The sequence below is a fragment of the Helianthus annuus genome, chromosome 17, assembly GCF_002127325.2.
Source record: "Helianthus annuus cultivar XRQ/B chromosome 17, HanXRQr2.0-SUNRISE, whole genome shotgun sequence".
NCBI classification, from domain to species: Eukaryota; Viridiplantae; Streptophyta; class Magnoliopsida; order Asterales; family Asteraceae; genus Helianthus; species Helianthus annuus.
In genome coordinates this window covers 49,715,602-49,770,786 of record NC_035449.2, presented here as the reverse complement: position 1 = coordinate 49,770,786, position 55,185 = coordinate 49,715,602, and the positions used below count along the sequence as shown (strand labels likewise).

General features: G+C 39.5%; 1 protein-coding gene across 1 annotated transcript; it reads left to right on the top strand.

Annotated features, from left to right (window-relative positions):
* Nucleotides 1-15,006: 15,006 nt before the first annotated feature.
* LOC110925776 (cytochrome P450 94B3) lies at nt 15,007-36,852 on the top strand. The gene is made up of 2 exons (XM_022169618.2): nt 15,007-16,087; nt 34,895-36,852. The coding sequence occupies exons 1-2, from the start codon at nt 15,007-15,009 to the stop codon at nt 36,469-36,471; spliced, it is 2,658 nt and encodes an 885-aa protein (XP_022025310.2). The 3' UTR covers nt 36,472-36,852.
* The last annotated feature ends 18,333 nt before the right edge of the window (nt 36,853-55,185 follow it).

Sequence of the window (55,185 nt, the reverse complement as noted above, 5' to 3'; positions counted from 1 at the left end):
AGGGCAAAAATTGTACGGGAAGGGTAGTCACGTAGCTCAAACGCGTATATGTAATTGATGTGAAAATTTAGAACGAACGATGTAAACCCTTTAATTAACTTTAAAAATTTCTAGTAACGAACCCCAAGTATGATACATGACTAAGATAGAAAGAAATTTTAAAGGCCCAAATTTTCCGCTGCGTCATTTTAAGGTATTACGTTTTAGGGCGTTACAGTTTCCGTCGGGCAACGTGAGAATAGGAGCATTGCAAAGCATATGCTTGAGGGTTTGAAAAGCAGACTCTTGTTCAGTTCCCCAAACAAAAGGCTTGTCTTTATGGGTAAGGGCGGTAAGTGGCACAACGATTTTAGAGAATCCTTCGATAAATCGTCGATAATAGCCCGCTAGTCCGAGAAAAGAACGAACTTCGGACGGGTTCTTAGGCGTAATCCAGCTCTTAACTGCTTCAATCTTCGCGGGGATCGACATGAATACCTTGACTGTTAACGATGTGACCCAGAAACTGAATCTCCTCCAGCCAGAATTCGCACTTGGAGAACTTGGCATAGAGTTGATTCCCCTGGAGTAGTTCGAGAACGAAACGTAGATGTTGCGCGTGTTCGGCTTTCGACTTGGAATAGATCAAGACATCGTCGATGAACACAATGACAAAACGGTCTAGAAATGGCTTACACACGCGATTCATCAGATCCATGAAAACCGCGGGTGCGTTGGCTAAACCAAAAGGCATAACAACGAATTCGTAGTGGTCGTATCGGGTACGAAAAGCGGTTTTAGGGATGTCTTCCTCTTTAATGTGCAATTGATGATAGCCTGAACGTAGATCGATCTTCGAGAAATACTTAGCACCTTGTAGCTGATCAAACAAATCGTCGATGCGAGGTAGAGGGTAACGGTTCTTGATGGTTAACTTATTCAACCCCCGATAGTCGATGCACATCTTGAACGACCCATCCTTCTTTTTAACGAAAAGGACTGGCGTGCCCCAGGGAGAGGTGCTCGGGCGAATAAAGCCTTTTTCAAGTAACTCCTGGAGTTGGTTCGAAAGTTCCCGCATTTCGGATGGCGCGAGTCGATAAGGGGCTTTGGCAACAGGGTTAGCTCCAGAAATAAGGTCGATACGAAAGTCGATATCACGACTTGGCGGTAGTCCAGGAAGATCGTCAGGGAACACCTGAGGAAATTCACGGACCACTGGAATGTCTTCGACTTCAGCCTTCTTTTTCTTTTCCTTCTCCGCTACTACTATGTTGGCCAAGAAAGCTCTGTATTCCTTGCGGAGATACTTGCTAGCTTGGATGCATGACATGAGCTTGAGACCTTTCGAAGCTGTTTCACCGTACACACATAATAGATCGCCATTCTCGAGCGAGAATCGAATCATTTTATTGTCACACCCCGATTTCCACGTGTCTCACCGGTGGGCCCGGTGGGGGATTATCGTGACGTAGTTGGCAACAATATAGTCAAACCACACAATATATGAATGCACAGCGGAAGCATAAAGATAATTATTTTTCAACCATTGTTTGTAATATCAAATGTATACGAATAGTCGAAAGGTATCCACAGGGGATCAAATAAAAATATAAGTTTTGTTCAACAGACGAAGGCATCTTAAGCTTGCGAGACTCTTTATGATGCTAAGGAGAAATATCCAGCCAATTACGCATAGTACCTGCATTTAGTCTTTTTGGGAAAATACGTCAGTTTACACTGGTAAATACATTCAACCGACACTTTTGTAAAAATGTTTAATAAAATTGATTTGAATGCACAAGGCACAAAATATCTTTGATTAAAATGCACAGAGGCAAGATTAACCTTTTATAACTTGGGAGAATTATTTAATATTATAATCTTGTGAACGAATTACATGTTCCTTATGCGTCCAGTAGCCCGGATCAAGTCCAGGTTAAAGATCAATAGACACACCACAGCGACTATTTATGCACTGACGAGTGTACGCCTACACTCCGCGCTTAGGTCGTGGCCATTTCGTAAAATGATGCCAGGGATATCCGGGACATGGTCATTAACCCCCCAAAGGCTTTTAAGTAACAAGACTGTTTAAACGAGCCGATCAAATTTATTCAATTACCCACTCAACGGTGGAGAATTTGATGCTCGATCAAGCGGTATGCTATATACCGTGGCCCAAGCCTGTATAACGGAAAAATAAGTTAAAAGTATTTACCTTTGCAAGTATAAATCCTTAATCGAAATAAATTGCAGATAGCTTTTACTGGTCTCCTATTCTGGAACGGAGTTTTAAAATAACCTATTAGAATCCTAACGGGTCTTTAATTTAGCCGTAGCTTAGACCGGTCAGTTTCAAGGATAGTTACGGTTTAATCGCGTGAAAGGCGAAAACCGAGAATGGAATGTGATTTTGACCCAAAAAGTTTGAAGACTTGTTTTATATGGGTATAATAACCACACTCTTGATTTTGGGGTCAAAACAATAAGGTTTGACCCGTTTCGGCTAGTTTATGTAAACTAGTTACATAAGTCCAATCGTGCGCTCAAAAGGCGTAACGGGTAACCGTAAGAGTCCTACACTGGTTTCCTAAGTCAATATGCTTTAAAGAGGTTGTGGTATCAGTAGGATACCTTCCATAATGCCCGTAACGAGTTTAAGTTCATATTATGCCCCGTAGGGGTATTTCGGTCATTTTAAAGATTATAAAAGAGGTTTCTGAGTTCTACAGGGAATCTGAGTTTCCCGAACAGTTTATAAAGTCTAAAATACTTTATTTATTATTTAAAATTAGTAGCAACTGGAATCGGGTCAAAAGACCTTGTAGAACTCAAGTTATGGCCGAAAAGGGTATATTCGGTATTTACCGAACCGTTGCCATAACCGCAGGTTATGAGCAGGTTAAAAAAATAATTAAAAATCTTTAAAAATCCCAAAATATTATTTTACATCAGTGTGTAAAAGGTTTGGTGTCGAAATCTGGGTTTAGATAGGCGTTATGTCGAAATCGGATTGACGTGAAATTTTAGGGACATACTTAGAAATCAGTAACTAAGGTTATGGTTCTTTCACATGTCTGAAATTCTCGTTTTAATTTGAAAAGGGCGTTACGGTCAACTTTTAAGCATTTAACGGAAAGGTGTAAAAGACTCGGACAAACAACGAACCGGTCACAGAGGGTTATACCATCATGTAACCTGGTCCTACAAGAGTCCTAAGGCATATCTAAATCATACTTTAACGGGTCAGAACTAAAGTCAATGCAAAAGTCAAAGCTTTGCGACTTTCGGCTCCGAACCGGGTCAAAACAGTAAATGGTCGGATCAAACAAGCTTAGACTAGTTAATATACTTATTATCATGTTTTATGAGTGTTTAAACAGATTACACACCATCTACATTACTGATTATGCTTTAAATCGCAAAATGGCATTTCTGTTGACTTTTTCTAAGCACGTTTGACTCGACATTCGGACTAGTTAGAGTGGGAATCAGAGGGTGCCCTTTTAGGGGTTTAAAGCTGTGACACCTGTGTCACCGCGACCATCAAACAAATACCAAGCCGATGAAATATTGTATTTCATACTTGGGATCTTGTATAAATACGTGTATGTTTTGCACATATCAATTATTGTTCAAATTCAAACTCTACATCGCTTTCTGGAGCATTATACGCAAACTGGTGCGTAAACGTACTCAGTTTATTGCGACAAATACTCCGGAACATCAACATACACTCAACGTACCTTAAATAACCTTTACATAACTTAGAAATAAGTTTTGAAGGCTTTGGTATAGCAAAAACAAGTTAATTCGCTTACAGGGACTAAACTTGACAAACTGCGAAAGTATGCCAATCTGAACTATAACGAACATTCCGGAACATGTCCATAAGTTAAACATACCATAAATATCCTTTACATGGCTTAGAAATAGGCTTTGAGGGGTTTGGTATGCTAAAATAAACTTCTGGGTCATTCAGGGACTAAAAGTGTCAAAAAGTGCACAAGTTTGCACTTTCGCGCATAACTTACGTTCTGAATACATCCGGACATCCAAAAATTTATGTAAGCATCCTTATATTATGCCTTAGTGTTTGGCATGAGAAAAATCCATTCGTCGCGTCATTTGGATCGTCTTTCACACTTATGCGCATTCCGTCGTAATTAAGCGAACACCGCGATCGTACGGCCAAACGAACCAACATCCGACACATTTTTGAGCATGTTTCATGTCCACAATGTTTAGGCATCATTTTAGGGCCTTAAAGTTGGCTTTACGGGCCTTAGAAGTGTCGGAAATGGCTTAAACACGCAACAGGGACCAAAACTGTCATTTTTCAAAGTATGTGCAGATCAGACGGGCTCAGGCGGCCCGCCTGAGTTTTTGCATATCCTGATGCGGGCCGCGTGAGGATGTCTGACAGAAAGATTTTGCATTAAATGCAGAATCTGGCCTTTCGTTCGATCAAGAGGCAATGCCTTTTCACCCAATGAAGGGCCAAGAGCCAAGTTCAGTGAATTTAACCCCTGGACACATGTACGCACGAGATCAAGGCACGATATTCGATAAAACGATCCTAACGGTTCCACTTTTCCTATAAATACCCCCCCCTTAGTGTAAAAATCACAACAATTTGATCTTGAAGCTCTAAGTTGAAACCATTGTTTCATACCTGAGCTATTTGATCTAGATTAGCACTCGGGGACCCTCCGTAAGTCTTCTTTCGCTCTTTTATTCGCTTTTCGAGTCCGAAAGTCAACGTTTTGTTGACTTTCTGCATTGACCAGCTTATGGTCGATGCGAAGTTCATGGAACTTCATAACGTGAGCGTGATCACGATGGTTATGGTCCGTAGTGACCATACCTACTGATTACCCCGTTATCTAGGCTCAGTGACGAGTCGTAGTTTCGGCCAGAATGTGCATTCTTGCATATTTTGTAACCAAACTACTCGTAAGCATCAAAGCCGTTTGTTTTGATGTCAAACCTGTTTTCAAACTTAGTTAAGCATGTTCTAACATGCTTAGCTCGTCACTTTTAGTTTAGTGCTTATATAGGGTCGTAAGGTAAGCGATCTAAACCATCGCTTATACTTTCGAACCCGACCCATTTGGTCGGTCATTAGGACCTGACCAAACACATTAGGTGACCATAGCTATAACCTTCCGAGGTTATACCTTGTGGTCACGATGTTAGGCGTTCCAGACGCGTTCTACGCGAACGACGCGTAAGGTAGCATAAGCTACCTAAACGGGTCGTGATGGACCGTAAGCACTTAGGTTAAGTTTCATTTTAGTATGTAGGCTTTGTTAAACCATATTACACGAGTCTCCATACTCGTTTGGTTTTCGAACCCGCGTACTGTCCGATCCTTCTGCTTTGGTCCGGTATATTAACATAGCTACCTATTAGGTGCCGTTTGATATCCCGTGATCTTTAGCATTATCTGGTTATTATACAAGAACTCCAAAGCAATCTCAGGTGAGTACATTGAACCCCTCTTTTACTATTTTCCAAACTGTTTTGGGGTGAAACACATGTGCCTACTTGCTACTTTTATGCTTTCCGGTTTTCACATCATATACTACTATGTTCGATAGTACATATATAGTACATGATTTCATTGTGTTTATGCTATGTATGCCCATTGTGTGCGTACTTAGTACATTGCTTTACATTTCATGCTACGTACGCCCATTGTGTGCATACGTAGTACATTGTTTCACATTGCATTACTGTTGCATATGCTCATCCAGCATATGAACACATTACACTACATTTTGAACCGTTGTACTCTACAATACATTTCATGCTACGTACGCCCATTGTGTGCATACGTAGTACATTGTTTCACATTGCATCACTATTGCATATGCTCATCCAGCATATGAACACATTACACTACATTTTGAACCGCTGTACTCTACAATACATTTCATGCTACGTACGCCCATTGTGTGCATACGTAGTACATTGTTTCACATTGCATTACTGTTGCATATGCTCATCCAGCATATGAACACATTACACTACATTTTGAACCGTTGTATTCTACAATACATTTCATGCTACGTACGCCCATTGTGTGCATACGTAGTACATTGTTTCACATTGCATTACTGTTGCATATGCTCATCCAGCATATGAACACATTACACCACATTTTGAACCGTTGTACTCTACAATACATTTCATGCTACGTACGCCCATTGTGTACATACGTAGTACATTGTTTCACATTGCATTTCTGTTGCATATGCTCATCCAGCATATGAACACATTATACTACATTTTGAACCGTTGTAACCATTTGACTATACATAAACATTTCTACCGTCGTTAAACATTTCATCTTGATGGTGGTTTGAGTAAGTGATTTAAGTAACGAGGCATGTGTAATATGATACAAGCATGGTGGATACGCCGCTGGTACTTCCTATATATAAGTGTTTGTATGGTATTACATATCGTAGCGTTATTTGAATCATTTCAATTTGAAACATAGAACATTTTATACAAATAACACGCTTTTCACAAGACATTGATTTACAAACAACAAATCTTATACAAACTCTTTTTACATGGTTATTCAGTTAACCATGCATTGTTCTCTTATTTATACATATCATTTGATCTTACCGTTTTTCAAATGATTTACAAGACAAAGCAAAATACGAGGTTCATGACTAAACATTTTCTCAAACTCAAGTCATGAATTCCGTTTTCACAAAACCAATGTATCTCACAGGCATTTTTATGCTGACGTACCTATTTTCACATGTGTTTTCAGGAGATGATGCATAGGACTTATCAAGACATACTTAGGCGGACCTGTGCCTTAGTGACTTAAAACGAGACAAGAACTAGTTAATTTATGTTATGTACACTTTGATTCTTGTTTAGACAATGTAAACCTTCATGTTTGATTTATAAAACGAAACTTCATTCGCCATGGATTTGAAATAATTGATTCTGTTACAACACTCCCCGACGTTTCCGCCACGTTTTGTATGTTCTACGTGGTCGGGGTGTGACAGCCCACATGATTACCAACATATAACTATCTTTGATTCGACAAACCACTGGACCATTTGTGATTTATCGTTAAGTCAATCGTTAATTACGATGGATTGACTCTTAAGCTAAACTATGCATAAACTAAGCCACAAAAGGGTAGGCATACTTACAGAAGCTTGGTGCACGACTAAGGATGTTAGGAGAATGCTTGAGAGCTCCAGAAATGATCAGAAGGCAGGTTTGAGGTGTGTTTCACAATGGAACACTACCATGCCTTTTATAGTGAAAAACTTAGCTCAAGATCATTACAACTCAACCTACAAGGGTTCATGGATGATCAGCAGGTGTCCCTGGGTGCTAGGGGGCATGTAGAGGGCGCCCATGCTTCAATTAATGCATCAATGATCGTTCACAAGCTCAAACATTGAATCTGTACAAGAATTCTGCATCTGGGACTCGTACGCGGCCCGCATTAGGATTCAGGCCACTTGGACGCGGGCCGCCTGAATCCATATGTCAGTAAACGAATCCTCAACTGGCGCGCGGCCCGCATTAGCTCAACCATATCCTTAACGCGGCCCGCCTGAGGGTTGATTTCCAAGATTTTCAAATCTTTTGTAATGATTAACCTGACCTTTCGGTTTCGAAGGGGTAACTTTGCGATTTGGCCCTCGATTATTTACAATTAAGGGCCTCGTGACTTTTACCCGCATTTTTAAGTCCCCGGTTAGTTTAATTACTATCCGAAAAGCCTTAACTTTTATTGTTGACGCTTTTAACCCCTCGCATACGAATTTGATCATAACTTTCTCGTTTTAAAACGGAACTTCGCGAAATTTATATCGTATATTCTAGTGAGCGTATTTTACTGTTACAAAGCCTCGGGTTCGTCAAAGGGTCACTCAGAGGTATAAATTAAACATGTTGACACAATTAACCCCTGTAGCTTGTAATCTCTCACTTTCTTCCGTGTTTTGCTCTGTATGATCCATGATTTATTCGTTTGAAGGTACGAGCATCATTTAGGGTTACTATACAGTATATTTACCCCTCGTTGACATTTTTAACCCTCGAATTTACATACTTTCAAGGTTTGTCAACTTTAGTCCTTTATTTAGTATTTAATGCCACGTGTAAACTCATGACACGTGTTAACACATTATTGGACACAAAAATTTCGAGGTGTTACATTTATCAAAACACACAACTTCAGCATGGTTTTCGCGAAGAAAGTCCATGCCTACAATGACGTCGAAACTTCCGACCTGCATCGGAATAAGGTCGATTGGGAAGATGTGATTGTTGAGCTCGAGAGTACAATCACGGAGAACAGAGTTAACGGCGACAGTTCTTCCAGTAGCAACTTCGACTTCGAATGACGAGGGGAGATAAGAGCGCTTACGACTAAGGAACTCCTCGAATTCAAACGACACAAAGCAGTTATCGGCTCCAGTATCAAACAAACATGATGCATAAATACCATTCACAAGGAACGTACCATTAACCACGTTGTTGTCAGCCTGAGCCTGACGGGCGTTGATATTGAAGGTTCTGGCACGAGCTGCTTGCTGTTGCTGTTGAGGCTGCTGCTGCTGCTGCTGTTGGGGCTCTTGTTTCACCACCCTGTTCGGGCACATGTTTGCAAAATGGTTAGGATCACCACATGCAAAGCAGACTCGAGCATTGACCGTGGGTGCTTGAGCTGCGGGTTGGCCTTGAGGAGCTGGGAGTAGAGCTTGATGAGCAGTGGCTTGAACTGGGGCTTGACGAGGACCATAGCGACAGTTAGCAGTGAAATGATCGTAAAGATTGCAATGAGCATAGAAACGACAGGCAAGTCCCACCGGATGATGATATGAGCATGTCGGGCAGAGCGGGTGGGGACCTGTGTAAGCGCGCTTTGCTGGCGGTGCATTGGTCACTGGAGTTGGTCGGTGATGAGACTGCTACTGAGCCTGTACGGCTTGCAGAGGAGTAGCAGTTGTTGTGACAGCACAGTTTTTGTTGCTGGAGCCGCTGTTGTTGTGCTTCTTCTTGCGACGTGATGACTTGGATGGTTGAGTAGTGGTGGTGTCGGCGGTTGGTGCAGTAGTAGCTTGATGCAGAGACTTGGATGGCTTATCCCAGAAACCTGACTTTACCCGCTTGTCATTGATCTTGGCGGCAAGCAAGTAGGTCTCCTCAATTGATGATGTCTTGGCAGCGTGAACAAAGTCGGCAACACAATCAGGTAGAGCTCGAATGTACTTCTTGATGACCATGTCTGGCGTCTTGACTTGATCGGGACAGATAATGCTAAGCTGCTTGAAGTGAGCAGTTAAAGCAGCGTTGTCTCCGTCCTTCTGCTTGATGTTCCAAAACTCGTCCTCCAGCTTTTGGCGTTCATGGGGAGGGCAGAATTCGTCCATCATGATGGCCTTCAGCTCTTCCCAAGTCAGCTCATAAGCTGCATCATTCCCGCGTTTGTTTCGTTCGGCCGTCCACCAGTCTAGAGCTCGGGACTGGAAGACACCGGTTGCATTGAGGGTGTGACAACCCGTACAATTACAGGTACTGTACAAATTAAGTAACCCTAATTATGTGCTTAATGACTGTGCTTGACTACATCTGACACTTTAAACTGCTTACTGATTCATGTTATATACATACATGTGCATTCTTTACATACAGTCACTCTATCCATTCATACAGACTCTTAGTGACAAACCTGATGCACAAAGCACAGTTAGCACAGTAAGCGGATAACTCAGACACATGCTGACAATGCCAGTACTTAGACAGATACTATTTTTAGGCCAGTGTGGGCCAGGGATAAAACACTACACCAGTATGGAGTGTAGGGAGGTAAGGACCATAAGACTAGGTCACTAGGTGATAGTTTGAGTGCCGGAAAGTGCCTAAAACGCAATTTAATTACAGAATTCCGCACTTTCAGTAACAATTCAGCTTTTAACACACTCATATTATACAGAGTATTGACTAAATGGTCCTGGACACTTTCCTAAGTGTTGGAATTAATTTCGTTACAAAAAGATGCACAAAAGACGCTTTACGGGACAATTAAACGCTTTAACAGAACGATGCGAAACCGAACAACCAGACATTACCCGAGACATGAAAATATTGTTAGAAATATTATTTTATTATTTTAAATTAATCATGGTCACAAAAATCCCCATGCACCATGTAAACATGACATACACCCACTATACTTGTAAATACCCTTAACCTTTTAATAATTACCTACTAATTAACAAAAATTTACACTTTACCCCCCCCATAACCGAAAATCTGCCCAAATAATTAGAGAATATTTTGTTTAAATCTTGTGTAAGGCAAATCTCACTTCCATTGGCCAATAGAATGGGGTATGATTACCCTAACTCCTAGTAGTGCATATTTCCAAGGGAATGTCATCATTTCAAAGGCAACAACCAATCTTCTCCTCTCTCTCTCTCTCTTAATTTTTGGCCCATATACCCCCCCTCTCTCATAACCGAAAATCACCACCATCATCTTCACATCTCCATCTTCTTCCACTAAAAGCTCTCTTTCAAGTTGTGAAGATCCTCCATAGAAGTGTGAAGTTGAAGTGCTCTCAAGAAGTCTTGTTCAAGCTTTTCTCACCATCATTCTTCATCATCCTTGCACTAAGATTACAACCCTAGCCTTGTGCTAGTAGTAAGTCCCTTCATACTCTTGTTCCACATCGATTCTTGTTACGATTTGTTGAATGTTCATGACACACACAAAGCTTAAACACTAAAATGTGAACTTAAAATTCTGCCTAAAAACCACATATAAAAAGGTTGTGTGAGGTTGAAATCTGAATGATTTAGGGTTGGTTAAAGCATGATTGAAGTTTTTAACATTTGTTCATCAATAAACCATGATTAGGATCTTCGTTTATGCACTTTTGGTCACTTCTACAACTTAAACAGCTTGCTGAGTTGGATTTCCAGCCAACTTCAACAGGCTGTAACGGGATCATTCTAAATCGAAAAGTGGATTTTCTGAAGCCTAAAATGAGTATTTTGGAATAACTAAACAAATGGCACTAGAATCGTAATTTTTCGAGACCGTTTACTATTTTTAAAAGACTATTTTTGGACAGCAGCTCAAGCTGCATTTTTATTTCAGAAAAAGTATGTTATTTTCGGAGTCATAACTTAAAACCTGAGTAAAATCAACTCATGGAATTTTTACAGTAGATAGACACCATCGTCAGGACGACCCTCCAACTGGAATTTCGTCAAACGGACTTACGGTTAATTTTTAGTGAATATTTCCGTAAACTGCAATCAGAAGGTAACAAATCTGATTGCAGTCGAGAAAATGATTTTCTATAAAATATGGGTAACGAATTGGACTTTGATATTTTTACACAATAAACTTTGGAACATATGTGACATTCTGTAAAAATTTGAGAATTTTTAGAAAAGGTTAACTATTTTAGAAAAATCCTCGAAAACAGTTCGGTTTCGAGTAATAAAGCTGAAATGAAGTATGTAATGTTTTGTATGTCTATATGTTGGTTTGGTTATTGAAAATGAACTATTGGATATATATAAAAGAAAATGATATGCTATTTAAGCATGGACACCTCTATTTACAGAGGAGACTCTGCCGAAATTTTCCGAGAATCCGAACACTTAGTAAAATATTCGAGAAAATAGATACGAAATAGTTGTCTAACTATTTTTTAAGAACGATATTTAAGTTAAAATAATTATTATTGTTTTAACAAAATAATACCAAGTAACATAAATCAAAACACTAAACTCTAAGCCAAGGCACGACCCGTTCGTCTAATAGACATTAGTACGTTGTAGGTTGTCGTGTAGCGGAAAGAGTTTAAGTTCGAGTCAAGACGCACTACGGTGAGTTCATGACCCCCTATTCCTTTATTGTTTTTGGTTTTATACTTCGGGGGTGGAATACATGTTTACAAATTATTTCAGACATTTTATTATTGGTATGATTAGCTTAAGGAGGGGTTTTTATTACGCGATCAAGTGAGTGGTGGGCATGACACTTAAGGCCATTAATCCTCATAGTAGGACCACGGGACATGAGTGATAGATCTATTTGGGTGTAGCGAGCCCACACCCATGAGGCCGGGGGCCCATAGTGGTGACTATGTCTTCATACCGGAGACAAATTTGCTAGGTTTGAGTCTTCCTGCATCATTCACATATACTATTGGATTTGCAACCCAATGGTGATTATTTTTCCTTATTGCTACATACCAGGGACTATTTTACTTACAGACTTACTAAAACGGTTTATACACACAGACTTACACATGAACTCGCTCAACTTTTTGTTGACTTTTTAAACTACATGTATTTCAGGTAATTAAGTTGGATCTGGCAAGTGATGCATGTTTAGCTGCGTACTAAATAAGGATGTCATCCGGAGTCGTAGGTTTGGGAAGTGTAACTCTTTCCTGGACGAGTTGCATGTCTCAAGTCCTTGTGTCGTTGGTAGCTTTTCGTCGAGTCTTATGAACTCATTTTTAAACAAGTCATGTTTTGTAAACGTATCGTGTGGTTGATGTTTTTGTTTTAAAACAATATGTTATGTATTTTTAATCATTTTAATGGATGAACATCAAGTATTTTGATCATATAGCATGTTGTGATTGTTGCTATGGTATTAAGAAGTCACACCAAACAAACCCACGCTTCCGCAAAAGCCAGGGTGTGACAGCTTGGTATCAGAGCCTCGATCATAGTGAACTAGGATTCCTTCTCGAGTCTAGACTATGATCCCTAGGGCTCTCACGAAAATGTTTTCAAACGTTTTTACATTTCATACACTAAAAGTCCAGATCCAGGGCACAAACATTTTTACAAACAAAAGGTCACAAATACATTTTTTTCAAAATTTTCGTATCAGTCTTAGAGACTGAGGGAGTTCAGTCTTAGAGACGGAGGGATTCAATCTTAGAGATTGGGGATGTTTAGCCTTAGAGGCTGGGGAAAATTTGAGTCTTAGAGACTGGGAGGTTGGTCTTAGAGGCCAGGGAGTTAGTCTGAGAGACTAGGGAATTCAGTCTTAGAGATTGGGTGGGATAGTCTGGGAAGACTAGGATGCATACATGACTTCACTATTATTTGTTTACATGCTTATCTTATTTGTGTGCATACGTTGTGGATGTGTTACAGACACCATGGCATCATCCGGTAGCGGAGTATCCGATGCGAGTGACCCGAGGACTTTTACCTCTGACGACGAGATGGCTACCGATTCGGGAGTTTACACCTCGGACTACACGAGCACTGATGAAGATGACTTTCAGCCTTTTGCCCTACCGATCTTCGGAGATGATGTACCTTTAGCTGACGGCCCACCTGGAGAGGACCTACCTCTTGTTCCCATCCCTGCCCCTCTCCCCTTTGCTGCAGTTCCCTTTGAGGAACAACCTATCGACGCATTACCCGATGGTGACATCGACCTACTCATCGAGGGTCCCCCGGAGGGAGACCAGGATGGTGGGGCCCCGGTGGAGGACGGTGTTCCACCTGTTGATATCCCAGATGTTGATCCTATTGTTCCCATGGCCGAGCTTCCTGGTATGGAGGTTCAGTCCGATTCGTCCGCTTCTGATTCCTTTGAGTCGATAGCTTCACATATCCCACCGTTGGGATTCGGTTACATTCCTCGCATGGACGCTGATGAGGAGATGGAGATGGAGCAGCCTGCTGAGGCTCCTGCTCATCCAGATGATCCGATTCCTGCCATGCTTGTTGATTATCAGCCCGTTCCAGTCACTTCCGAGCCTGTTCTTGCCATCGACCCTGTTACTACCTCTGATACACCCGTTGTTGCACCACCAGCCGTTGAGATACCCGATCCCATGGCTATTTTTGATGACCTTGCACCATTCGCTACCCACATGGACCCGAGGTATGCCCACTCCAGCAATGGGTGGATTGAGGAGGATGACTACCCTCCGTACGTAGTCCCAGTCACTCCCCCTCCCGCACCTATCGCTGTACCATTCGATGCTCCCTTGTTTCCTCCATCCACATCCGATACTCACCGTACTGACCTTCCTATCACCTTCCTTCAGGACATTCCTCCACCCCAACCTGGGGAGGGATCGTCGAGCCAGCTTTTCGGGCACACCCCATTCATGCCAGAGGTTAGCCAGTTCTTACCGCAGGTCCCTTATTCAGATTTTGTTCCACCAGTGTCACTTTCTGCACCTTTCGAGACCCAGTTACCCCACGTCACTTCACAGTTTGTATTTACCCCACACATTACACTTCCGGTTTCAGCCCCGATGAGTGAACCATCCCTATGGTCAGCACCCCATGTCATGCCTGTATCTGACACTTATCATCCATTTTATGACGGATTCTCTGTGGAGGACACGCTCACGTCGCTGCAGTTACGGCGGGACGCCTTGCGGCAATGTGTCCAGCGATTGGAGAGAACTCCACATCCTCACTGTCCCTGTCAGACTCAGTTTTCAGCATCGCACACTTCTTTTCCCTCATTTCAGGATTCAGACGTTCATTTCCTCCCTCTCGATCGACAGGTTGCTTTCGTGTTACGTTTTGCCTATGCACTTGAGGAGGATTTGGTGCAGTTGCGCCGATTGATTTTCTCTCATTTTCCACCTCCTCCTCCACCGTCAGCTTAGGGATATACTCGGGGCAACAGGGATTTCAGACCATCGACAGACCAGCTACTCTTAGTGGGAAGACAGTGCTAGAGCCATGATTATGAAGACTTTTTTTTGAAGACCACGATTTTGATTTTTGGTTTATTTGTTATTGTACTCAGACATATATTTTGACACATGGTAAAATTGTGAGACTGTATTGGTGGTTTGTTTATGAAACATTAATCGCAAGTCCTTTAATTCCATGCATTGTTGATCATTTGTTATGGTTATGACATGAGATGTTATGTGGATGATGAATGTTACAATGTATACGTATAATTACTATACTTACTATGACCTGACCAATATGGAACATCCTCTAGGAAATGCCTCCTCGACGTGACGCACGCATGCCGACTAACCAGGCAGAACTACAAGGAATCATCGCTGCCGCTATTGCGCAGTATGCTGCTTCTCAAGGAGAAACAAGCGGCAACATTTCGAACAGCAACAACAACCCTCCCAACGGTTGTACCTACAAGCAATTCCTGGATTGTAAACCCTTGAACTACGACGGCACTAGGGGTGCTGTTGCTTTCGTTAGGTGGACAGAGAAGACGGATTCTGTTATAAGGATGAGCAAGTGTGCTCTCGAGCACCAAGTTACGTACATCTCAGGGCTCTTTCTTGACGGTGCCCTATCTTGGTGGAACCTTCAAGTACAGACTCTGGGGGAAGCAGCGACGTATGCTATGACATGGACTGAGCTGAAGGAGATCATGAGGAAGAAATACTGTTCTCGGGCCGAGATACAGAAACTGGAAACCGAGTTCTGGCACCTCAAAATGGACGGCACAAAGATTGTTGAATATGTGCAAAGGTTTCACGACTTGTCACGCGTTGTACCGTATATGGTTGAGTCTGAGTTTAAACGCATTGAGCGTTTCATCTGGGGATTGGCACCCCAAATCATGAGCATGGTAACGACGTCCAAACCCCCAACGATTACCGAAGCCATTGATCTCAGTGTGGCACTTACAGAGGAAGCCATCAGATTGAACAAATTTTCAATCTTTGAACCGAAAAAGAAGGAAAAACATGTTGAATCGTCGCCAAGTGAGAACAAGAGGAAGTTCTCAAATTTTAAAAAGGGCACCAGCAGTGTTAACAAGAGGGAAGAAGGAAGTGCACCAGCCAGGTCCGGAACTGGTGCCGAAAACAGAGGAAGAGGATACATGGGCACTCTGCCCAAGTGTAGTACATGTCAGTTCCATCATCCCGGCCCGTGCCGACTCAGAAAGTGTGAATCTTGCGGGAAGACAGGCCATTCGAAGGAGACGTGTTGGGTTGGATCAGGCCAAGGTGGCCAAAGGGGTTACAACAACAACAACAACCGCGGTAATGGAAACAGACCGCAAGGAAATAATGGGGGAAGCGGAAATCGTGGGAATGCCCCGAATCAAGCTGGTAACCGGGGAACAAACGGAAATCGAAATGGAAATGGGAATGGCCGAGGACCAGGATGCTTCAACTGCGGGGACGTTGGGCACTTCAAAAGGGAATGCCCAAAGATAAATCAAGCTCAAGGCCGAGTTTTTAACATTGGTGCGAGGGAAGCGCGCCAAGATCCGAATGTTGTCACTAGTACGTTCCCTATAAATCAACGCTATGCATCTGTGCTTTTTGATACTGATGCCGATTATAGTTTCGTATCGTTAGACTTTAAGAACATGCTTGGGTTAACCGCTAGTAAGTTAGACGTTCCGTACTCTATTGAATTGGCGAATGGAGAACTAGTGGAAACAGGTGAAGTTATTAGGGGATGCATGATAGAACTGGGAGGACACGAATTTACGCTAGACCTACTGCCAGTCGAGTTGGGAAGCTTCGACGTGGTAATAGGGATGGATTGGCTGTCTAGCAACAAAGCCGAAGTGGTTTGTCACGAGAAGACCATCCGCATTCCAATGGCCGATGGAGAGACGATTGTAGTTCACGGAGAGAAGCGCGATACGCCATTGAGGATCATTAGCTGCTTGAAAGCTAGGAAGTGTTTGCAGAAAGGATGTGTTGCCTTCTTGGCACATATCGTTGATAAGGAGGCCGCTGAGCCAAAGATCGAAGACATTCCTGTCGTGAGGGAATATCCTAAAGTCTTTCCAGAAGACTTGCCAGGATTGCCGCCTCCAAGACAAGTCGAATTCCACATTGACTTAGTTCCAGGCGCCGCGCCTGTGGCTAAGGCACCTTATCGACTTGCACCGTCGGAGATGCAAGAGCTGTCGACACAACTCCAAGAGTTGTTAGACAAGGGATTCATTAGACCAAGCTTCTCGCCTTGGGGAGCTCCAGTTTTGTTCGTTAAGAAGAAGGATGGAAGTTTTCGCATGTGTATAGACTACCGCGAGCTTAACAAGTTGACTGTCAAGAACAGATATCCTTTGCCAAGGATCGATGACCTGTTCGATCAACTACAAGGTTCAAGTTTTTACTCAAAGATCGATCTAAGATCAGGTTATCACCAGTTGAGAATACGAGAGGAAAGTATTCCCAAAACTGCTTTTAGAACTCGATATGGACATTACGAGTTTCTGGTTATGCCGTTTGGGTTGACAAACGCTCCAGCAGTTTTCATGGACTTGATGAATAGAGTCTGCAAGCCGTACCTCGACAAGTTTGTAATCGTATTCATTGATGATATTTTGATCTACTCGAAGACGAAGGAAGAGCACGAGCAACACTTGAGAGCTATTCTAGAGCTGCTTAAGAAGGAGAAGTTGTACGCTAAGTTCTCGAAGTGTGAGTTTTGGTTACGCGAAGTCCAGTTTCTTGGACATGTGGTTAATGGAAGTGGAATCCATGTGGATCCCACAAAGATCGAGGCGATTAAGAATTGGGAGTCACCGAAAACGCCAACCGAGATTCGGCAATTCTTAGGTTTGGCTGGGTATTATCGAAGGTTCATTGAGGATTTTTCCAAAATCGCTCAACCTCTCACCGCACTTACTCAAAAGGACAAGAAGTTTGATTGGAGCGATAAGCAAGAAGAAGTGTTCCAATTGTTGAAGAACAAGCTTTGTGACGCACCGATTTTAGCTCTACCCGAAGGCACGGACGACTTCGTGGTGTATTGTGGCGCCTCGAGTCAGGGTTTAGGCTGCGTGTTGATGCAGCGACAGAAAGTTATAGCTTATGCTTCGCGCCAGCTGAAAGTGCATGAGAAGAACTACACCACGCATGACTTAGAGTTAGGCGCCGTAGTGTTCGCATTGAAGATCTGGCGACACTACTTGTATGAAACAAGATGTACAATCTTCACTGATCACAAGAGTTTACAGCACATTTTTGATCAGAAGGAGCTTAATATGAGACAGAGACGCTGGGTTGAGTTGTTAAATGACTACGACTGTGAAATCAAGTATCACCCAGGAAAGGCGAATGTAGTTGCTGACGCCTTGAGTCGAAAAGAAAGGATTAAGCCCATAAGGGTTAGGGCTTTAGAAATGATTGTCCAGACAGACCTCCCGTTGCGCATTCGTGCCGCGCAGAGAGAAGCTTTGAAAGAAAGCAATATTGAGGATGAGTATCTCCATGGAATGGAGAAACAGTTAGTGCCAAACAAGGAAGGAACCTTGCGTTTCATGAATCGAATTTGGGTTCCTCTGTTTGGAGGATTGAGAAAGGTTATATTCGATGAGGCTCACAAGTCACGGTACTCGATTCATCCAGGAGCAGATAAAATGTACCAAGATCTTAAGGATTTCTATTGGTGGCCTAGGATGAAAGGCGATGTTGCAGTATATGTTGGCAGATGCTTAACGTGCGCCAAGGTTAAAGCCGAGTACCAGAAGCCTTCAGGTCTCCTGCAACAACCTGTAATACCCCAATGGAAATGGGAACAGATTTCCATGGACTTCATAACGAAATTGCCAAAGACGCCCAAGGGCCATGATACAATTTGGGTAATTGTAGACCGACTGACAAAGTCTGCGCACTTCCTGCCGATCAAGGAAAAGGACAATACGAGTAAACTGGCTGAAATATACATGAGGGAGATTGTTGCACGTCATGGAGTGCCTCTCTCGATTATCTCTGATAGAGATGGACGCTTCGTATCAAGGATTTGACAGTCCTTCCAAGAAGCATTTGGTTCTCAATTGAATCTGAGTACAGCGTTTCACCCACAAACGGACGGCCAGAGTGAACGAACGATTCAGACATTGGAAGATATGCTGAGAGCATGCGTAATGGACCTAGGCGGTAGCTGGGACAAACACTTACCCTTGGTCGAATTTTCATACAACAACAGCTACCACACCAGCATTGGAGCAGCACCGTTTGAAGCTCTTTATGGACGCAAGTGTCGATCACCGCTATGCTGGGCGGATGCGGGGGATAGACAGTTGGTTGGCCCCGAAATGGTTCAGGAAACAACCGACAAGATCTTTCAAATTCGGAAACGCATCGAGGCAGCCCGCGACAGACAGAGAGGCTACGCAAACCAAAGAAGGAAACCTTTGGAATTTCAAGTCGGGGATATGGTTTTGTTAAAGGTTTCACCCTGGAAGGGTGTGGCACGCTTTGGAAAGCGTGGGAAACTGAATCCGCGCTACATTGGTCCTTTCAAAATTCTGCAAAGGATTGGACTTGTAGCATACAAGTTGGACTTACCTGCGGAACTTAATGGTGTTCATGATACATTCCATGTATCGAACCTAAAGAAGAGTCCGACTCAAGAGACAGTTGTCATTTCTGCTGACGAGGTTCATATCGACGACACACTCCACTTTGTTGAGGAACCGGTTGAAGTTACGGATTGGAAGATTAATAAGACACGCCGGAGTAGTGTCAAACTCGTTAAAGTTCGATGGAATGCACGACACGGCCCGGAGTTCACGTGGGAGCGTGAGGATCGTATGAAGGCCAAGTACCCACATTTATTCCCCAAGACCCCTGCAACTAGAAGTAGAACTTAAAATTTCGGGACGAAATTTTCTTAACAGGGGGAGAATGTGACAACCCGTACAATTACAGGTACTGTACAAATTAAGTAACCCTAATTATGTGTCACACCCCAACCAATGGCGGAAACATCGGGATGAGACGAAGTGTGAAGATTGCTCGAGACATCATAACGCTATTTGTGACAATAATTTAATAATCCAAATTTCATTTCCAAAATAAATGTCAAAACATTACAAGAAAAGCAAATAACAACATTGTTCAACATAACATAAACAAAATTGATACAACACTTTAAACCTAAACGTCTAAGTGAGTATTTAGGCATCTTTGCTATCCGTTTTCATTTGATCATCATCAACCTGTAACATGTTTAAAAATACAATTCAATGCAAAAGCAAAGGCGAGTATACAAGTTTGGTACGTACATAGCATAAGTTAAAAAGTGTGATCAATTCCTCATGGCAAGCATATGATTCAAGATAAACCTTAAATATGGCATGTGTCTAACATATCAAACCAAGAAAACGCAATATGCTCAAGACATAACCTCAAGTTTACGGGCGGGTCGTTAATCCTATAGCGCTACATATGTCAAGGTTTGGCTCGTACGAAGTTAATGATAAGTTCAACACATAAGAATAACCCAAGTTTAAAGTATCAAGTCATCACGTATACAAGCATGTTATAGGAACGTTCATGTGTTTAACAAAGTGTTCATGTGTAAGTTAATAGGTAAACATGTTACACCCCAAAAGTGGTAAAAGTAAAAAGGGGGAAATACGAGTATACTCACGGTTTACAAGTGGTGACTTGAAATTCCGAGAGCAAGTTTGTAGATGAATTAGTTCGGAGCACCTTGTCCTTCTACACAAGGAAACGTAGGTGTGTGAGTTTGGCGTATAACGGAAGATTATAGATTCGGAGTTTTTAATATATAGAAAGTAACATAGGTGAAAATAATCATCTTGTACGCATAACTCTTGTTCTTGACACTATTGAAACTCAAAAGAGTTGGTATGATTTCATGGATTCTAAGATCCATTAGAGTCGTAACAAGGGCATGGTCATAGATGATGTAACGTCCACTTAACAAATAACTATTAAGTCATCATCAAGTCTTAGTTACTTAGATGTATACATATAGAATAACTTAGATATTATATAGTTTACAAGTCTTATGATTCAAGCATGAGGTAGGAGATTAATGTCTCCATTTAGGTACCTCTTTGTGTCATAGAATACATACATGAGGTAGGAAGAACAAGCTTCCATTTAGGCACCTCTATTGTTCACCACTACACTTGTTGTTATAAACAACAAGGAGGGTCATGAACATACAAGTATCAAGGTATTAACAACAACTAATCTATAGCAAAACATCAAGTAATGAGTGGATTCTTATGAAGGATAGCCCAAGCTAATCCAACCATCACACATTCAACAAGTTTCACACTTGAACATTACTTGTGGGTAAAACCCTAATTAAAAACAGAAAGTTTATGAGGTTTTAACCTCTGATTTAGATGTCTCAACCTTGTTTTTAAGCTTAACCAACCATGGGATAAGTTGTAAGCATTAGGACATAGGTATGAGATGTGTTGGACACAAGTTGCATAGATTTAAACAAGTTTTTGATGAACATAAAAACAAACAGAAAGTTTATGGACTATTTCGGGGCATTTCCAGGTCTGATTTCTCCAAGGAGAAGTCTAGGAATCGAACCCCATGATTATACAAGCAAGTAGGAAAAAGAATCGAGTGAATCGGATAAGAATTGAGTGAGTTATGCTCATTTTCGTGAAGGGGTGTCAATCTACTCGAACCTTTGCTTTCAGCTACGGTTTGGAGGATGTTTTGAGAGTTTTTAGTGTTGCAAAAGTGGTAGGGAGGCTGGTTATAAGTGGTATTTATAGGGGGAAGGATTAGGGTTTCAATGGGTTGGGCTTTGGAAGTGTTTAGAAGGGGTTACACCTTGAAACTAGCCCATAAAACCCAACTATATGGGGCTGAATTTTGCTGAATTTGGGCTGCCATGTTTCTTTAGTTTTTTATTTTTTTAAAACATTATAATGAGTAATTTTATTAGTTAAGTTGTGTAATAATATGCAACAATGTTTCCCCTAACTTGTAACAAGGTGAAATATGAAATAAAACATGATTTAACTAGGCAAAAAGTGTAATGTACAAGTATGTAACATGTTTGTAAGTAACAAGTATATGTCACATATTTACAAGTTCAACATATGTTTGTAAGTATCACAAAGAAGTATCAAATGATCTCATGATTAATCGTATTATGGTGTATGTATAGTATGTAACAAGGAAATGCAAGTTTTCATTCATGATCAAAATCTCGAGTTTACAACGAGTACTAGAAGGAACGAGTACAATGATACAAAGCTTCCAAAATTAGCAACACGAGTAAGACAAGCTATAAATAGAAAGTACAAAACACAGGGCGTTACATTATGTGCTTAATGACTGTGCTTGACTACATCTGACACTTTAAACTGCTTACTGATTCATGTTATATACATACAGTCACTCTATCCATTCATACAGACTCTTAGTGACAAACCTGATGCACAAAACACAGTTAGCACAGTAAGCGGATAACTCAGACACATGCTGACAATGCCAGTACTTAGACAGATACTATTTTTAGGCCAGTGTGCCAGGGATAAAACACTACACCAGTATGGAGTGTAGGGAGGTAAGGACCATAAGACTATGTCACTAGGTGATAGTTTGAGTGCCGGAAAGTACCTAAAACGCAATTTAATTACAGAATTCCGCACTTTCAGTAACAATTCAGCTTTTAACACACTCATATTATACAGAGTATTGACTAAATGGTCCTGGACACTTTCCTAAGTGTTGGAATTAATTTCGTTACAAAAAGATGCACAAAAGACGCTTTACGGGACAATTAAACGCTTTAACAGAACGATGCGAAACCGAACAACCAGACATTACCCGAGACATGAAAATATTGTTAGAAATATTATTTTATTATTTTAAATTAATCATGGTCACAAAAATCCCCATGCACCATGTAAACATGACATACACCCACTATACTTGTAAATACCCTTAACCTTTTAATAATTACCTACTAATTAACAAAAATTTACACTTTACCACCCCCATAACCGAAAATCTGCCCAAATAATTAGAGAATATTTTGTTTAAATCTTGTGTAAGGCAAATCTCACTTCCATTGGCCAATAGAATGGAGTATGATTACCCTAACTCCTAGTAGTGCATATTTCCAAGGGAATGTCATCATTTCAAAGGCAACAACCAATCTTCTCCTCTCTCTCTCTCTCTTAATTTTCGGCCCATATACCCCCCCCCCTCCTCTCTCATAACCGAAAATCACCACCATCATCTTCACATCTCCATCTTCTTTAGGGGCGTGAATTTCTGACACGACCCGAAAACCCGACACGAACCTAACACGAAATTTGCGGGTTTAGGTTTAGTCTAAACGGGTTCGGGTCAGTTCCAGGTTGAACCCGTGAACCCGTTTAGGTTAACGGGTCGGGTTCGGGTCAACCTGGTCGGGTTGGCGGGTTGACCCGTTTAACACATTTATACTTATATTATATTTTTTACAATATATTTTGTGTCATAAATTAAATGGGGTGTGTATTTTATGCAATGATTATAACTTAAAAAGAGAAATTAACATAGAGTTTATAATTTAAATATGATATTATTATATACATTTGCTTTTTTTAAATAAATTTTAATTTTAATATAATCATTTTAGAAAAAAAATAAAAAAATTCGGGTTGAACAGGTCGTGTTCGGGTTCTTATGTATGATACGATTTTCGGGTTCGGGTCGGGTTTGGGTTTGTGTAAAATTTTCGGGTTCGGGTCGGGTTGAACCCGCCAACCCGCGAACACGACCCGTTTAGCACCCCTAATCTTCTTCCACTAAAAGCTCTCTTTCAAGTTGTGAAGATCCTCCATAGAAGTGTGAAGTTGAAGTGCTCTCAAGAAGTCTTGTTCAAGCTTTTCTCACCATCATTCTTCATCATCCTTGCACTAAGAATACAACCCTAGCCTTGTGCTAGTAGTAAGTCCCTTCATACTCTTGTTCCACATTGATTCTTATTACGATTTGTTGAATGTTCATGACACACACAAAGCTTAAACACTAAAATGTGAACTTAAAATTCTGCCTAAAAACCACATTTAAAAAGGTTGTGTTAGGTTGAAATCTGAATGATTTAGGGTTGGTTAAAGCATGATTGAAGTTTTTAACATTTGTTCATCAATAAACCATGATTAGGATCTTCGTTTATGCACTTTTGGTCACTTCTACAACTTAAACAGCTTGCTGAGTTGGATTTCCAGCCAACTTCAACAGGCTGTAACGGGATCATTCTAAATTGAAAAGTGGATTTTCTGAAGCCTAAAATGAGTATTTTGGAATAACTAAACAAATGGCACTGGAATCGTAATTTTTCGAGACCGTTTACTATTTTTAAAAGACTATTTTTGGACAGCAGCTCAAGCTGCATTTTTATTTCAGAAAAAAGTATGTTATTTTCAGAGTCATAACTTAAAACCTGAGTAAAATCAACTCATGGAATTTTTACAGTAGATAGACACCATTGTCAGGACGACCCTCCAACTGGAATTTCGTCAAACGGACTTACGGTTAATTTTTAGTGAATATTTCCGTAAACTGCAATCAGAAGGTAACAAATCTGATTGCAGTCGAGAAAATGATTTTCTATAAAATATGGGTAACGAATTGGACTTTGATATGTTTACACAATAAACTTTGGAACATATGTGACATTCTGTAAAAATTTGAGAATTTTTAGAAAAGGTTAACTATTTTAGAAAAATCCTCGAAAACAGTCCGGTTTCGAGTAATAAAGCTGAAATGAAGTATGTAATGTTTTGTATGTCTATATGTTGGTTTGGTTATTGAAAATGAACTATTGGATATATATAAAAGAAAATGATATGCTATTTAAGAATGGACACCTCTATTTACAGAGGAGACTCTGCCGAAATTTTCCGAGAATCCGAACACTTAGTAAAATATTCGAGAAAATAGATACGAAATAGTTGTCTAACTATTTTTCTAAGAACGATATTTAAGTTAAAATAATTATTATTGTTTTAACAAAATAATACCAAGTAACATAAATCAAAACACTAAACTCTAAGCCAAGGCACGACCCGTTCGTCTAATAGACATTAGTACGTTGTAGGTTGTCGTGTAGCGGAAAGAGTTTAAGTTCGAGTCAAGACGCACTACGGTGAGTTCATGACCCCCTATTCCTTTACTGTTTTTGGTTTTATACTTCGGGGGTGGAATACATGTTTGCAGATTATTTCAGACATTTTATTATTGGTATGATTAGCTTAAGGAGGGGTTTTTATTACGCGATCAAGTGAGTGGTGGGCATGACACTTAAGGCCATTAATCCTCATAGTAGGACCACGGGACATGAGTGATAGATCTATTTGGGTGTAGCGAGCCCACACCCATGAGGCCGGGGGCCCATAGTGGTGACTATGTCTTCATACCGGAGACAAATTTGCTAGGTTTGAGTCTTCCTGCATCATTCACATATACTATTGGATTTGCAACCCAATGGTGATCATTTTTCCTTATTGCTACATACCAGGGACTATTTTACTTACAGACTTATTAAAACGGTTTATACACACAGACTTACACATGAACTCGCTCAACTTTTTGTTGACTTTTTAAACTACATGTATTTCAGGTAATTAAGTTGGATCTGGCAAGTGATGCATGTTTAGCTGCGTACTAAATAAGGATGTCATCCGGAGTCGTAGGTTTGGGAAGTGTAACTCTTTCCTGGACGAGTTGCATGTCTCAAGTCCTTGTGTCGTTGGTAGCTTTTCGTCAAGTCTTATGAACTCATTTTTAAACAAGTCATGTTTTGTAAACGTATCGTGTGGTTGATGTTTTTGTTTTAAAACAATATGTTATGTATTTTTAATCATTTTAATGGATGAACATCAAGTATTTTGATCATATAGCATGTTGTGATTGTTGCTATGGTATTAAGAAGTCACACCAAACAAACCCACGCTTCCGCAAAAGCCAGGGTGTGACAGAGGGTACGGAGATTTTCAGGACAGCCACTTTGGCGCAGAGTGACTTCAACCGAATCAAACCATTGAAACATGGCGGTAGGGCTATCTTCCCCGGTGATTTCTTTTGGTCCGCATACCTTGAACTGTTTGAAGCTGAAAACAGTCTTGTTAGCATCTTTAGGAGCTTCGGTTCGCGACTCCTTAGACGATTTGCTGACGTTTTCATACACCTCGCTTACAGCTTTTGCCACTTGCTTGGCGATGATAACAGCAAGACGACAGTCTCTCTTTTCTTGGCGGGTAAGAGGGGTTCGGTGTCCAGATGACGACATGGTCTGCAACAGACATTGTCGTAGGTCTCAGACACAACAAATCGAATCTCACCTCACACGTCTACTACTTACTAAAGCTCAGGAACACGATAAGGCATGAATCACATAAACACATAGGCAAAAAACCACAGATTCACGTAATCACAAAAGCACAGAAGCACATAGAGCACAGAATCACAGAAGCACATAAGCACATAGGCATTTAATCACAGATGCAGTCAGAATACAGAAACCTATCATTCAAAGCTCGCGTGTCGTTCGTATGTTCGGTCGCGATTAGCATTTCGAGTAGCATCGTATCGTATCGTCGTATAGCGTGTTGAGTAGTATAGTATAATCGTGTATCATAGCATAATATTGTCTAAAACTGCAGCGACTTGTTAGCGTCTTGAGATAGAATAGCAATGCGATTCGTGCGTGTCGATCGAAGTGATAGCAAAAATCGAATAATTCTCCAAAAATTTAAACACATAAACAGATATATACACATAAAACATATAAAATCGACGAATGATCAGAGTAGGCAATTGCGGGCTCAGAATCGAAACACATAAAATCGAGAAATAGATTGTCTGCGGCTATTAGACACTGACTACCCAAAGCGATTCGACTATTCACAATAGACTTGTCGTCACATTTCGACTTTCGGGATTGTGTCTCTGCCTCGTTTCTTGGGCATGCAGCACGCATTCCCTAGGTCATACTCGTGAGTTCAGGTCGTTGGAGTCCGTCGAGGCTTTGGTGAGATAAAATAAAATTTCGGAGCAAGTTGTCAAGGTTAGGGTTTCACCCCTAGCTTAGCAACTTCTTCCTTGCTTTAGCAAAATTGAGGGGATTATTTATCAAAATATGGATTCCACTCCTGATTTGGTATAATTCTCCTTGTTTATTAAAGAAATGAGAAAATCATTGATAAATTGGTAAAGTCAGCATTGTTCAAACTATTTAGTCGAGAGTTTGCGGTTTTCACACCTAATCTCGACTAAATCGCTTGACTCTATTCGAAAATTCGAGTGCAGTGATAGCAAAGAGTAACAGGATATAGCACATAAGCTTTGGTCTATTGGTTCCTAACTATAGTCTAGGTCTCTAAGACAGCGACCCGGACTAGGTCGTGTCTTACCTAATTCCCTATAGTTATGGCTCTGATACCAATCTGTCACACCCCAACCGATGGCGGAATCATTGGGGCATGGCACTGAGCGAAACAGATTGCCCAGAAGTTTCCACAACAACTATCATTACTATTTAGTTTAATTAATACGTCCCATACCGTATCCCAAATAGTAAAACAAATTATTACAGATAACAACTAGTCAAATGTTCTGTTCCGACAACTCAGATTCAAATATGAATATTGATCAAATGCTTCTAGAGACTCGATCTGCAAGATCTACAGACAACTATGCTCTAGACGCTTATTCTAAGCTCGCCTTCCTAGCAGATAAGCATCCTAATTGCCTGTCACATACGTTAAAATAAAGTCAACACATAAAATGTAAAGGTGAGCATACAACTTTGATAATAGCATATAGAGTTCGAAATAGTTTACGCATAACCAGCACGTACACAGAGGAAAACGAAGCATGTTAATTATCGACATGGATCTATCGATACCAATGACTGCGGGTTCACTGCCCGAGGCAGTTCGCAATACATGATTACCACCGTAATCCATGCAAGTAATTGTCCTTAACAACCCCCGTGTGAACGGGTGCTGAGTCCAAACTATAGTATTACGTCGTTAAGGCAGGTAGACACCATTCCACGTGTAAACATAACAACAAACATTCATTTAGTCACGTAATACATGCAGAACGGTTAGCGTTTAAATAATTGAGTAGTGTGTTCGATTGTGATTTAGATAAGTGACGTATGTAACACCCAAAAGTCCTAAAGCAAAAAGGGTTCGAGTATACTCACAGCGATTGACTGATGGATTGAAGGGAGCGCTTGAGAGTAGGGTTAGCCTGAATAGTTCGATAGGATAATGATGAGTAACGCGTAAAATGGAAACAAGTGATGATGGGTCGAACAGCCTGGTCGATCGAACTGTAGGTTCGATCGAACGGGTTGTTTGTTCGGTTAGACAGTCCGTTCGGACAACCTGTTCGATCGGCCGGTAGGCTCGATCGGTTGGACTGTTCGAGTGGATTGTTTCTTCCTTTGAGTAGGATGTGTTTGTGTATGATGGCTTGTCCTTTTGAAGTTTTCGTTGTAGTATTTGAGAACATTAAAGTGTTCTTACCTTTCAGGTCGATCGATCGAACAGGCCGTTCGATCGGCCGGCTTAACCGATCGGTTAGACACTTCAGTAGTAAGTCCTCAGCAGGATGTCACCTGATCAAACAACATGTTCGATCGGGTGGCACTCCAATACGTCGAACGAGTTGAAAAATCGATTAAGGGTTGAAGCATAGTATCTCATGATTTGAAGAGTAATGTTATCAACAGTCGTTCGATCGAACATCACTTCGTTCAATACTATACTTCATGAAATTGTTAAAGACTGGGGCCATGTGCTAGCCGATCGGCTGGCCTAGTCGATCGGCTGACATGTCCGATCGGTTGGGCTGTTCGTTCGAACAGCCTGTTCGATCGGTCAGCATTCTGACCTGGTCGGCCTGTTCGTCTCACACTTGGCTGTTCTGATTGTTTGACGTTATATCGAGGTATTTTGACAACGAGCTGAACCATGGCACCTTCGTTCTTACTTGTTTCCCCTGCTCGGACAGGAATCACCCAAGTCCAGCCGGTGAACGTTTCGGAACGGTAGTTTAACGTTTAACCCGAAATCGGTGAACCTCGTAGATAGAATCCGAATCTTGAACCACGCAACCATTAGAATGATTAGTGAGTTGGCTCAAGCTCCGTTTCTACCGGTTTGAAGGCATTGAGTGTAAAAGAGTTGAAAGAAAGTTGGAAATCCTTCTTTCAATCCTTCACACCATGTAAATGTTCAGATCTATGATAGATCTTAGTTTGTTTATGTGGAAATCGGCTAGATCCAAGTGATTCTTGGTGGATTGAGGCCAAAACATGAAGTTCTTGAAGAACACCATGATGACATCATCCTAGAATACTTAGATCTTGATGATTTCATGGTTAAAAGTTAAGATTTGAAAGATAGAAAGGTGTAGGAGTGTGTATTGATCAAGAAAGTACAAGATTTAGGATGAAATCTTACCGGCATTGAGAGAAATCTGAGAAATAGTGAAGAACACGAGCTGGTCGGGCAGATAGTTTCCAAAAGTGAAAAGAATGACAATGACAAGCCTATTTATAGGCTTCCAAAAGGGGAAAGAGCTGGCCGATCGGCCAGGCATCCCGATCGGACAGCCTGCTCGATCGGACAGTCCGTCCGATCGGCTGGGCTGTTCGATCGGCTAGGAGCCTGATCGATTCACAGCCTGCTTTGAGCGTTCGGTGCGACGATTTCTGATATTTCGATTTCGATTGAAGGCGATACGAGTACGATAGAGTTTGCTATTCAAATTACTTTTAATCCCAACCACTATATCTACATACAAGCATCTATATTTCACACTATCCTTTCGCTACCATTCATCATAATTCGATTTCGATTGAGTTTCGAGTTTCGATTCGATTGATCACCACACATAACATAAAGTAAGCACGCACAGGTAACACGTAAGGCGCACACACACGTAATATAACACCATCTTCACATAATTCGAGTTCGATTGATGATTCGATTAGCTTGATTATTGATTGATTGACTTTATCGCATTGCTACTTCCTACTATTCACAGTCGTAAAGCGTTTCGCGTCGATTAAACATTCGATTACTTCGATTCCTTTGATTTACAACACTTACTCCACATAATACAAATAATAAAACATAAAATAGACTAATTACAGTCAAAGAAGTCAAACTTGACTTAGACTTTGACTTTGGCATTTGAAAACACGGGGTGTTACAACGTGATTTGTATAATTTGTACATGTTGCACCCAAAGTGTGTAAAATGGTAAATGGGATCTAGTATACTCACGGTTTGCGTAGTAAATTCCACGAATGTGAGTTGACGTGTCTTGAGTTGGGAACACCGAAGTTACCCTAAGATGGGAAACAAAGGTGTGTGAGTTGCGGATTTGGTTAATTTGATTGGATTCGTAAATTAGAGGGCGGTTTATAAGTCATGGTAAAACGTAAAATAAGGTCGCATGAAAATGGTCATGCAAGGAGGTAGGATGATTAGCATCCATTAAACCTAATTATATGATCCACCAAAGCACAAAATAATCAACTTTGTTGATGATTTCGATTGGTCATGAATGTGAAATGATAAGAACTTAAACATACTAGATCTACAAACAACCAAGTGAGCAAGCTAGACCACTAGAGTCGGTGAGTACTATGATCCGACTAGAGTCGGTCGAGTCAAGGGTGGACACTAGACCACTCCAAGTGTAGTCGGTCGAGTCAAGGGTGGACCGTAGTTAGGAAATATTTTATCAGAGTAAAACACCACATTTTATATAAATAAGTATATTGGGGCCAGGATCATTTTAGAACCATAAATATTTACAGAACTCACAGAACTCCTAATAAACAATCTTTTTATTTATATATTTTTATGTTTAGGATAATTTTATCATTTATTATGTGTATTTTTACGATTACATACATGTTAAGAGTAATTTTATCATTTTTATATGTAATTTTATAATTACATATATGTAAACTAATTTTTTTACATATATGTAATTAGTTATGACACATATATATAATTTTGGCAATTAAACATATGTAAACTACTTTTAACATGTATGTAATCAAAGAAATACATATAATAGATGATAAAAAGATCCTAAATACAAAAACTTATATATAAAATGATTGTTTATTAGGAGTTCTGAAAGTTCTGTAGTTATTTGAGTTCTGAAATGAACTCAACCCTTGGGATAAAACCCAAGTTTTCATTACAAACTGATTTATCGGGGTAAACCCCATTTTATTGAAATAAAACATCTTCTTTATTTAGGTAACTTTCATAGCCACTTTTCCAAGCCTTCAGTGCTGTCCAGCTGGCTTCTAGTTAGCTTTCACATTTTGTTACCTGAAACGCGTTTAAAAACATTTTGTCAGTGGGAAATACTGGTGAGTGAATCCCAGTTTAATCAAGAAGAGTTTTATCAATTCACAGTATTGAGAGCGATTACAATGTTTATATCTACACAATTACTCATTCAGTATTGTCAATCCTAACCGGTGGGTCATATTACCCATTGGCTAACTCTTTGTCCAATGGTAACGTGTTCCACATTTTGTATACAAAACCCCAACATATTGGCAGTAATTGGAGAATTACAAAGACTCAATCACTGCTAATTATAATTTAAAATAAATAAAGGTTTTGTAAAATAGTTTGTAAAAAAGGTTTACAAAAAGGAGATTACTTACATGGCTGTCTTAGGTTTTCCTTTAGGATTTCCTGGTGATTATCTATAAATTATACAAATGCACACGTGTTAGTATAATAACCCAATATTTACATTAGTAATACCCTTCCCGAGACGACATTCCAACGACTACGTCGGGCAGAACCTCGACAGCCGTTATGGAACCCTAGATCAATCGGGCAGCGTATCTAATACGTAACAAGGGTTATGATACTTATAACGAGGCAGAAATTCGTTAATTAGGGGTTATTATACCTGAGAATAGTGGCTACACTATAGAATTTCGAGAGATAAAAGTTTTGGTGCGAGTTGGGACTGAAGGCCTGAGCTCCCAATTTATAGGAGTTGAATTTGAGTCCCTCGCGCTCCGCGTAAGAGGAAGCGGGGGCTTATGCGGCCCGCGACCTAGGCTTGTAGGGCCTAGCTATGACTGGTCACCACTTATAGCCTTGACACGATTGTGCCACGTGTCGGCTCCGGGTGAGGCCTCGTAGATGGGCTGTCGCACCCCGCGTAGAAGGTAGCCAAGGGCTACGCGGCCTGCCACAGACCAATAAAATTTGTTTTTAATTAATTTTAATAAAATAAAGGTATTCGGGGCCTATTTTCGTATACAAGGTGTATTTTAGGACATATTGGGACATTCTAATTATTTTAGGGATGTCGAAAATTATTTTAGGGTTGTTATAAAGTTCGCTGCAAAAACTGCGAAATCTTGGCTAGGTTCTGCGCAGGGGTAAAAACTGCCAGTTTTGAAAATATGCTGAAAACAGGTCCTCGTCGCGCCACGCGACATGACATGACAAGTGTGCTCCGTCACGTGGTGCGACGTAGCCCTGTTTCCACGAACTTGTTTTTATTTGTTGTTTTAAATCGCGTTGACCGTTTAACTTAAACACTAATGGTTTTTAGTGTTTATGATTGGTTTTCTTTAAGGCGGGAACCGAACAGAAGGACGATCAAACACGTGAAGAACTGAACACTCCTAAACCGCCAATTTCGCAGGAGCATTCTTTCGGGAAAGCTTAAGCATGATCATGTGAGACAGTTTTTGTGTATAAAATGTTATTATTTTTGTCTAGAAATTATTTGTGTAATAACACGTTAAGTCAGTTCGTCTGGGATGTCAGTCATCCCATGCTTGTTTGATATTCTTTAAAAAAAATCTGAGAAAATGGGTTAGTGTGTTACAGTTTTACGATCTGGGTTTTCATATATTTTTATGAAGTATAGCAATAGTATACTTATTTTAAAGATAAAAAAACACTTGTTTTGATGCAATTTTTATAAAAAAATAATGTCGCATGAAATAGTTATTAACGTTTTAAAACGTGAGAGAATTGGAGGAGAGAGTACTATTGCCTTGGATGGACTAGAATATCTTAAACAAACTCACACGTCTCTTTTTTTTTTTCAATTCCACCCGTTTAATCCTGACAATTTATTTTAAATTATCTAATAGATATGATTGCTTCTAACCTTCCTACCCAGAAAATCTTTCTATTATATCGTGGCCGTACATGTAGATATCGCATTTCACATTTGTACAATCTAAATAAATAAAAAGAAATGTTAGCTTAGCAAAATAGTAACTGTCTATGGGTCAAAATTGGTCCATTGACAAACATATATTCAAGAATAATTCTCCACTTGATCTACGAAGTCCGAAACCTCGATAGTCCAAGACTCCAAGATCCATTTCACACTTTGAATGATGCCAAAAATCCCCTCCTTTACACCATAAAAATGGAGACTTGTATGAAGATTCAAACTAATACTAATGTCTTAGAAACTGGATCAGTTTATTGAACTTGTCTACTAGTTGCCTAGTTGGATTGGTTTCATATGTCATAATTAATCAAAGTATATAGAAAATACGAAAAAGAAAAATCTAAATACATAGGAGACCTTTTAAAAGATAATAATAAATTTATTATCCATACCTGAAAATCAAGTTTAAGTGCTCAGCTACACCTCTCCTAATTTTCAAAAAAAAAGTTACACCTCTCCTTAAGACTACATATGTCAACTTAATTGATTAACGATCTATGAATAAAAAACATAGACCATAAACGTCCTCATTTACACCTCTCCAGCTCTCCTTAATACTACATATGCCAACTTTATTAATTAATAATCTATGAATAAAAAACATAGACCATAAACTCATAAAAGGTGCCCAAACTCTTATCATGATTAAGATCTCTCTTGGAGATCAATCCTTTATCCCTTAAGCTATACAAGTGACTGAGATACCTCCATCCCATACTAACTTGATCATCATCATACAACTCTTTTCGTCTTAGGACCGGATCTAACGGCCTACCTTTTGTTGTCATGTTTCAAAGATCACCGTTGGTGGCCTCGGAGTCTTAGGACCGGATCTAACGGCCTACCTTTTGTTGTCATGTTTCAAAGATCACCGTTGGTGGCCTCGGAGCACAACACCCCACCCGAATGTGGATCCAACATGCATCCTAATTGTCAAACGTCAATGATTGTTTTCATGTAAACATATATGTATAAAGTAAGAAATTTAAAGATAAAAAAAGGAAAGCTCGAATCTTAGTACGTAGTCGTCATTTTTTATTTAAATCTAGCTGTTAATTTAACTAATTCAAACGAAAGCTAGAATAAAAAAAATATACCTGCAATCGAACTTTCAATCTACGACAACCAGATTCAGAGACCCGGTCTAAATCGTATATTCGCAACTGATGATATTAAGCCACTTCCAATTAAAAATTACAGTACATCTTTGAAATAAAAATTGTAGCAATAAGATATTGCAAGTAGTATCAAATAAAGTATTCATGTTAATATTGATTTTATAAAAACTACTAATTTTCTGACAAATTGGATTTTAATAATTCAAATTATAAACCATTGAACAATAATGATATGAAAGACATGATCCATCAATAACACTCCTAACTTTTTTACTTTCGTTGCTAAGGACAATCATGCTATAACAAAAAAGTAATTCTGTTAGCCCCAGACTTTCATTTATGTCGTTCCAGAACAATTTACAATATCGATTGATAATAAAATTAGCCATTTGTTCATTAGACTATCGCTAGCGGTTTTGTTACCCCACTCCAAATGAAGTGTTCTCATTGGCTGATTAATGGGACACATATGCATATTTTGCATTCCACTCTCACACCCGTTACCATACTCAGGGTGAGCCCTTGCGCCCATGATGTGCCCAAGTGCTAATGTGGCTAGTGGCTTAGCGCCGACTATACACATAGACTCAGGGCAAACCAAGTTACGTTTTATTAGAGCGAAACTTGCTTAACAATGAAAGTGAAAGTTAAAAGAGTCATTGATCATATTCACAGTACGGATTATTGTTGACCAATAACTCATAAGTCATAGGTTAGACTATTAAAATCCAATTTGCATGTTATATATATCTTATAAGAACAAATCTTTTTTGTCTAAATATAGATACTATTCTCGATCTCTCCCCACACCATACCAACATGTTCACACTTGTCTTATTTTACATCACCCTATCCTTTCTTCTTACAACAATCCTACACCATAAACTCCGGCACACCATCCACACCACACCACCAACTTACGCCGTCATCGGCTGCCTGATCGCCTTCTACAACAACCGCCACCGTCTCCTATCATGGTACACCGATCTCCTCTCGTCCTCACCAACTCAAACCATCGTCATACAACGCCTAGGTGCTCCTAAAACCATCATCACAGCCAACCCACAAAATGTAGAACACATGCTCAAAACAAACTTCATTAACTTCCCCAAAGGCAAACCTTTTACCGACATTCTTAACGACTTTTTAGGGTTTGGGATATTCAACGTTGACGGAGAGTTATGGCATGCTCAGCGCAAGTTAGCAAGCCACCAGTTTACTTCAAGATTGTTAAAAGAACACATGGAAGTTAATGTTAAAGAAGCTGTGAAATCTAAGCTGCTTCCGTTACTAGATTCGTTCTGTCTAAATGTAAAACAAACAACTACATGTCAAGTTCCAAAACACGACTCGAAAACAAATACGGTGGTGGATTTACAAGAGGTGTTGAGAAGGTTAGGGTTTGATGTTGTGTGTAAACTCACATTAGGGTTTGATCCAAACTGTTTGGTGGATCATCAACATTGTTTTTCTGATAAAGTGCCGATTTTAAAAGCGTTCGATACCGCGGGGGAGATAAGCGCGAAACGGGCCGCGTTGCCGATCGCGGCCGTGTGGAAGTTGAAGAAAATGTTGCGGGTCGGGTCGGAGAAAGTGTTGAGAGAGTCCGTTAATGAGGTGCATGAATATGTTATGGAAATAATTCATGAACGTAAGAAAAATATTATTATTAATAAAGTCTATAAAAATCAAGATTTATTAAGCAAGTTGATAAAGGAAGGTGTGTGTGAAGAGTTAATCAGGGATATGATGATAAGTTTCATTATGGCCGGAAGAGATACCACGTCGGCGGCGATGACGTGGCTGTTTTATGCACTTTCTAAGAATTCACACGTGGAGGAAAACCTTGTAAATGAAATATGTTCAAAATTTAAGGATGATGAGTTTGATGATTTTAAGGAAATGAAGTACTTACAAGCATGTCTTTGTGAAACCATGAGGTTATACCCACCGGTTTCATGGGACTCAAAGCATGCGTTAAACGACGACGTGTTACCGGATGGGACGCGGGTTCAAGCCGGTGATCGAGTGACTTATTTTCCCTACGGTATGGGAAGGATGGAGAGTATATGGGGACCGGACCGGCTAGAGTTTAAACCGGACCGGTGGCTAGATAGTAAACTGGGGGAAAGTGGTGGTTTGAAGGAGGTGTCGGCTTACAAGTATCCGGTTTTTCATGCTGGTCCGAGAGTGTGTCTTGGTAAGGGGATGGCTAATGTGCAAATGAGTTATGTGGTGGGTTCGATAGTGAAACGGTTCGAGATTAGACAAGTGGGGTCGGGTGAGGGGGTGTATGTGCCGTCGTTGACGGCTCAAATGGATGGTGGGTTCAAGGTTGTGGTTCGAAGGAGACCAGAATGAGGTGTTGACACTTGTTAAGATGTCTTCTTCTTGCAGATCGACTACAGAGGTTTAGCTCACCTATTCTGTTACAGATGTTTGCAGATGTGGCGTTTACCTATGTAAAAACAAAGAGCACGTAACAATTGACATGAAAGTACAACTTGTATTGATTTTGTCTTCTGTTACTAACCTTTATTGGTTTTGGTCCATTTGGGTGGATGGGATGATATGATGGTGGAGCCGTGGAGGGAGTCACATGACTCACGTGAATATATACAGTATATTTGTTACTTTCTTTTTTCTTTCCATTTTTGTACATTGAGATTTCCCAATCTCATATTCTTCTTGTTATGTAGTATCGTTATGTTCTTTTCAATATTATTATGGTATTTTTGTCTAGTTAACATGATTCCAAAGAAATGAAAATGTCAACGTCAAATCTATTAACTTTTGAGAAAATAACACTAGTGACGATGTTAAAAAACCCTTGGATTAACTATTATATTTTAAGGAATTAACCCCGATGTTACACTCTAACTATTATACAAGCTTTAAGAAATATATGTGTTGAATCTCGATATATTGGTTATTTCGTTACGAATGAACATACATTTGTAAGGGAACTTTTATCCCGGTGTCTTTATTCTCTGTCCATACAGTTCGTCGCCATATGGCCCATATGTTAATGTGACAGAGAGATTGCTCAAGTGGTAGGGTTAGCACTCCAAACATTTTATGACATTCGAGAAGATGTGGTCCTTCGATCACTCATGGTGAGCTTTATAATTCAATGGTGTATGACATTGCATATGCCTTGTGACCCCTATCCATGCTCCTTATCTTTGGGATGTGATTCGTAACTTAGAGCCAAAAGGATTGGACCCGCTTGTGGTTCCTTAATTGTAGATAAAAGCTCTTGTTATCAGCCTACAGAGTCTTATTGGGCTAAGTTAAGAGTTTTTAGTCTAGCGGTATCAAGGTGTGGAGATAAGGACTCCCTCCTTATGAGATTGAGGGTTTAATTAAGTTCTATATAGTAGACAAAAGTATAAATTTAGAAGTAAAATTAAAAGGATATGTTAGCCAATAAAAATATATTGTGTTAAATTAGGATGCATCATCAAATGTTGTAGTTAGAATTTTGAAATAGGAGAAAATTGCATAAGTATTTAAGATTGGGGAATGCATGTGGTGATTGTTTAACTTTTGTATCTTTCTTATGTATGTAGATGTAACTGATCGAATTAGTTGCAAGGATGCTGCTAAATTTACAATCTTCTCTCACATATTTGATGGATCCTCATTACTTAATAAAAATAATCTCTCTTTCACCATAAAAGGTACGCTCTGTATATAAATTGTACGTTTAGCCACCGCCTGTTAGTAATACTATAAGGATAAAAATACAACACTATATGTTGTGTGCCGCTAAAGCCCTGACGCCTCAGAAAGGTGGGGCATTGCACACCACAGCGAGAGGGTGCTAAGAGACACTAGGGCGTGCGTGGGTGTAGTTGGCGTAACGGCATGAGAGGCGATGGTTGTTTATTATTTATTTATCTTTAATCCTAATTAATATACAAGTCAATAATTTATAGCCACCTCAACCCACCATCATATTTCATATCTCACCTCTTACAACACATCTTCTTGTAAGAAATGTGAAAGACTGATCATTGACTACTTAATAATTTATTTTTTATGTTTCACATTTATCACAACCCATATATTCGGGTTCCAGTTTCTAGTTGATACGATTTCTATATTTGCATGTATAGACGTTTCGTCATTCGTAAAAGAAAAATATATATAAACCCCATATATAGTCTAATGATATAAACCTCTATATTGGTCGTCGGTGCATTAAATACATAGGCTGCTCGATATGAGAAACGCATATCAATGGATAATCCATTTCCACTAAACAAATAGGATCTCAATCTCTATGTAAACATAATAATATATAGATACAATTTCAAATCCCATTAAAGGCATCACTGAAAGTTTTTTTTTTTTTTTTTTTATATCTCTATTCTTTGGACTCTAATTTTTTAAACAGATCCTATATTATATAGAGAAGTTGAATGCAAAACCATGTATATGTTGTTAGCACTACTTGTAAGGTGACCCGGGGTGGGTACGTGATACTTTGGTATCACGCGTGGAACAATACCACACACCGCCGCCACTCACATCCACCACGCGTGGAAGAGTTAACGCGTTGTGGTGGTCACGCGTTGAAGTTTGGAACTTTGTGTATGGTGGGTTGTACTCTAGTGCTGAGGAGTTGTACACCGATGGAATAAATAAAAAAGGTTGTGATACCATCACTAGTGATACCACCCCCCTACATTTCTATCACTAGTGATAGAATATTGGGTGCTGACATGACATGATTTGATTGGATAGTGGGAGTGATAGAAACTATCACTAGTGAACCACCCCTCCTCCCCTAAGGAGACTAGGGGTGATCGTGTGCAGTGGCGGACCCAAGATTTTTCTTATTGGGGTTCACTTTTTTTGGAGTTCACATTTTTTACAACCAAACGTTAAAATTTTCGGATCGGTCATTGTTCGGGTCGAGTCAGAGCGAGGAATATATAACAAAAATATATATAATCATTACTCATTACAAAACACACACTAAAACTACAACGAAACAAAAAGAAACATTGCGATTTTTTATAGTTCAAATTTATAGATACAAGTTTTTCAATGATCCTTGCATCAAAGCTTTCTACAAATTTGCAGTGGGATTCGGTAAAAGATGTGCTGGATAGTATAAATAGGTTGGGCTTAACTGTAGGTCGAAAGAAGGTACGTTCAAGTGGGTATGTAGAAGATAAAAGCTTGGGGGTATGTTATGGAGCAAGTGGGGAATTTTTAGTTTTACTTTCTAGATACCTAGTTTTAACTAGAATTAAAAATAGGCTATACAAGGTAGGGGTGTGCAATAACCGAACCGTTAACCGAAACCGAACCGAAAACCGACAAAACCAAACCGAAATTAACCGAAACCGAATTAACCGAAAGTCGGTTAACGGATATTTTTTTTACCATCGGTTAACCGAAATTAACCGAACCGAACCGAATCATTTATTTTTTTATATATTTCTAGCTTTTATACCTCTATTTCATGTATTCATGTTTTATACTTTCATTTCATGTAATAATACCTTTATTTCATTTACTTATGCCTTCATTTCATTTATATATACCTTCATTTCATTTATTTATACCTCCATTTTATGTATTTGAACATCTATTCATGCATTTATACCTCCATTTCATTTATTTATACATCCATTTCATGTATTTATACATCTATTTCATGTATTTATACCTCCATTACATGTATTTTTAAGCAAAAAAATTATCTCTTGTTTGGATTGGTTATTAACCGAAAATTAACCGAACCGAACCGAAAACCGACAAATTAACCGAATTAACCGAACCGATTAACCGATGACTTCGGTTACGGTTACGGATAATGCTAATAACCGAACCGAACCGAACCGTGCACACCCCTAATACAAGGATTGAACTCATGACTTCTTTTAGCAAAGAAGGGATTTACTGTACCAGCTTCACTTTTTATGTTATGGTGTCCACCTAATTATTTTTATGGGATCCATAGAAAATTTAATATACCGGATCTATGAATTTTTTTAAAAACATTAGTTTCCGGGAAACTCGACCTACAATAGGTGGGTCCGCCCCTGGTCGTGTGATACACTACCCTCATCTGGTGATGGAGGAGAAGCATGATGGTGGTCGCGACGTGATGGTGTGGGTTGTTTGATGAAAATAGACGCTGATAACAGCTATGTGATCGTTTGGGGGGGGAGTAATTGTATGCCCCATAAATACATCCAACATTTACCAGTTTATACCCTACAAATTACCTCTCAACTCCATCAAATTCTCTATTTTTATAGCTTTTGAAAAAAAAAATACTAATTGGGGATATAAAGTACCCACGTACATTTCCACCCAACTCATCTAGTTCGTCCGAATACATTTTGGGTGGCACTATGGAATTTTTTTGAAAAGATTTGTGAGCATGTGGGGCTTGAAGATATGGGAGAATTAAAGAAAAAAATCGTGTGTATTAGGGGTTTTTACATTTGTTTCTATCTTACAAGATTGCTATTGGCACATGGTACAAGCTCCTAATGCACAATCTTGGTCAAATCATGGAACCAACCAAAAATCCTTCATGTATTCCATTATATATTATATAATAGTCTAATTTATAACAATTCTATGCAATGAAGGTTGTACATGTTGCTTAAAGTGAGTTTTGTGCTTTTATTACTTGAAACCTTAGCTTTGGGAGTTGTACTTTCTACCATGTCCAACACACATACCTGTCCTCAACACCCTTGCCCAATACACTCAAACTCAGGCAAGTAAGAGAGAGATTAAAGTGTGAAAGAGAAACAAGAGACAGAAGGGAGCGGAAGAGAGAGACGCAGGAGGGAGATGACGATTGTTCATCTTCTCTGACGACGCGTAATCATCTTACTGCGGTTGCTTGATGTTTGTATCGATGATTCTCCTTTTTTGGGCTCTCGAATGAGGGTTTTCCTGGGTTTTTGTGCTTAATTTATGTGCCATTCTGGTTTGATCTTATTCATTCAGAAGGTTGACAGTTACAGTGGTATAGATCTACATATTCTGTTATTTTTTATGTCAAGTTTGTATCTTTAAGTTCAATTTATCGATTTTAGTTAATAATGGTTCGTCTAACGGAATGGCGGTGGTGATTTTGTCATCGGTTTCGCTCCTCGATCATTCGATCGCTCTCAGATGGTATCATTTCACTTTTTCGTGTTTTCCTTTATTATTTTCAGTTAATTTGCGTTTGAATCAAAGGGATGTAAAGTTACAGGTTCGGGTGTTTGATGATGTTTTTTTTTCGACCTTGGTGGTGTTGAAAGAAGGATGTGGCGACAGATGTTGTAATTAGGTATGTTTCCGAGCAATAATGGTTATTTTGGAAACTTTGCGCTAATTTTCTTGCTAAGTTGGTGATGACGATGTAGATTTGTGCAGTTTTGGTGTGTGTTGCCAGGTCTAGAAGATGAGGTTCTTCCTCAACTGTACCCAAATAATAGAGAGAGACGAGGTCCACAGATTTTAGAGAGAGAGAGATACGGTGGAAGGATCACCGTTTTTGGTGGTGAACCCGGCTGCGCACGACAGCGCCTCTCAATTCTGGTCAAGTTACGACCAAGGCCCGATGAACGAAAGTCTACCCTTGTCTTCGATAATAATCTGGGTATAATTTTGGTAGATCGGGTATGGAGCTCATGGGATGCCTCCGCAAGTCGGTGTGGAAGGGATAACACAATCACAGAACAAAGAAGAACAATGCTGCTGGTGAACCCCCAAACCAGATTTTCCTCCCGTTTTCTGTCATATTGATTTTGTCTAAGCTAAGTTCGAAACAAGGTAGCAGTGACCCATCTCCGGTTTCTTCGATTTTCAACAATTTGATCAAGCTGAAATGTTAACTTTTAATTCAGATCTTGATCTTTCTAGAGAAATCTTTGTGGGTTATTATGGGTTTTTATGGGTTTTCGGTTATCTGAATCGGGCCGATTAGATTTTAATGTTTTATTATTGTTTCGATATGTATTTTGTGTTTATTCGTTTGTAGAGAAGAAACAGACAATTTCTTTTGGATGATTTATGTGGGGAGTAAAGATGAGAGAAAGGGGCTCAGTTTGAAGTATAGTTCTGAAGGGGAAAAGATGGAGTTAGAGACTCATATTGAAAAAGGGGAAGCTGATCTTGATGTGTCTCTCTTATATTGTAAGCAATTGTTATCTCTTTTGGGGTTTTCTTTGATTGTCGATTTGATCATTAAGTTTTGATTATTGTTTATTGTATGCACATACTATGTAATGAAGATTTGGTTGAGGTAATAATAGGCATTTCCCTGTATATCAATGTTTCTTCCAACATGACCCGTTAAAACAACAAAAAAAAAACCAATTCGAAGTTAAACAACTTTGAGTTTCACTTAAACACGTTTCATGTCATTTGGTGGTAACTGACCAATGTCAAATTTTAAATATTCCGTATTCAGGTTTTGTTCCATGCATATGACATCTAACCATATCCCTAAACAGGATTGTTTCAGCTGGAGTCTACATACCTCACAACTACGACTATCAACGTAGATCTGTCACAAACAACAGAGCATGTAACGAGGTATGATAACAAAAAATTTCTTTCAAGTCGGTTGTGCTTAGATGAATCTGGTCTCTCACCAGTTGCAATTGCTTGCAAAGAGCATAACGATAGTCATTTTTTTATTATGTTACATTATGTGATACTTTTTTATGCATTTGCATTTTGTTTCTACACAATAAGTAATCTCATTCTTAAACATAAGAAGAGGGGATGTCTTAGATTTAGTATAAAAGTAGCTTTATAACTAATATCCATCTGAATATTTGTATATATGGGACTTTTTTGCATTAGATCTGTAAAGAGTTATCCACAGCAGAGGTTCCCCTATGATCTATACAAGACTTATATCACAAAAGTTTTAAAAAATCATCTTATATGGAACAAAAGCCCCTACATGCTTATAGTTCATATTATAATATTCAAAACTATAAGGTTAGTTCATTCTTTACACTATGAGTTTGTATTTTGTAATTAGTTGACCTTCATATTAAATACTGATTATTTTAATTGTCACTCTCAAAGCTTACTTGACGGCTTAATTCTGATAATTCCTATAATATTAAATGTTGTTGAAGGCTTAAAAGTCTATTTCGTTACATTTTGTTCACTGTCAGTAGTTCCGCCAAGGATCTAAATGGTTGTCCCTGATGCTGGTTACACTTTAATTAATGTTTCATAGCTGTCCAAAAAAAATTAATGTTTTCATGCTTAAAAAGGCATTGAGTGGGTGTATGTATCAATGATAACATTCAATACTCTTTTAATTTTTTTTAAACGGCAAACAACGATGTGGCAACCACCGTGACACCGGGTGTTGTCGCCAAGGTCGACTACTCGACCGCCGCCAGCCCCTTATCTATCCCAGATGTGCGGAAACCCGACCTCCACTCGCCTGAAGGCACGACAGTGGAATAATCGGTAAAACCTCGCCTCCCATCCAAGATGAACCGATGTCACCAGTATTCATCCTTCACCTCGATGCCGTATAAAATAATGAGGAGGGTGAGAGTTGAACCTGGGTCACAAGGAACACCAAGTTTTTCCCCAACCAGTCCCCCACTACCTCATTGGCAATACTCTTTCAAATTTAGTGTCATCTTTTAGTTGGCCCCTAACATATGATTACTTTTGTGCAGCTATCCCGAAAGAAGACCGCAACCATCTATAGTTTCTTATCGGAATTCTGTAAAAAGAAACCTGTAAGTAGTTGTGAGATGTGAAGGAAGAATAAAAGTTTAGGAGTTTATATAATTGATACAATCGGGGTACTATTTATATTATTTTGTTGGCATTGATTGCATAACTATAGTTTGTTAATTTGATCGAGTGCATGTAACTTTCGTTGCCCGATGCGCAACGCGCACGGGCTACTCTTCTAGTTTAAAATACAATCCTCATGTTTAGTTATCATCAATCGTGTAATTGTTACATTCTACACGTGTTCATCTATTGCTAGCATACAAATGTAACGCCCTGTTTTTTCGTAACTTTCCTTAATTAGAAAGCTTGTCTTGTACGTCTATTTTTGGAAACTTGTATTCCTTGTAATCGTCTTCCGTTATATCATTGTAAATATGAGACTATGATCATAATAAAATTCGTTATTTCATACAAATCATACTTTACATATTCGTACACGTTTATACGTTTAAATTCATTATACATGTGATACATGATTCGTGATTCTGGTAAACACGTGTAAACTTGCAAATACGTGACATACCTACATGACTTATACGCTTTTCATTCATATTTATACGTCATTGAACAATCACGATACCTATTCATGATTCACATACTTATATTAGGCTTAATGTTATGTTTGTACACTTGAAATCAGCTTATAATACATTACACACCTTAAAACATAACCTACTTAAAACATAAGGGACTAGAATTAACAAAAGAACAACAAACTCCCTCGGCTGAAGCCGTCGTACCCCGCGACCGGCTCCCTTGCTCCTTGTCGCGGCCCGCCACCCCCTAAAATCCATAGAAACATGTTGGCAGCTCGTGGATTGGCCGAAAATGTGTTTCTAAGTGTGCTTTCTTCACCTAATTACATTTATAACACAACCCTAAACCTCACCTATAAAACCCACACTTCCTCCACTCATTTTCAACTTCACAACACACTAATCTCACTCTCAAAACACCCTTAAATTAGCTGGAGATCAGATTCAAGGCAGAATTATCTAAGTTACAAAAGTGAGTTCATACTCACCTTTTCTTCCATTTTCTTCACTTGTTCTTCCTCTACATGGTTTGGAACACCTCTAGGAGTGTTTCCACAGGTTTTCCATGGAAAACCAAGGTGTAACATCACCATTTTGAGGTCCAAACTTTCTGTTTTGGAAGAAATCTTATAAACTTTCTTTAAACTTGTGTTTTCCTCAAGCAAACTTGTGTTCTTATGCCACTAATCAAATCCATGATTAGTGAGCCTAATCAAGGTTGTTTCACACAAATTCGGAGGTGTTTATTGCCTCCAAACTTTCTGTTTTGTAAGGGTTTTAACCCACAAGTGTTGAACCATACAAGATTGTTCTTGTAACAAGACTTGTGATTCGTATGAGTGTGATTACTTGGAAGCTTTGGCTATCCTACTTTTAATCTACCACCTCACTTGATGATTTGTCCCTTAAGAAGTATGTACATTTCCTTTTCATTTCATTCATGACCATCCGAGTTGTCCTTGTGACAACTTGTGCATTGGTGAATCTTACGAAAGAGGTTAAAGGAAGGTTATCCTCCTACCTCCATGCATGACTTCTATGAAATTCCATGATAAACATGTTGGACAGATTACATAACTATATAATATATATTAAATATATATACATAACCGAAACCTTGATAATAATCAAGTGATTATTTGTCATGGTAATAAGTTATATTATCTAAGGACTTAAAACTCTCGTTACGATTCTAATGGGTATCTTAACCAATGAAATCACATCAACCCATACAGGATTCATAGTGTCAAAAACGAGTGTTTAAGTCTAGATGATTACTTTCTCATATACATACTTTTGTGTACTTTAAATCCCGAATCCAAATTCTCCGTTATCATCCGAATACTCACACACCTATGTTTACTCGTGTAGGAGAACTCGGTGTTCCACCCTCAAACAATAAACTCTTCACGGAATTACCAAGTGGAAGCTTGCAAAACCGTGAGTACACTTGATCCATTTCCTTTTTATGCACTTTGGGCTGTAACATGTTAACTTACAAAATACACAAACACACACACAAACATACTTTAATCCCTCAATCCATTATACATGCTTAATTATTATGCTTAGGTTCATGCTAGATACATACATGCTACTTGTCATTAACTTAGCTAACCCAACTTAACATATATAGCGCTATAGGAGTAGCACGCCGCCCATCGGGGTTTTGTTAAGCTTATTATACATAAACAGTCTCGTTCACTTTTGTGGCGAGGGGCACTCATAATTCTAGTGGACACTCAGGTTTGACACCTAGTATTGCATGCTAGATAACCTTGTATACAATTTGTCATGTGGATTCGAGAAATTCTTTTTTTATACTTATGCTATGTATTTACAAACTTGTGTACTCGCCAATGCTTTTGTGTTGAACCTTTATTTTTAACATGTTACAGGTTGATGATGATGCTATGACGAATCTACTAGGGAAGACTTAGAAACACGCTTGAATTACTAGATTTGAATATTTTGTTATGTTATTGTTGTTATATTTTGCCATTTCGATGTTGTACTTGTATTTCTTTCATTGTATTTGACAATTTATGATTATGAATGAAATTGGTTTTGAACTTAATTATTGTCACATAATGTTATGAAGTCTTCGAGCAATCTCGTTCGTCTCACTCCGATGTTTCCGCCATCTGTTGGGGTGTGACAGTGTGTCTAGACTTTTCTTGTCTGGGCTTCGCTCTGAGTTCTTCGAGAGGTGCTGGCAGTTTCTAGATCCGAGATATGGGGTGTTTCTAGCGAGCATGGGGTATATCTGGTCATCTTTTCTTTATTTCTTCAGATTTTCGCTATAGGAGTAGCACGCCGCCCGTCGGGGTATTGTTAAAATTATATTATACATAAGCAGTCTCGTTACTTTTGTGGCGAGGGACACATATAATTCTTGTGGACACTTGGGTTTGACACTTAGTATTGCATGCTAGATAACCTTGTATACAATTTGTCATGTGGATTCGAGTAAATTCTTTTATACTTATGATACGTATTTACAAACTTGTGTACTCACCAATGCTTTTGCGTTGAACCATTATTTTTAACATGTTACAGGTTGATGATGATGATGCTTATGACGAATCTAGTAGGGACGACTTAGAAACACACAAGAATTACTAGATTTGATTATTTTGTTATGTTAAACTTGTTGTATTTGTCTTTTTCAATGTTGTAGTTGAATTTCTTGTAATGTACTTGATAATTTTGATTATGAATGAAAATTGGTTTTGAACTTAATTATTGTTACATAATGTTACGATGTCTTTGAGCAATCTTGTTCGTCTCACTTCGATGTTTTCGCCATCGGTTGGGGTGTGACAGATTGGTATCAGAGCCATAACTATAGGGAATTAGGTAGAATTGCCATGTTCGACCTAGTCTATAGTAGGTACCACACTTTTGACCATTCTTGCTACTTGTTTAAATTATTATTTCTTCCTACTTGTTTCTATCTTTTCTTTTATCTTAATATTACCATATGTCTTTCCTAAGACATTTACACAATACACTTTTGAAGACTTGAAGACACTCGTAATACAAACGAGACGTGTTACCAAAAGAGGCATGAAACCCATAATTTGGTAAACAACTCTCATTCCGTTTATGCTTTATTTTGTACGAAATTACGCCATCAAGTTAGGAGTGAGATCCACATCTTGATGGTAAATTTCCAATTCAAATTCTAGTAGACCCTCGTCAAAGCGTCAAAATTAATTTTGACCCAACGAGTACCAACCACACTTAGGGTACGAAATCGTCAAGTTAGGGGTGAAACCCGCATCTTGTCGATTAAGTCCCATTCCTCGATTTTCAATCGCGCCAAAGTTTCGATTGTTTCAATCGATTAGGGACGTGTAGTAACTGGAAGGGTAAGATACCGTTAATCGCTTCTCGACGAGAGTATCTTACCTATAGACCAAAGCACGTTTCTCTAATTAGAAAGGACTTTCGATTCACTTTGGAATAGTCGACGTTTCTAAACCTGAAACAATCCAATGTTTTATGAGCCTTTCTTTTATGTTAATTCAATTTATATGTGATTTTATACTTGTTACCTCATTCATTTCAAAACCATTACACGATTCGCACGTATCTCGCAATAAAAAACAATAATAATCCTCGTGAACAAACTAAATTTATACTCTTTTACGCAATTTATGTGAATCATACGTGTTAATACTTGTTGAATACTTGTTGAATACATGCAATTTATATGAATCATAGGTGCTACATGAATACTTACATGCTTATACATGCAAAACCTTATTTTGAATTATGATCAAGTCTTATCCTTTCCACCTCTTTCACTTCTTTAGATGTCTTCCCGCCATAGTCTCTCCAAGAAATCCAAGTCCAAGAAGGGTTCCAACTCGGACTCGATGTCCAAGAAAGACTGCATGAAGTTCATGGCTAGGCAAATGGCCAAGGTTATACCAGACATCGTTAGCAAGATCCAACCCAACCCTGATTCACCCCATGGTTCTGTTGACTCAAAGGCGGAAACACCTAGAGCGACGTTCCAGCTTAAATAGTTTATGACCTGTAAGCCACTTGAGTTCACTGGCAACGATGGAGCCACCGCCATGATGAACTGGTTCGATGCTATCGAACTCACCTTCCTACAAAGCTGGTGTCCTGACAACCTGCGAACCCTGAACGCTACAGGGGTATTCCGTTCGAGGGCACTCGAATGGTGGACCTCTGAGCATAACAAGCGAGGAAATGACGCAGCCCACGCCTTGCCCTGGGATGAACTGAAGCAACTAATGAAGGATGAGTTTTGTCCTCCCCACGAGCTCCAAAAACTAGAAAACGAGTTTTGGAATTTGAAGCAAGTTAGGAACGACAACGGTGGTCTGACAGCGCACTTCAAACAACTCAGTGTTCTCTGCCCTAGTCAAGTCGACACCGTCCCCAAGGCCGTTGCCAAATACATTTGCTGCCTTCCACCCACCTTGATGAACCATGTTGCGTCTGCCTGCCCCAAAACCCTCGAGGATGTATTCCATATATCAGCTGAACTCAACAACAATTGTATTCTTCATGGAATGTTTGACAAGGTTTCAATGAAGAATGCACACTAAGCTACCACCGACACCACCACCGTTGAACCCTCACCCTCCCAGCCTTCCAAGAAAAACAAGAACAAGAAGCGGAAGGCTTCTAGTCAAAACTGTGCGGTTGTTACTCCGCAAAACCCGATACCCTTGCAGTCTACCGAATTGCTCATTCACTCTCTTACCACGATTGGTCCCGATTATTCCTTTTACATTCCATCCAAACTTTATTTACAATAAATCAGCCTAAACGTTCGATTTCTTAAAATACTTCTCTACCTTTTTTTTTAAACTATCCTCCGTTCTTTATTTCCCAAACTTTACTTAGTCGGCCCATTACCACCAAAACCTTTTGAAATCATAAATCCTACCATCCTTGTTTTTCCACGAATAAACGATTTTCTACAAACATGTGATTTCACCCATACGCCATAAAACTTATAAAACTTTCTTACAAACTATGATGCGGGCCGCACTTTTCATCAAAATACATTCCATACGAAAACTTTTCTTCTTTGGTAACATCCTTTTTAAAATACATCCCCCATCAAGTTATTCAAACTTAATCAAACTCACTTTGTCTACACACACATGCACGTTTTACTCATACTTAGAATGGGTGCGTTAAATCACCTTAGTCAAACGAACTACTTTTTGTTCCTCAAAATTTCCATGCATTTTCAACACACTTCAAACTTCAAAATATCGGTTTTAGTCAATCATTTTAGCCAAAATGCTTTTTCCAAAGTCTTCCTCTTGAATAAATTTCGGGACGAAATTTCCTAAAGGAGAGGAGACTGTAACGCCTCGCTTTTTGGAACTTTCCTCAATTAGAAAGATTACTTGTATTCTTATCTTTGGAAACTTGTATTCGTATCACATTCATAATCCACTCCTAATTTCGCAATTTGAAACCTTGATCATAAGGAAATTCATATTTTATACATTCTTATTACTCGTTCAATCGATTGTTTAAATACACTTTTACGCAACCTCAAACTTATTATACATACAAATTCATTCCTTATTTTATCCATCACACTTATACATTTCACTTATATGTATAAAATGCTTAAAACCCACAATTTACGCAAACTTGAATCTCGAACAAAAGGGACAGGTCCCTCTCGCACGAGAGGACCCTCTCGTCCGAAACCCAGTCGTCCCAAACTTCACCCTCAGTCTATAAATACCAACCCACTTCCTTCGTTTCAAACTTCACAACTCCGAATTCTCTCTCAAAAACCTGAACTCGGGCAATTCTCTTGAGCTTGTTCCAGTAACTTCTAAGTGAGTTTACAACTCACTAACACCTAATTTCTCCTACCTTTCTAAGTTCTTACAAAATTCTTCACAACTTTTCACTTGGTTAAACAGACCTGCCTTGGCAATCTTAGTAGAACTCTCCATAGTGAGGACCAAGCTGATTAAGTGAAGCAAATGTTCCAAATCTTTTACAAAACAAACTTTTTGATTTTAAACTGGCCGAATCAGAGACTCTTTGAGCTCACAAGCGAAGTTCATAGCTGTGGATTCGTGTTAGAGTCAGTTCCAGCCAAGAAGATGAACAGTTCAACCAAAACCGAACTGCTTTCATCTCAAAATTGCATCATTCGCCCGAAAAGGTGGCCCACTCGCATGAAAGAATAACCCTTTCATGCGAGAGGGAACTCCTGTCGTCCGAATGGGACTGTTTCACTACGTTCTGACAATTTCTGAGTGTTGTATGATGTTTCAGATCCCTATTCTTAATATAGCCGGTTCTGTAATAGCTAAATTATAACTAAATAAATTAACTGAACTCGAAACATAACTGAATAATAGTTAAAACGTTCATACGAAGTTCAGCTTGCCAAACAGTCCCTGTCGCACGAAAGGGTGATCCCTTTTCGCGCGAAAGGCTCTGTCGTGCAAACTGTTCTTTCACCCGAACATTTATATTTCGGTTTTCCGTTTACTCTATTTCCTTGTTACTGATTTTGTCGGGCAATCCAGGACCCGTAAAATCACAGAAACTCAGTGTCGTGACAAGTGCTCGGACAGAATATACTTTCTGTTTACTTATTCTTTTATACTATACTTACGTATTTTAATGTTCCAAATCCAACACACTCCATAAACTCCAAACAACCATACACCTTCGTTTCCCCAATCTCAAAAAATCGTCAATCCACGGATAATCGGAAAGCTTTTGCAAAATTTTGAGTATACTCGAACACTCTTTTTCTATTTTACACTTTGGGTGCAATATGTTTACTATTAAACCTACACAGTTACACTTAGACTTTATTCAAATGCACAAACAATCCAATACATGCATACATACGTTATACTTGATTCGTTATTCTGGGTTTATTCTTTGTGTGATAAACTTGTCACTAACTTCGTACGGGCCTACCCTTAACATGTATAGCGCTATAGGATTAAGGCACCGCCCGTATTCTTGAGGTCATGTTAAGACTTTGAACATTTGCGGTAATCTTTGGGTTGACTTGAATAATCACATGCCAGTTTTACGTCAATCTTGATAACTCAGTTTGCCATGTGGATTCGTTTAAATCATTTTATACTTATGTTATGTATCAAACTTGTATGCTCGCTAATACTTTGGTATTGAACTATACATTAAAACATATTGCAGGATTTTGATGATGATGATAATGCACGGAATCTAGTAGGATGCCTAGAAATGCGCCAAACTTTAATTCGTGTTTATTAGTTTAGACATTCGATAATTGTTGTAATTCATTTTGTTTCAAACTTGTTGTATTTCTATTTCAAATAATATACTTGATCTTAGCAATGAAATAAAATTTGTTATTAAATACTTGTCACATTTAGTGTTATGAAGTCTTGAGCAATCTCGTTCGTCTCACTCCGATGTTTCCGCCATCGGTTGGGGTGTGACAGCTTGACGCAAAACTACTATCGAGCGGGGGTCTCACTGAAAGCAGCCTCTCTATTCCTACGAGGTAGAGGTAAGGCTGTCTACATCTTACCCTCCTAAGACCCTACCTTAGCTTTGCTATTGGTGGGATTTACTGAGTATGATGATGATGATGAATTGGGGATGAGCGGGAAAAATACCGTTACTGGTAAAAGTTAACCCGTAAACAAAATAAATAGGAATGTTATAACCTAGTTAAAAGATTAGTAATTACTAGATGTGTTGGGTGGGTTTTGAACATTATAAAACAACTAATAAAGTGAAAAGGCTAAAAGTGAACAAGTATTAAACTTGATTAATTAAAAAGCAAAAATCATAAAAGCACACACATACATGTGAACATTATGGATTGAAGGTGAACATAAGGTATGTGATGAATTTGTGTATGATGAATTTTTAGGTCAAATGGATTTTTATGATATGATGAAATTGATGATGAATAGATGTTCATAATCATCAGACTTGCTTGTATGTGTGAATTTACTTGAACAATTTAAGGATTTTGATAAGTATTCTTAAGTGACTAGAAGTGGGTTTTAACATAAGAGTTGAACCCATGAATTATGTTCGTCAAAAGGATGAATTAGGTTATGATAATTGAAAGTTAGGTTAACTTGACGCTAGAAAGTGTATGAACTTCTTGTGTTGAAAGATACATGGTGATTTTGGTTGGAAAATTTAGCTAATATGATGGCCTAAAAATGATGTCCACCAAGTGTTTGATAAAATGTCTAAATGGGTTTTATTGAACTTGATAGTGTATCAATGTATGTCAATTGGCAGTTTGACTTTTAAAAGTCAAATTGACCTAAAGTAGAATGGTTTGGTAAATGTGGTATAATAATCCATAAAGGCGATGTTCATGGTATTTGATGACAATTTAATCATCTTGTGGATATTATGTGATAGTTTGACTCTTGACAAGCTAGGTAGAAGCTGGGAAAGGAACGAGTAAAACACGTCAATTGCACATAGAAGCTTGAACAGACGCAAGGTAAGTAAAGCTTACACCTCTTAAAATAGAATAACAATATATGTGATTGAAGTATTTTTGTTTAAGATGCGGTTAGCCGAATAAATGTTAAGATGAGACCCCATGGTGTAAACCATGAAACGAGTCAAAACGAGTAAAATTATGATGAACTAATGTTGGTGATAAAGGAAAGTATGTTAAGAGGAGACCCCATTGTGTAAACCATGAAAATGATTAATCGATGTCCCTTTCACCTTTCTTCGCTTGCTGGAACTTAACATATTGACGCCTCAGATTCTGAAGTACGATCACTTCTGCAACACTCCCGCAACATACTGAGTATTACTCGAATCGCTTGTAACATCGATGGACAGGAGGATGAGCGTAGCACTTTACCGACCCCAGTACTTTGGCGACCCTAATTACCGGCAACGAGCACAGCGAATTGGCTTTAATCGAATCCTTAACCCTCGTCAGCGACTCATGGGAGTCAGCACCTACGAACCAATCGAGGCATAAGCGGTAATCATTGACCTTAGCATGGTATGCGTAACTGCCAGCACAGTGAGTAACGCATTAGAGCGTGGCTCAGGATGTGAAAAGATGGATTATGATGGTAAAGAATCGTAGGGCTTTGTTTTGAGCAACGGCATTGAGAGCAGCAGTCACAGCGACAACAAGGTATTCGTAACCCTAGCTTTCAGTAAGGAAATAAAGGTGCCTACATCATGGATTGGCGGTAGTTAAGCTAAGAGGTCAGCGACCAAGGGAACAACGGCACTACTCGGAATTCTTGTGACGAAAATCATCAACACCAGAAATGATGCTCTTGGAAAGGCATTTAGAGTTGGCATGGGCGACGTTAGGACTTTAACACTGTGGTAGCTAGCATGAGTAGCAACCCGTTTCGTCTCTGTTCTGTAAGATCTGGATGCTTCTAGGAATTTGAACCTGTTGTGGAATCGGCTGATGTCAAGGCTAAGGAAAGGAGGATCGAGGATCCACCAATTATTCGTGATTTCTCCCTGAGTGTTACCAGAAGAACTGTCAGGATTACCATCGTCAGGTGGAATATCAAATCCGAATCAGGTCAGAAGTAGCCCTTGTTGCTAGTATATCTTATTATCTTGCACCAGGAAGGTTGCAGGAACTGCCTAATCAGCTTCAGGAATTATTAGACTTGAGTTTCATTGGATCTAGTTTTCGCTTTAAGGAACCCTCGCGATACCCACGAAGAGAAGTCTTTCCGTATGTGTACTGATTATCGGGAACTCAACAAGGTGACAATCAGGAACCGTCCGCATCGACCACGTATCGACAACCCGTCGACTAGCTGCAGGGAACAAGCATCCCTTCGGAGATTGGCTAGTGAACGAACTATCGACAAATGAGGATCCAAGGGGTGAATGCTCTTAATAATAGCATGTCGAAGGTAATGCAGCCATTTCAACGTTATACACCATGACCATTGAGTTAACCAACACACCCGTAGCTTCAGGGAATCACACGAATCGACCGCATTTGTGGACAACATTCTGAAATCCTGACCAGGAGAAAGGAACGCCATAGGTGGCATTGGTGTCTTATTTTAGGGCTTCTGAGGGAGGAGCCACTCTACTTAAAGTCTTGTTAAATGTAATCTCTGGATTAGAGAAGTACCGTTTTGGTTATATAATCAGCAAAGTGGAAATGCACGTGGATCTCGCTGAGATCCGTCTTGGGTGGAACTGATCGACACCAAAAAGTCCTTCGTGGATGCAGCAACTTCTTAGTCTTACTTGATGCTATCACAGATAAATCATAGGATTTGCGAAAGTCGCGCAGTTTAAATCTCTCTGGCACGGCAGGGTGCTGTATTCGTGGAAGACAGTACAGGGGGACGTCATCCCAGCTTTCGAATCCCGAGACTGCAATACTCTGAGCATCGTTTTACCCGAGGGCACGGGTGATATAGTGGCATACCATGATGGTCCGAATCAGAGTCCCAGTTACACCGACGCAAAACGAGAGAATAGTGACTTACGTGATGGAACTACAAAGGGGAACTACACGACACGACTGGCGGTGAAAACCGTAGTCTTGGGATTTTAGATAGAGGCATTACTTGGACGGTACCAGATGTGTTAGTTAGACCGATCGCAAGGGCCTCCCGTGTACCTTGACTTCGACAGAACTAAATTCAGTTAATGGCATCACTGGAGGAAACTCTGGGATGATTACAACTATGAAATTTAAACGTGCACGAGCCGAGCATCTCGCTAACGACTCTAACTTACCAGTATCAGACTCGCTATGTTCAAACTGGGGAAC

Excerpts from the sequence above, each read along its gene's own strand:
- LOC110925776 (XM_022169618.2), top strand. The coding sequence starts at position 15,007 with ATGCCTCCTCGACGTGACGCACGCATGCCGACTAACCAGGCAGAACTA. Across the intron at positions 16,088-34,894 it reads GAATGCCCCGAATCAAGCTG|ATACTATTCTCGATCTCTCC; the intron begins GTAACCGGGGAA and ends GTCTAAATATAG.